The sequence below is a fragment of the Xyrauchen texanus genome, chromosome 31 (assembly GCF_025860055.1).
Source record: "Xyrauchen texanus isolate HMW12.3.18 chromosome 31, RBS_HiC_50CHRs, whole genome shotgun sequence".
NCBI lineage: Eukaryota > Metazoa > Chordata > Actinopteri > Cypriniformes > Catostomidae > Xyrauchen > Xyrauchen texanus.
The window spans coordinates 39,731,841-39,803,929 of NC_068306.1; the positions used below are offsets into that span (position 1 = coordinate 39,731,841).

Consider the following 72,089-nt stretch of genomic DNA (forward strand, 5'->3'; position numbering starts at 1 on the left):
TAGACCTGTATGAATTGTGGCTTGTAACAGTCCTCAGCACCCAAATCACCTCTGCTCGGAGTGTTGGCGTAGAGCCACAAATTGCGCGGAGGTCAGCTGGCATTGTTGGCTGTGGATTTCCCATCATAACATCCTGCGTTGTAGCGTTAACATCGTTGCTAGCGGTGGAAATGTTGGAACAGAAGCTAGCAATGGCGGGCTGCTGGCGTGTCTTTACATAGTCTCTGTGTTTTTTGCTCTGTACGTGCGATTCCACCGCTCTGAGCCCCATTGTCCCAAGTTTGAAAGTCTTCCGACACATAATGCAGTTCGCTTCATAAATATTTCCAGGCACCGACCTTAACCAAGAATACTCTTCTTTTTCAAGCCATTTGTAATTGAATTTACATTTCCCCATATTTCTAAGTGGCTATCAACCATTGCTATATTACCTGTGGCGAAATTACGAATCCCGCCACGCCAAGACCCGCCCACGAAGCAGCTCGATTGGTTAAGGTTAGGTTAGCCGATTGGTCAGGGGATAGGTCATGTGCAAATGAGATTACGTTACCTTGTAAAAAATATTCGACCCGGCTGGAAGAACGATTGCCTGCATCTTTGCGGTGACGTGACACAAACATATTTAAGACCTATCCAATCTGAATTTAAGACAATTTAATACTTTTTAAGGCCTTATTTTTAGGAAAAGTGATTTAAGACTTTTTAATACTTTTTAAGGACCCGCGGCCACCCTGAGGATACCAAATAAATTAGGTATAACATATTTACAAGTAATTTCTAACAATAGGATATGTGGTAATAATTTAGAGTAAAGCTCTGGAGTAGAATATACCATTATAACTGCAATGCTGAACTGTGGCACAAGGATTTACAAGCTATATTTAACAATAGAATAACAGTTAAGCACTGTGACGGAATGAAGTAGAATATTTGGTACCAGGTAATGTGCAATATCAAGTATCAGAGGTATGAAATAGTATTCCCAAGCTATTTTTAATAGAATAACAGTTAAGCACACTGATGGAATGAAAGTAGAATTTTTGGTACTAGTTAATGTGCAATATCAAATATCAGGCATGAAATAGGATTTACAAACTATAATAGAATCGTTAAGCACTGATGGAATTAAATAAGCCAATACTTAAGTCATGGTAAGTAGAATATTTGATACCAGATAATGTGCAGATATCAAGTATTAGATGTATAATCTAGAATTTACAAGCTATATTTAAAAATAGAATAGTTAAGCACTGTAACAATGAAATAAGCAGCAAATTGTATATGAAATAATTGAGATCTTTGGTATCAAAGAATGTGCAGGATAACAGGTATAATATACATTTTGACATTCAACTTACACATGACAACAAGTGGGAACAAATACAATTAACAGCAGAAAATCTGGCTGTAGAGAACACAGCCAATCAGAATGTCTGGAGTGGTTGGGGTCTGCGTGTCGTATTGGGCTAAGAATCACAGTTTTCCCCGACCTCCAGAATGAGGCAGTGCAAATTGCAAATCTTCAGTGATTCCTCGTGTGCCTGTATAAAAAGACAAACCATCCCATATTCATCCAAGGAGCTGCCCTCAAGGCAGGGTCACGAAAAGAAAAAAAAAAAAAAGAGCAATTTCCACAGTGAACAGTGTGGATTGGGTGAGTGTAGTCTGACACTTTTAGCAGGCTTTTTTAGGAGTCTTGATGTTACTGACTGCAGGATAAAGAAAGAGTTCCAGTTGTCAGTGATGAAAATAAAGATCTGTCATTCCATTTGAATGGCATAAGGTCATACACATCTACTTAAATATAAAACAAATATCCAACTTACTTTGAACAATGGTCTTCAGGAACATGTCTCTAAAACATGCTTTATCCCCTACACCAGTCCAGGTTGTATTGATGGAAAGGTGATTAGAGAAGATACTCTGAAGCATTCGCCACACAGTTGTCTTTAGGTCCCTCCCACATTTGATTGCCAAAAATCGAAGCTGAAAATACAAAAAAAACGTGTTACAAATTACATTTCTCTGAAGCTTCTCATAAATTTAAAATGTGACAGGCTGTGGATTCAGACTGTAGAATATGCAGTGTACAATCTTAATTTTACTTTTTAGATTACCCTATGGCGTTATAAACGAAATCGGCACACTTACAAATCGTTGCTGGAGCTCTTTATCCTGCCTCAAACTGTTGTCAAGCAACGCCAAATGTTCCTGGGTGTCTAGGGGGAGTAACAGATCCCCTGGCAGGGATAACTCTCCAACAGACACATTAAACCAACAACCACAGGTGTTGTTTGCAAGCTGTACCTGATTGCCCAATCATGATAGATCATGATAGCCTAATACTTATAACACAAGATTGCATCTTAAACGAATGACTGAGTTGAAAACTTGAATAAGAACGCATTTTACCCGGAGGGGACCAGCTAGGGAAACTTTCCTGCCTACAATAACTGTTTTCATTTGATTTGAGTTACATTAAACATGAATAACCTTAGCCGAGTCCCCAGGAACATCGGGAACACCGGGCTATTAAAGTAACAAGCTTATAACATGAACAAGAAGGCATACAGTAACCCAAATGGGGACCAGCAAGGTAAACTCACCTGCCAATTTTAGCCACTCATTTAAGAGTTATTATAAACATGAATTACCTTCGCTAAATCCCCAGGAACACCGGGCTATTAAAGTAACAAGCCTATAACTGCTGTCTTATCAATTCTAGCTTCACCATACACTCATACTGTGAGGTTTCTCTGCTTTCCTCATGGAGCTGTAACACAATGCCCTGACAGTGACTTCACCTGTGCCCTGATCTTTATTAGAAACTGAGAGGAGAGCAAGTTAATACAATTGATATTACAATTATCACAAAAATTAACAAACAGGCTGCTTTAAAACTAAGAAAAAACAAGCTTCTATACTAACGTTACATTAAAATTGAACACGTGGCGAACTAGCTTAGCCGCTATCTGCAGGTGTTCTGACGATTTGTGCTACCCATCGATATGTGCTACTTACTGGTTATGCGCATGTGCAGACTCACAGTTTTGTTCTGCGTTACCACGCCCATAAATCTATGCATCCTTGCTCTGGAGACTTGACAGTGAGCATTGCAATATCTTTAATCCTTTTTTTATTACATAATTTGACATGTGAACGTGTAAATGTTAGCATGCACACCTTATTTTCAGCATAATATAGCAATTAGCTATGAATGACCTACGTTCATCGTGTGTTCTACTTTCAGAGTTTTGAAAGTTTGGAAAATTCTTGATTTTTAACCTGTATGTTTTCAAGGATTGAAATGTGCTTACATTTTGAATATCATTATTTAAAATGCGTGATATTTGTTTCATAGAACGTCTCGATTAAAAAAAACGACAAATAACATTTAAAGATCAAATCGTGGATCATTTACACATCATTACAATTTCACGCGAGCACATGACGTAGTACAAATGGCGCCAAACAAATGCATTCGCGCCATAGATGGGCAATGCCGAGTTCTGTAAAAGAACATTGCATTCTTTGTAATTTTTTGTTGATTCAATAATAAACAGCCATTTCAATGTTGGATCTGTTTGTTTGTGTTTCATTTGCATATTAATAACATTATGTAAAACGTTAACAAACAACAGTTGACTAGTAGGCTAAGTTCTACTGTTAGTCATCAGTTCTCTGAATGAAACTGTCCAACTAAGTTTGCTAATCATAAAAACCTGACATAACTTACCATATGAACTTATGAACTTACCTGCTTTTGTTGGTTGTTGAGCCTTTCTATCCTAATTTTTTACTGCAAGGCTTTTATGTTTTAAAGTTTTACGACACGAGATCAGTTTTGCATTTTAAGGGCAGGTGTCCTTCCTAGCCAGAACTCATCTGCCACTTTAAAGACCCCCACCTGGCTGAAGAGATCAAATATCTGTACTGCAAAAGGCATAACTTTGGCAAAATTATCAAGCTCAGTTATAATGCCTCATGACAGCCAATGTCAAAACCAACCACATGACAGTTTAACTTAATTTAATGTTAAGTTGTCATGACAAAGACACTGACAGGTTATGATGTTATGGTTTATGTCAAGATGTCATAAAGACATCTTAAACAATGTCATATTTGCATTTAAAATGTCATTATTGAGCTAATGACACTTAATGACAGTTGTCATAAACATGCATAAACCCTACTTCATATTCATAACATGTGTCATGTCATGGTTATGAAGGTGTCATGTCAGTCTTATGCACACCCCTTCAAGTAAAGTGATACCATATATCACCTACAGTTTGATTATATACAATAATAAAGTTAGCCTTTTATCTACAGCTATGGAGAAAAGGTGGGCAGTTGTGTTTGATTTCGTCTCTCTGGGAAAATACCCATCTGGGTATAATAAGTCCCAAAAATTAAACCTAAGGAGGTACGCTTCCAAATTCACAATAAAGGGTGAGTATCTGAAATACAGTTTCTGAAATAGGCAAATGTGTCTTGGTAAGAAAGCCTTAATGATTGTAGTTCTTGAATCAATATTCACTGCAGAAGGAGATCTCTTCTTTGGATGTAGAAGAGTCATCAAGTCCAAAGAAGATGCAAGAAAGCTCTTCAAAGAGTTCCACTCCTCTCCAATTGGAGGGCATTCAGGCATCCTGAAAACACGCACTGCAATAAGCTCCAGATTTTACTGGCTTGGCATGTCCATCGATATTGACAACTGGGTATGTGTTTGAGTTATGTTTGTGTTTTAAACGGTTGTGTAGCTAAAATATTAACAGCTAGTTTCGTAAAGGTCTTGGAATGCAGTGAATGTCAGAGGGTTGGAAAACAGTTGGTTGCTCCACAGCCATTAGAGTGTATAAAGGTACATTTTTGCAGTGGTATCTTGATATTATACAAGCTATTAATAAACAAAATTGAAAACGTAAGAATAAATATATTGATTTTACCTTTTTAGGTGTCTGCTGTCTGGGAGCTTATTGGAATCGACTTGACAGGACCTCTCCCAAAGACTGTGGATGGCTTCCAATATATACTGACAGCCACAGACTACTTTTCAAAATGGGTTGAGGCTTTCCCATTAAAGAGCAAAACAGCAGCAGAAGTGGGACGCCATATATGCTCGATTATATATAGACATGGTTGTCCCAAAAGAATCCTCTCTGACCAGGGAAGAGAATTTGTGAACGAAGTATGTGCATATTTCAAATACTATTGTTGTATTGTTATTTGTCCTTTCTGCTTGTTTTTTTTATTTTTTTTATTTCTGTAACTGTTTTATGTTTCAGCTCAACAGCAGCCTCTGTAATTTGTTGTCGATTGAAAGAAGTGTCACAGCTGCCTATCACCCCCAAACCAATGGCCTGGACGAGAAAACAAATGACAACATAGAGGCAAGTTTTTTCCCCAAGCTGTTAGTACAGCTTTATGATACAGGCTTGTTTTGTTACATTACTTTTCACATACCACTTCGATTTCAGGTAAAAGAACTGCTTTTAAACATGTATAATTTATATTATTCACACATTAAATGTATTACTATTTTTTCACTGTATATAATATCCTATTTTATATAATTAATATCAGTGTTTTATGCTGTGCATGGTTGGAGAAAGACATTTTTAATTATTCCTAGGATAGGCTTAATTTTGTTTATTTTGCATTTCTTAATTACATCTTAGAGCTCTCACAAAATTGGTCAATGAGAAGCAGAACAACTGAGATGTCTTTTTGGATGCTACTTTATTTTCATTAAGGTCTACGTTCCACACCACCACAAAACACTCCCCTTTTCTTTTGATGTACGGGAGGGAGGCAGTTTTCCCATCTGAGGTTCCTGTTGATATGCTGGTAAGTTTGCTGCAAGATTCTTAAAAATAATTGTAAAAATAATTGTAATTGCATTTTCTTAAGCTGTCAGAGCTCTAGCACAGTATTTAGCAAAGTTAGTTTTCAAAATCAACTATAAAAATCGTATATGTATATATATATATATATATATATATATATATATGGGCTGTCAAGCGGTTACATTTTTTAAAGATCTAATTAAATATATGATGTGCCGATTTATCTAATTAATCGCACATCAAATTTGGCTGAAAAATTACCCCCAAAAAGATAATTTAAAGTTAAATGAGAAAAGCATCAAATAGACATTTCAAGAAGTAGTTTCAGAAAGAAATATTTTGATTCAACAGAATGTATTACACAAACCTTTAGGCTACAACTGCCAAGTGTTATTTTTCAGAAGCTGCATCTGAATTGGAAGATATACAGACCAAAACAGTTTGGTTATTAACATTCTTAAAAAGATATTTTATATTCCATAAAATAAATAAATTAAATAAATGAATCCGTTAAATTAATTAAATAGTTTAATTTGTGTTATTTTCTATAACAAAATAAATTAACACTTTAAATCGTCAACCCTAATAACTTAGAATTCCTGTGGGTTTACATTTTTAGAAGAAAAAAAAATGCTTTTCATTTCAGCTTTCCAACATAATTCTTCCTGAGGAGAAAACTTACGGTACATTTTTGGATGGGAAAAAAAAGTCAATGGAGACTGCAAAAACAACAACTGTGGAAAACATCTCAGTCTCAGGAAAAACAGAAGCAGGCCTATGAAAGAAAAAAAAAAAAAAAAAAAAAAAAAAGAGTACAAAAGTAGTACAAAAATACTGTGTATGGTGTTGGAGATGAGGTGCTTCTATTCAACATGAGGAAGCAGGGAAGGAAAGAAGGAACAATTGAGCCTGATTTTACTGGACCCTATACCATTGAGTCTATATGTGGCAAGCTTGTTACATTGTCTAATTCTGAAGGTGTAACTTTAAAGAGCAAGTACAATGTAAACCACATCAAGCCATACAGGAGGAGCAAAACTGATGATGGCCCAGTCCCCAGGCAGGAATCACACAAGATCCCGAAAGAGAACATGGCCTGTACGTTTTCCTGTAGCCCACCTTCTTTGACCACTGAACAGGATTTGGAAAGGATGACTAAAGACATTTCCATTCCACAGAGGCCTTCAGTTGTTCATTTTGCCACAAAGCAAAACATTCAGAGCCCTGATGACACACACGAGGTAAAAAGCAAAATCTCTACACTATAGGTGGGCTAACTACTTGATGTAGTTTACACTACTATGTTGTATAACTCTAACAAATAACAATCTTGAATCCTGAAGCATCCACAAGGCTCATCGCTGAATACAAAGGAACATGCAGAAGAAAGAGGTTGTAGTTACTGAGTTCTATATTAGCATGTTTGACCCGTTGGTCATTTGTTTGGCCTACACTCAAAAAAATGACATGCTGGCTTTAATTAACTTTTTTATGTCAACAGGGTTACAGGTCCCACATAACTGGGTTACGTTAAACAAACATAATTTGTTCATGTAACTTCAGCATCATGGAATTAAGTCATTTTAAGCGACCCAGTTAAACTCTGAGCAGTGTTAAATGAACACTGAAGCAGTGTTTAAAGTTAATGAGAGAAGTAAGTGAATAATTGAGTGATGATTGAGCATTATTGAAGACACCTGATTATAACAAGCAGAATCACTGAAGGAGAAAACCGGAATGTTTAAGTCACCGTTATGGAGATCAGTGTCTGCTTTAGTTGGGCTCTTGGCTCTTAACTTTAGATGGTGTTTGCCTGCTGTAAGTGAGTTATAACAGCCAGACGAACAAATAGAAAACGTGATCTGATGGTGTTGATTTGTTTTTTGACATAATCAATATTTCACAATCATTTGACCTGAATCACTGAACTCATTGAGAGCATAATTTCTGAGTTAAATTTACCTTACGGATTATAGCAGCACTGACATTGTAGAGCATACCATTTTTAGCTTTTTTGATGAAATGCACATTTCCAAATCAATAAAAAAAAAAAAAAAAAAGAAACTTCTAAAAAAATATTTTATGTATGCACACACAGACATTAACATTTAGCGTATGAATCTCAGCAAAAAAGTTAATTAAAGCCAACATATCATTTTTTTGAGTGTACCCAAGTTTATTGTTTGCTTGAAAGGGTTTGGCCTGTTCAAACTGTTCATGTTGGGCTGTTGGCTCTTCTGACCTGTTGGTCACTGGTTCTCAAATACACTATATTGACAAAAGTACGTGGATACCATTTGTAATTGATGGATTTGGCCATCAGGCATCATTGCATTATTAGGAAATCTTAATGCTACAGAGTGAATTTACATTCTAAAGAATCCAAATTTGTTGGTAATATCTATATATCAGTCAAATATGTAAGTGATTTAACATTCACGTTGTGTTTACAGTTAGAAGGATGTGGGCTGCAAAAGATTGTGGCCAGGTGGAAGCAGTTGTTGGACCATATAAACTGTATGATGTATCTCTCCGTACACTGCATGGGACTGAGTGGCTGGCTGATGACGTAAGAGACCAAACTGCAGTGTTGAAAATGTATCAAAAGAGAAAATCTAAATGTTTGTTTGATGTATTTTTTTCAATGCAGGTTATCATACGTGCACCTTCTCATTAAAAAACAACAGGCAAGTGGGACTTGTATTTATTAAGCTTTAGATATTTTTCATACTTTATTATATTTCATACTTTATAGATATTTTTCTCACTTTAGATATTTTTGCACTGTACTTTTGGTAACACTTTACAATAAGGTTAATTTAATAAACATTAGTTAATATATTATCTAACATGAACTAACCATGAGCAATACATTTGTTACTGTTTAACATTAACAAAGATTAACAAATGCTGTATAAGTGCAGTTCATTATTAGTTAATGTTAACTAATGTAGTTAACTATGAACCTTATTGTAAAGTGTTACCAATTTTGCATAATAAAATATTATTGTTTTTCACAGAAACCTGTTCACCAGCTCTGTGCTGTTGTTGCTAGTTCATTGTTTTCTGATAAATTCCAGGGAATCAGAAAGGTAATTTATTTGTCACAGTTATTATCTAGCAGTATAAATTATCAATAACAAATTTTATTTATAACAAATTTCAAAACCATTCCTCAGATGAAATTTCCATTGGAAGAAGAGTGGATGTGCCCCGTAAACATTGGGAGTCACTGGATTTTAGTGGTTTGGTTACCTTTCATTGCTCATTCTACACTGCAATATTATTTACATGCAGAGCTCATAGTCGCTTTGAAAACAACAATCTCTTAAATAAATATAAATGTCATATAATGTGATGAGAGAATAACTTTTTTCCCTAAATATTTTTATATGAATTAATTCCCTAAATATTTTTAGATCGTCAACATGTCTGACAAGGTCCTTCTGCTGATAGATCCATTGGCAAACGAAGGTGCCTATGAGCGAAAATTACTTCGGAACTGGAGGTAACCGTGCTTGTGAGAATGTTTTAGCTTTAAAAACATACAGCTTGATCAGATTTTAAGCTGACCGTTGCAATTTTACAAAGTTTGATGCCTTATATGTTATGAGAATTTGCCTGATGCTTTCTCTGTTATATTATTTTATTTTTCTCTTTTTTTTATATAATTAGGAATTTCTTGAAGAAGAGAGGCTGTGGTGAACAGGGAGAAAATTGGATGGTTCACACAATGCAGCACAACAAGCAGCAGGACTCCAGCAGCTGTGGCATTTTAGTGTTAAGGGTAAATGTGTTTGTACAAATGTTATTATGTAGCTAATACTACCAATTTTATAGCATTTACTTGTAAAAGTAACTAAAATGATCGTTATCTGCTAAAATGTAATTTTGCAGTTTGCCGAAGATTATCTTCAGAGTGGAGGCATCAGTACTGTCCAGACATCTGCACAAGATGTTAACATGGCACGATTATAAGTAGCTTGTGCATTGCTTCAGCATAAAGGTGATGCCATACCCCACAAACCATCCCAGCTTAATGCCCTTACAGCATAACAGAGCCATCAGATCCCCCCAACTGTAAGGGTTAAAGGGTTAGTTCACCCAAAAATCTAAATTCTGTCATTAATTACTCATCCTCATGTAGTTACAAACCCATAACTCTTTCGTTCATATAAACATTAATCAATTCACACGTCAGTTATGGTAAACGGAAGCTCAAGCATGCGTTTGAGAACCAATGACGTTCATTCTCGAGTTATGCAGCACATTTGAGCTTCAGTGAGAACCAATGAGGTTTGTTCTTGTGCGTCAAGCAGGTTCGCTTGAGCTTCTGTTCATGTTTGCTGATCAATGTTTATATGTGAATAAAAGCCTAAATTCAATCTGTTCATAATATAAAGCGATCGAGTCATATGAAAATAAACGTAATTTGTTAACATGCGCTTTTCATCCATTTGTATGTGTGTGAACACTTGGTGAAATGTATTTTCTTTCTTACTCACAAATGAAACATTTGTAGTTGCGTGCACCTGAGACCCGTAGTGACAGATTAATTGACAGCTGCTGTCAGACTCTAAAATGGAGAGTGACTGGAGTGACGCAAGTAGCTTTGCCACGGCGCAGTCTTTTGAAGTCGAGGACCTTTCTCCCCCACCTTAACCTGATATGTCTGACTAAATGCATTTATGTGCATTTATTTAAGTAATGTGGTGACCCACAATAGATAAGAACAATTTTTTAAATAAAATGGTGGCCTGGCTAACTTAGCTATGTTATTTTAACTGGCTATGAATGAGCGCGCTTTTTCCCCAAAGTTTTTAATGTGAAATGCGAAGGCATAACACAGTGTTAGACTGATTAAAGTATGTAAAAACAGTGAGATAACCTGATATGTCTGACTAAATGCATTTATGTGCATTTATTTAAGTAACTTAATGTGGTGACCCACAATAGATAAGAACAAATTTTTATATAAAATGGCGGCCTGGCAAAGGACAAGGGCCAGTTGAGAAATATGTAATAAAAAGTTTGGGACTGCTGTAGGTGTACAGCAACCACTGCTGTACACTGTTATACTGACAGTCGTGCCCTGAAGGTTATGCTGTGAGCAGCCACAAACATTCTTGTGCAGCATAGACAATTTACATGTATGGAATTTGTCATATGAATTGTATAGGGAGAGAGGGAGGATTGTTTTTTCTATATTTTGTGATGCTAAATAAAATGGCTGTTATCTTCACATTGGATTACATTCTGCTGCTAGTCTGCATTTGCATGGTGACATCTGAATAGTTAATACAATAGCAATTGTATATTTGCTTAACCTCTTTTTGTGTTTGTTTCAGATCAATGGACAGCTTTGTCACTGACACGTTGACAGAGTGGCAGCTGACAGACCTTGTTGAAAGATTTCAAGGTAAGAAATATTTGTTTTCCCATCCACAGCATATCAAGTCTGCATTGCTACTCAAGCCCTTTTAAGACATGAATTCTTATGAAATACAATTTCCTCTTTTTTTCAATAGCTTCCATGTAATGTGTCAAAGTGACTCAAATAGATGAATAGGGCACATGTCTTTTGTAGACTTTCAGTGCTTCATTCTATTTTGTAATAACAAATGATGGAATATGCATGTTTATTACTATATCTTCCATTTAATTACCTATACATTTTAGTTTTGTACTCCTCTGTTGTAAAAACAGATGTCTTTGTGTTTTCTATTTTTGTCTTTCAGAGGAGGGGATTGATGAGGAGAGTTTTCTTCTTTTAGATGAGGCTACCATCAACCAGTTGATCCCAAGAGCTGGCCCTAGGCTGAAGTTCAACCAGCAGGCCGCGAAGCACGGCACCGACACCACCACAAACGCCCGATGATGCAAGGGCTCTTATACCAGGTAATTATTAAACTGAAAAATTATTTGATGAAGCAAAACATCCATATTTCAGTGACTGACAACTTTCTTGTTCTTTTTTACAGAATGTACCATATCAGACAAACGTGCATCACAGCTTAAAGAATGGTTGAGAAACAATTCTCAGCCCCTCAGCCAGATAGAGTCCTACATGGAGAACACGGCAGTCTACAGGGCCAAGTGGATTAGGGACAACAATTGGACCATCGATCAGATCCTCGAAGAGTTCCCTCGCCTAATGACCAAAGGTATGGTAGGTATAGGGAAATATGATCTTACCTATGAGGATGCATTGTTTATAACCTTTTATTAGTGTGTCACATTGAATTGGTTTTAAAAATGTAAAAATTTCCATTTTATAGATTGCACAGGACTTTCTTGTCCTGCATGGGGATGCTGCTTCAAAATTGTTTGAAACGTGGCTACCCATTTATGCTGACAAGATCCTGTTCCTGGCAAGACAGGAGGGGAAGCTGACATTGCCCCTGGATGGATTAACACCAGGTAATATATTCTTGTCTGCAGATCTTGTAAATGCAGAGTTTTCCCAGGGGTTTTAGGGGGCTTATGTGGGTGGGCAACAGTAGCAGCGGGGGGGTTAAGCATTCCTCTGTCCAACATTTTTGAAGGTTTTTGACCAAAAACAGTGCAATTTCACATCATTTTGGCCGCTATAATTACTGTAGCTAACTAAAATAAAAAGTGTACATTTGCTTTAGTTATTAACACTTGTATTTTAACAATTCACAGCCTTCTCGAACATGTTACACAATGAAAAACAACATGAGCTCTGAGAATAGTGAGTGACATCATCATAGGAATAGAGTTAAATAAATTTGTCAGCCTCTTTATGTTAATTGGGTACTAAAAATTCCAAGTTTTCACAGCAGAGTCAACACAGCAGTACTAGTGTACCTAATAACATTAACCAGTCCAGAAAAATGCTGAGTTTTTTTTGTGATTTTTGCGGGCAAAAATCCTTGATTATGCGGCACTTTTTCTTAAAAAATGCGATGGAATATGCGGGATATTTATGCAATTTTATGCGATGAAATTGCGGGGATTATGAAATCATGCAAGCCCCGCTTATTTTGCATGGAAATCAGCTTTATTTTAGTTTGATATTGAATGACAAAATCACAGGTATGCAATTCCACATCGTATTGACACCTAGTCTTCCTACAGATGGCGTTGGGGATCTCGCCCTTAGGCAGATACCAGCCTTGCTTCCACCTACAACATACAAAGCTAGCCGTGGCCGCGGTGCGAAAGTGGTTCGCCACACCATCCAGGAATGCAGCTTGGCCTTCATCGACCATAAGCCTGTAAGTCCTCAAGCACATCTAAAGGGGAATCTTTATTCATTTTATCAACATATCTGAGCTCAAGAATGTGTGCACGCACACATGCATATCCAGGTTTGTTTTACTACACTTTTGGGGACAGGCATCAAATATAGCCTGACAGTATTCTGAAAATAGCCGTTTTACAAGCCTACAACGCGTTGGTCACTATCAAAGCACCCTGGGCGCGCAGTTCGGGCCCACCTATCTGACCACCTAACCCGGCTGCCTATCGACCAGATAGGATAGTCAGATAGGTGGGCCGCACGCATTTTCTGAGCATGTTTATTGTAATGATAGATCATCAATTGATTTATGGATTTTTAGGTCAATTGAGGTCTGAATTCTTTTTTAAATAGTTTTCTGTAATGTGAGCTGTATGCCATAACCATCAAGACTTAATCAAAAAAGGTTCGGAATATTTCATTATGTGCAATGAAATGTAGACCATTACAGATGCACTAAATCTTTCCAAATTGTAAAGCTAACTAGACTTTATCATAAAACAATAATTTATCTAGTGAGGACCAGGAAAATGGTCCTCACAATGTCTATATTTTAATTCAACTATAGTAGTCGGTTGACATTTGGTCCTTACTCACTCGCACTCTCTCACTTGCTCTCTTGTATTCTTTCTTTTTTAGCCTGAAATAAACATGGTGGAGTACCTCCATGAGGCCAAGGCATGCAAGCCATACCCCCACATCCTGACGCTGGGAAATGAGCAGAGTGCATTTCAGGCCTTTGCCATAATAGCTGGACAGGTCCTGGAACAAGAAACACTGCTTCAGGCCATTGATGTCTGCTTTAAGGCATTCTATGTCTTTGACGTAAAATACCCGAAGCAGTGTGAACATGTCTGGGAATTCATACAGACTGTTATATATGACATGCCAGGAGGGGAATCTAAAATGGTCAAGTTCATTCACAGTAGAATACTTGCTTGCAAGTAGAGCTAATGGCTCCCATTGACTGTTAAATGTTCAGCCAGTTCATTCATAATTGAATGTTTTCCTACTTAAGTGATATTAAATGCACCAGTTCCACTATATTGTTGATATTAAAGTAATAAAATATGTTGTTTCAAAGATTCCATTGTTGTTTTGTTTTTGTATGGTTTAAGTGTTTATTGCATAATATATGCATAAATCTAGCATGTATTCTGTTCTAGGTTTGTAGTTTAACAGTTTTATAGCTATGGGTAGTCTATTGCCATTTATTTTCTTCAATTGTACTGTAATGTGCTAGAATTAATCTGGCATATGGGTTATTTGACCCAGCATTTGGGTACACTATATAACAAATATGTAGTTGAATCAACCCAGAATTGTATTTAATTTGACCCAGCATTTGGGTACACTATATAACAAATATGTAGTTGAATCAACCCAGAATTGTAATTAATTTGACCCAGCATTTGGGTACACTATATAACAAATATGTAGTTGAATCAACCCAGAATTGTAATTAATTTGACCCAGCATTTGGGTACACTATATAACAAATATGTAGTTGAATCAACCCAGAATTGTATTTAATTTGACCCAGCATTTGGGTAGAATATTTTACTCATCTGTTGGGTTAAAAATAACCAACCCATCTTGCTGGGTCAAATTAACTACTGTTGGACTGGTGCAATAGTGACCCGGCGGTTGGGTTATAAAACAACCCAAGTTGGGTTATTTTTAACCCATCATTTTTTAGTGTGTACACTAACAAATATGCTAATTAACTACCTAGGCTACACGAAATAATCTAAATAACTATATAAATGCTATGCTAAATAGATGCTAAAATACTCTATCCTGATCGTTTTCAATACTCGCAATTCCAACTCCTGACTCGCTACAGTGGTTTTGACGAAACGAGATGGTTTTTATACTGCCATGGGCGTGGTAGCTCGTACCAAGAGCGTGGTGAGCTGGAACCTGCTTACGTCAGCTGTCACCGCTTACGTCACGAAGTAACGCAAACAGCCAATAGGAAAATTCAACTGCAGTAGCCACCGTTCAACCTGAAGAGGGCAGCACTCAGACGTTTTTACACCATATATTGTAGAATTAAAACACTTTATACACAAATGTCAAAAAAATTACTTGAATCAATGACCAGTACTAATAAAGCCCCATTCTTACTGATCATTAACTAAAAAAAGTTGGTTTAGGGTTTAGTTACCCTTTAAAGATGCTATTACAGAATATGCTGCTCCTGACATCTTGATGGCATAATTACAAAATATCTCAACATACTCTCCATATTCATAAGGTGCATATGGAGTGAGTAGTGATGTAAAATAAAGTGAATTTGCACTGGGAGCATTATTTGATAGGGCACGTTGGTCTATCAAAATATGCAACTCCTTAGGCCTACATCTTGAAGACATTATTATGTAGTATTGTTTTTTCTAATGACAGTGAACATAAGGTAAATATTCATGTGTCAAAAAATGCTAACTACCATACGAATATTTGTACGGTCAGCCAGCTGAACAAGAATAACTGAAAGTTTCAGTTAGGAAAGGTGTGCTTTGACAGGTCAAAGATGAATATTTTATGATAATTTTTACTTTTCAGACAGTTTTAAAAATAAAAACAGTACAGTATACAGTACTCATAACTTATAATTTTATTATAATTGTATTTCATATAATATACAATAATGTCATTTTTACTTGTTATATCAAATGTGATAATTGCTGGTTCATTTAAAATATAAAAATATGCTCCCCGTACACTTACCCTGTTTTAAATGAAATAACGACGTCTTAATATTGTGAGATTTACATCATTATGGAAACAGTAGCTAGAGAATGAATCGACATTCTCTGTGATCGATTCGCGCTTGGGTAGCATTTTTCGACAAGGCAGCACAAATCGTCAGAACACCGGCACACCACATTAGATTAAAATACTTACCCTTGTAGTTGTGCAGATAACTCGATATGTAGAGTTTAAAGCCCTTGTCCCTCTTGCTTGTCGGAGCACGGGACCAGGCATCAACAATGCGATGAACATCGCTGACGCTTATTTTCGGAAGATCCTGGAGACATCGAGTAAAAACAGACATTTTGGGCGACGCGCAAGTAAACCGGAAACAGATATGCAGACTTCTGGAGACAGCGGAAGTTCGTCACTACGCTTGTGCACGTAGGCTATTCAGTACTTCACAGTTCACACTCTTTGTAATGTGTTTTAGCAATACATTTTTAACATTTATAATGTGTTTAGATTTTTTTTTATTGCCTTTACAGGGACTTTAACACTTTCATAAACATTTGTACAGGTCATAATTGCAAATGAATCCCTTACCTGTAAAAGGTAAAATAACACAAAAATCGAGGTTGGAAAAAATTTAAAGACATAAACGAAATTTCTGCGCAACTGTGAAACCAGAGGATAATTTCGCTTTTTCATTGAGTTTATCCTTCACGTGAAAACGGGGATTTTCATGTTTATGATAGATATTACCATGGTTGCAAATTAATAAAAAAATAAATAATGTATACCCAAGATTTTGGCCATGTTGCAGTTCACTGTTCACTGTTCAGGCATTGGTGAAAAGTCTAACTTCATCAATTTATTCTGCTAAATTGTTCATACCATTAATTAAATATCTATTTTAAAACGTAATCAGAAGCAGAAAGATATTTTTGCCAAGTAAGTTTTACAAAAGGAATTCTTTTTGGTTTATTGGTGCATGTCTCAAATGTGCATAAATCAAAGAAATGTAGTGCATAAAATAATTCAATATATTTTACATATATTACTGTATAAAGTTTCAAAGTAATTTAAATGTAATTTCCTAAAACTTGCTTTATCATGGAATCAAGAGTCAAGAATCTGTTATAAACCCTAATGGCTTTGGAGCAAAAATAGACAGCATGGCTGGTCGATTTTGAGAGTAGAAATCCTTGTATTTCAAAGCGTCTTGCCGCCAGCCGGCCGCGGTCCATTATACGGAGGCAACCGGCAGAGAAAATGAAGCAGTCGGCCCGCCAGCTGTTTCGCAAGAAATGGGAGTGACGAAATCGGCGGCAAACGTTTCATCCCCGCCAGTGGGACGCACCTATAGCCGACAGCTTAGGGTCGGCGGCAAAAAGAAGCCGTGCGGATATTTTTGGCTATCTGGGTGTGAGCAATCCTTTTATGAAGTGTCAAACATTTTATATGAAACTATATATTTTTAACTTTTAGTGTGAAGCGACCACAGAAACGACTCACCCACAGCAGTTCTCTTTAGCTCTGCTGCATATCGTTCGAACACAGTGGCCTATAGCGCCACCTGCGCAGCCAATAAGAAGCGCAATCCCATTATTGCAGGATTTACCCTCAACCTATAATATTTATCTCGTTACATATGTATGCATAGAGTTTGTGTGTATGCATAAATGTTTTGTAAGTGTATGCATGCATAGAGTTTGAATGTATGTGTGAGCGTTTTATAGGTGTATATGCTTGTTTTAAGTTTGTGTGTATGCGTGAGTGTTTCATAATTGCCCAGATAGCAAAAAATGTCCGCACGGCTTCTTTTTGCCGCTGTCCCCAAGCTGTCGGCTATAGGTGCGTCCCACTGGCGGTGATCCAGCGTTTGCCGCCGAATTCGTCACGCCCATTTCTTGCGAGATGCCACCGGCGGTCAGACGGCGGGCCGCCCGCGTCATTTCTCTGGCGGTTGCCTCGCGGCAATTCGACCGCGTCGCCGGCGGCAATTCGACCACGGCCGGCGGCAATCGACCGACGGCCGGCGGCAAGCCGCTTTGAAATACAGTCACAGCTTGACTCTCAAAATCGACCAGCCATTTGGCTATTATTATTTTTTGCTCCAAAGCCATTAGGGTTTATAACAGATTCTTGACTCTTGATTCCATGATAAGGTAAGGTTTAGGAAATGACATTTAAATTACTTTGAAACTCTGAAGCGATTATACAGTAATATATGTAAAATATATTGAATTATTTATGCACTTAGGTGAAAATTGTTTATATTTCTTTGATTGATGCACATTGAGACATGCACCAATAAACCAAGAATAATTCCTTTTTGTAAAACTTACTTGGCAATAAATATCTTTCTGATTCTGATTAGGTTTAAAAATAGATATTTAATACAGGGTATGAAAAATTTAGCAGAATAAATTGATGAAGTTAGACTTTTCACCAATGCCTGACTATCAGTGAACAGTGAAAGACATCTGTCCCCGTTTTGACATGAAGGATAAACTCAATGAAAAAGCTTTCTCCCCTGGTTTCACAGTTGCGCAGAAATTTCGTTTGTCTGTAATTTTTTTCCAACCTCGATTTTTTTTTGTTGTTATTTTACCTTTTACAGGTAAGGGATTCATTTGCAATTACGACCTGTACTAATGTTTAAGAAAGTGTGAAAGTCCCTGTAAAGGCAATAAAAATTAAATAATCCAAACACACTATACATGGTAAAAATTTATTGCTAAAACACATTACACTGTGGACTGTGAAGTACTGAATTGTGTAGTTAAACCGTTAAACAGTTTTGCACCAGTGCTGTGTTCAGGATTCTTTTGGGCGGGGCTAAAACGGTGGCTCGATGACGCACTGGACCCACCGAGGCAGGCCCCTCCCGTAACAATATGACTAGAGCACATTCGGTTCAGTTTGCCATTCAATCACGAGTTACAGTCAGACTCAGTACTAGTTTCAACAGCCTACAGTTAGCAAAGTCATCGACTACCATCGTTTAAGTAAGTACATGTTTCCTTTTTGTGTAACGCAATATTATGTTTACATTGTTTTTAAAATATCTAAGTTAGTCACCATTGTTCTTGCAGTATGCTGCTAGTCCAGTAGCTAGAGTGGCTAGAAAGTGTTAGCTAACACGTGCTGTTTTGCCCTCCTTACAGTACACACTGAGGTTAAGCAATGTTGCTAGTAACATTACATGTAGAAATGTTATTAACTACATACAGTAGTTAGCCAAAGCTTTACATCTAGAAAGACTAAGTATAACTTGTGTGTTTTTTTTCTAACAAAACAATAATGTATATAGGTTGTGTAAATGATTATATTTGTCGAACAAGAATGCTGCTAGTTCAGTTCACAATGTAGCTATAGTGGTTAGAAAGTGTTAGCTAACACGTGCGGTGTTGCTTTCCTACAGTACACACTGAGGTTAAGCAATGTTGCTAGTAACATTACATGTAGCAAATAACATTTCAACATACAGTAGTTAGCCAAAGCTTTACATCTAGAAAGATTAAGTATCAGCTTGTGTTTTTTTTAACAAAACAATGAGGTATATAGGTTGTGTAAATTATAATGATGTTTGTCCGAAGAATTAGGCTGCTAGTTCAGTTCACAATGTAGCTAGAGTGGCTAGAAAGTGTTAGCTAACACGTGCTGTGTTGCTTTCCTTACAGTACACACTGAGGTTAAGCGATATTACTAGTAACATTACAATGTTATTTGCTACATACAGTAGTTAGCCAAAGATTAAGTATAGCTTGTGCTTTTTTCTAACAAAACAATGATGTATATAGGTTTTGTAAATGATTATGTTTGTCCGAACAATTAGGCTGCTAGTTCAGGTCACAATGTAGCTAAAGAGTGGCTAGAAAGTGTTAGCTAACACATGCTGTGTTGCTTTCCTTACAGTACACACTGAGGTTAAGCGATATTACTAGTAACATTACATGTAGAAATGTTATTTGCTACATACAGTAGTTAGCCAAAGCTTTACATCTAGAAAGATTAAGTATAGCTTGTGCTTTTTTCAAACAAAACAATGATGTATATAGGTTTTGTAAATTATTATGTTTGTCCGAACAAGTATGCTGCTAGTTCAGTTCATAACGTAGATACAGTGGCTAGAAAGTGTTAGCTAACACGTGCTGTGTTGCTTCTGTACTTCTAGGATTTAAGGGGATTATGATGAGTTCTATTTCTCTGAACTGTTGTACTTTTTATGTTTGAGGACAATGCTGTGTTCACTTGAAACACTACACTGAATGAATAAATTGTATGTTTAACATTTTCACTGTTCCATATATGGCTGTTCAGTTTTCTCCCCACTGCATAGCTATATTCCTAAAACGTTAACAATGTGGTTTTGTTAACATTTTCTTGCAGATACGTTGACCAGAGCATAACCTGTCATCTTCACCCAAGAGACCTACTGTTGGACAATTCTTTTTGCTTTAAAGGTAAATGCATCATTAGTCACAATGTCTAGTTACTGGGCCAAAAGGAGAAGAATATTGAAAGGAGTTGAGAGGGACAAACAGGAAATTGAAGCTGCAAACAATGCTCTACTTGCTGTTATTCCCGACTTTGACCAAGTAAATCCTCCTGTTAATGAACATCAACATGGAATGGCTACAATAAGCCATGGACAAACTGTAATCCCTGAAGCACAGGAAATAACTGATGATGAGGTATATGGACCTTCTGAAATGTTTTCCTCAAGCACGGAAGATAGTGAAGAGGAAGGGGATTGCCTAAGGACACAATTGGCAGGGTGGGCTATTGACAACATGATCCCCCATGTGGCACTTGGTAAGCTTTTAACCATTTTGTCCAAGGATCATCCAACCCTTCCTAAAGACCCAAGAACCCTTCTGAAAACAGTGACTTGTGTTAAAACAACCGAACTCTCAGGTGGTGTATACCATCACTCTGGAATTGAAAGTGGGATACTATCGCAGTTGTTAGTGTCTCCCGAATTGCAGAAGTTGACGTCAGTTTCAATGCAAGTTAATGTTGATGGACTTCCACTTTTCAAAAGCTCAAATGCCCAGTTCTGGCCAGTTCTTGGTTTAATTGAGCAATACGTGGGTAATGTCCAGCAAAACAAACTTCCGTTTGTCATTGGTCTCTATTATGGGAAGAAGAAGCCAAGCAGCCTTCACTTTTTGAATCCTTTTGTAGGAGAGGCACAGCGACTTGAAACGGAAGGAGTTCTGTTTGAAGGGAGATCACTTCCTTTCAAAATATCAACGTTCATCTGTGACGCCCCTGCTCGTGCACTTGTTAGAAATGTCAAAGGTCACAGTGGATATTATGGGTGTGACAAGTGTGTTCAAAAGGGGGTCCACTACGAGAACAGGATGACCTTTCCACAAACAGATGCTACTCTGAGATTAGACAATGCAGTCCGTGATGAACTTTCTGATGACAGTCATCAGTGTGGAGAAACGCCACTGGCATTGTTGTCTGTTGGTTTGGTCACCCAGTTCCCACTGGATTATATGCATCTGGTATGCCTTGGAGTGACAAGAAAGTTGTTGCATCTTTGGCTAAAGGGACGGCGGCTGACAAGATTTTCGCCCAGCATGGTAAAAGAGCTCTCCAGAGTACTCCTGACCTTCACACCTCATGTTCCGTGCGAGTTCAACAGGAAGCAACGATCCATGGAAGATGTTGATCGTTGGAAAGCTACAGAATTCAGGCAGTTCCTCTTGTACACTGGACCAGTCAGCTTAAAAGGCCTTGTACCAACTCAAGTGTACAACAACTTCATGCTGCTTTCAGTTGGCATCACCATCCTACTGAATGTATCCCTGTGTGCTGACCTCGCAGACTATGCACACGGAATATTGGTTCTCTTTGTTGATCACTGCAGCAAGCTTTATGGAAAGGAACATGTGACATACAACATGCATGGATTGGTGCACCTCTGGCAAGATGCAAAAAAGTATGGTGTTCTTGATAACATCTCATGCTTCCCATTTGAAAACTTCCTTGGACGCCTGAAGAAACTGTTACGCAAACCTACACAACCACTGGAGCAGGTTGTTCGCCGATTGTCGGAGAGAAGTCAGCACAGAAGAACAAACATCTCCAAAACAAGGCCCTTGAGGGAGCACAACCATGGACCACTCCTCAATGGTCTTTCTGTGAAAAAGCAGTATGAGGAGTATTACTTTCAAGACTTTGTTGTGAAACGTTCAGAGGGAAACAACTGTGTCCTGTTGGAAAATAAGGACATAGTTGTTATAGAGAATGTAGTCGTTGATGAAATGGACAACACTTTGGTCATCTACAAGAGGTTCGGAACATGGTCGATTTATTTACTTACCCTGTGGAATCTTCCAAGCTGGGCATTTTTCATTTATCTGGCCTATCAGATACACTCCGCTTTTCCCATATAGCAAATGTTCAGAAGAAATATTATCTTCTTCCTTGCCCGGATGGAAAGGCTGGTTTTCCGTTGATCCACTTGTAAAAATGACACTTGTTTTTTTTGTTTTTTTTTGAAGGGGTGAGCATTTTGAATGTTATTGTTTTTTTTTTCTTCTGAAAATTAATCAAAATGTATACTTTATGCTATCTTTCTTCTATTTTAGATGCTGTTTGCCATTGTTCAATTTATCAACGAGGATGATCTGCCATTTGCAGTGGTTCCGCAAGTGTGGCTCAGCAATGACATGTGCTATTGGCCCCCATTTGACCTCCGCAAAAAAGACAAGGGAAACAATTTAGCCATCCGCTGTACGTCTCCACACAGCACCTGGGAGAAACATCATTTTAAGTTTATGAAGGGAGCAGGTAAATGGGTCTGACTTGTGCATTTGATATTCCTGCATTTCATCTGTGTAATTTCTTTGTCTGTTTATGGTGGATAACTGACTTTCATTCATTATTCCCTGCTCTAGAATCTTGGCAAGAGGCAATGAGATATTTGGTGCGCTTCCAAACAGGTTCCAGCGTTGAAACGACGGATGATGACAAGAAGGGAAAGCGAAAGAGAAGCTTAACTTCCAAGTACAGACCCCAGGCCTCTTCTGATGAAGAGGAGTCTTGTCTTCCAGATGCACCAGCAGTGCTGTCGTTTCAGCAACCTCTTTTGAGCTTTGAAAACCTTGTTCCCAGTAACAAGGTTTCAGTGCTGCCCGATGCTCCAGAGGTTGCATCGATTCCAGAAAACCAGGAAAATGTTGAGCCATCTGTAGATTTCAGAGCTGGTATGTAAAATGTAGTGCTGTGAAGTTTGATTTGTGATCCTGCCAATAAACTATACACTTTGTTAGATTTTAAAATGTCAGTTTCCTCTTTCTCAGAACCAGGTTTCTCCCCAGTAATCCAGACTCCACTTCACAGAGCCAAGAGTTTGAGTACAAGTAAGTAATGTAATTTGTGATGTTTTTTTGTCTTGGAAACTATTGCTTCTATTTAAGAAGAGGAATCCTTTAATCATCATCTGTTTTTCATTAGGACACTTGACGGGTTACTCACCGCAGCAGTTTGTGGATGAAAGGTGTCGAGGTGTGTTGTACATTCCATTTGCTTTGCACAGTTCAATTATTGTTTCATTACAGAATATGCAATACTCTGTAGTGAAATTAAAGCTGTTATGTTTGCTCCCCCAGCTCGTCAAGTACTAAGCTTTACACCCCCAGCAGCACATTTACCCTGGCAGCATATGGGTGAAAACGCTGGAGGTATGTAATACGTTGCGCTAAACTAAGTGTTACATTTAAGTCCAATTCATTACATGTATCCAATAACTCCACACACATTTTTAAATGTCAATGATTTTCAATAGGACAAAGTCATCGCTCAGGTATTGGCCCTTGGACTCCCCTGGCACCTCGTGTACAGCATGAAGTTTTCTGCTATGAAGGTATTTTCCAGGCCTATGTCTTAGTGTCCAGTGTTTTAACAGTATTGAAAAAAGTGCCTTTAGTTGTTGTATTTTTTTAAATGTAGATTTCCAGAGACTCCAGAATGAGAACCAAGCCCTGAGGGATGAGAACCAAGCCCTGAGGGATGAGAACCAAGCCCTGAGGGAAAGCAATGCACCAGCAGGTGAGAACATGCACTCTTTCTTAAATTTAACTTTTTTGTGTGTGATGTAGGTCCAAAATTACCATACCATTGCCTTTCATTTTGTAGCTTCGGATGACAGCGGATCACTTCAGGAGCAGGTGAAGCAAGTTGGGACAATGTTAAAGACGTTTGCTCGCACTGGGCAATCAGGTACAACTTGCGAACCTGTACATCTAGTAGACCTAGATATAAATGTCATAGTTTAGTAGTTGAAGGACCAGGACTGACTACTTTATTCTTTTATTCTGGGGACCCCTGTAGGTGCAGATCAGACCCTAATTCTGCGGCGTCTTGGAGAGTTTGGCGATGTTGTGCGAAGCATGGACATCAAAATGGACACTATGCTGCAACATTTTAGTGCCGGTGTGTCCGTTGGAGGGTTATCCCTGCCAGGGGATCTGTTACTCCCACTAGACACCCAGGACGATTTAGCGTTGCTTGACAGCAGTCTGAGGCAGGATAAAGAGCTCCAGCAACGATTTGTAAGTGTGCTGATTTCGTTTATAACGCCATAGGGTTATCTAAAATTAAGATTGTACACTGCATATTCTACAGTCTGAATCCACAGCCGGTCACATTTTAAATTTATGAGAAGCTTCAGAGAAATGTAATTTGTAACCCTTTTTTTTTTTTTCTTTCAGCTTCGGTTTTTGGCAATCAAGTGTGGGAGGGACCTCAAGACAACTGTGTGGCGAATGCTTGAGAGTATCTTCTCTAATCGCCTTTCCATTAACACAACCTGGACTGGTGCAGGGGAAAAAGCATGTTTTAGAGACATGTTCCTGAAGACCATTGTTCAAAGTAAGTTGGCTATTTTTTTTATATTTAAGTAGATGTGTATGACCTTATGCCAATCAAATGGAATGACAGATCTTTATTTTCTACAGGAGCCATCCGGAAGAACTCGGCAACCCAGGATGCCACTGATGAGGCGATCCAGGTTAACGTTACGCGTTACCTGAAAGGAGCAGCTGACCGTGAAGGTGGAAAAAGGCGCCGCACAGCTGAGAGGGACCCACAGCCGACCCCTCAAACCTAGGCTGACTACCGACACCCCTGCTAAAAGTGTCAGACTAAACTCACTCAATCCACACTCTTCACTAGAAATTGCTGTTTTTTTTTTTATTTTTATTTTTATTTTTCCCCATCTCGTGACCCTGCCTTCAGGGCAGCTCCTTGGATGAATATGGGATGTTTTTTTTTTTTTTTTCCTCTCATGACCCTGCCTTCAGGGCAGCTCCTTGGATGAATATGGGATGGTTTGTCTTTTTATACAGGCGCACGAGGAATCACTGAAGATGTGCCAATTTGCACTGCCTCATTCTGGAGGTCGAGGAAAACCAGACCCCAACCACTCCAGACATTGTGATTGACTGTGTTCTCAACAGCCAGATTTTCTGCTGTTAATTGCATTTGTTCCCACTTATTGTCATGTTTAAGTTGAATGTAAAACTTTACATTATCCTGCACATTCTTTGATACCAAAGATCTCAATTATTTAATATACAATTTGCTGCTTATTTCATTGTTACAGTGCTTAACTATTCTATTTTTAAATATAGCTTATAAATCCTAGATTATACATCTAATACTTGATATTTGCACATTATCTGGTAGCAAATATTCTACTTACCGTGACTTTAGTATTGGCTTATTTCATTCCGTCAGTGCTTAACGATTCTATTATAGTTTGTAAATCCTATTTCATACCTCTGATATTTGATATTGCACTTTTAACTAGTACCAGTTAATTCTACTTTCATTCCATCAGTGTGCTTAACTGTTATTCTATTAAAAATAGCTTGGTTATACTATTTCATACCTTTTGATATTGCACTTTCACTAGTACCAAAAATTCTACTTTCATTCCATCAGTGTGCTTAACTGTTATTCTATTAAAAATAGCTTGGTTATACTATTTCATACCTTTTGATATTGCACTTTCACTAGTACCAAAAATTCTACTTTCATTCCATCAGTGTGCTTAACTGTTATTCTATTGTTAAATATAGCTTGTAAATCCTTGTGCCACAGGTCAGCATTGCAGTTATAATGGTATATTCTACTCCAGAGCTTTACTCTAAATTATTACCACTTATCCTATTGTTAGAAATGACTTGTAAATATGATGTTATACCTCAATTTATTTGATATCCTGCACTATATTTGGTACCAAATATCCTCATTGCTTATGTTTACTGGTAATTCTTTTCATCCCAGAGCTGACCTCTTTATATTATTTACAATTGTTGTAAGTGTTACAATAGTGTTTTTTACAAAAGTGTTTTTTTTTTTGCTTGTTTTTACCAAAATTTAATTGGAAACCTGCATTTTCTTTGGGTGTATATATGTTTGTGTTTTTCTGTTATTTATATTTCAGTGATCTGACATATTGTTTCAATGACAGTTACTGTAATTTGAAATGTGGAATAAAAACGGCAAATGGAAATATGTCTGCTTTGATCAATCATTATTCTTGATAAACTGCATGCTATAAATAAATATATATATATACAATAAGCGGCGGCAGATCGCTCGAAAAAAGCGGTTTGCCTCCGGCGGTCCGCCTTCGATATAACGGCGGCGGAGCGGCGGCTGGCCAGCGGGCCGTCCGCGGAACGAAGGCGGTAGGAAGGCGGCTGCCGCTTTTAAAAAGCGGCTGCCGCCGGCGGACCGCCGTCGAACGTGTTTGCGATCTCGCCATTCTGCCGCTTCTACTGCCGCCGGCGCGCCGCCGGCGGACCGCCGACTTATTGCTATCTGGATGTATGCACGCATTGAGTTTGAATATGCGTGAGCGTTTTAAGTGAATGTGCATTCATCTAGTTTGTATGTATATTTGAGTGTAATGTATAGGTGTATCGGTCTGCGGATTGGTGAGTGCAAGCATTTCATATGTATTTGTTAGAGCTTTCCATACATGTTCATGTGAGTTATTTACATAAGCGTATGCAAGTGTTTCATAGCCTATATCCCAGATAGCAATAAGTCGGCGGTCCGCCGGCGGCGCGCCGGCGGCAGTAGAAGCGGCAGAATGGCGAGATCGCAAACACGTTCGACGGCGGTCCGCCGGCGGCAGCCGCTTTTTAAAAGCGGCAGCCGCCTTCCTACCGCCTTCGTTCCGCGGACGGCCCGCTGGCCAGCCGCTCCGCCGCCGTTATATCGAAGGCGGACCGCCGGAGGCAAACCGCTTTTTCGAGCGATCTGCCGCCGCTTATTGTATATATATATATTTATTTATAGCATGCAGTTTATCAAGAATAATGATTGATCAAAGCAGACATATTTCCATTTGCCGTTTTTATTCCACATTTCAAATTACAGTAACTGTCATTGAAACAATATGTCAGATCACTGAAATATAAATAACAGAAAAATACAAACATATATACACCCAAAGAAAATGCAGGTTTCCAATTAAATTTTGGTAAAAACAAGCAAAAAAAAAACACTTTTGTAAAAAACACTATTGTAACACTTACAACAATTGTAAATAATATAAAGAGGTCAGCTCTGGGATGAAAAGAATTACCAGTAAACATAAGCAATGAGGATATTTGGTACCAAATAAAGTGCAGGATATCAAATAAATTGAGGTATAACATCATATTTACAAGTCATTTCTAACAATAGGATAAGTGGTAATAATTTAGAGTAAAGCTCTGGAGTAGAATATGCCATTATAACTGCAATGCTGACCTGTGGCACAAGGATTTACAAGCTATATTTAACAATAGAATAACAGTTAAGCACTGTGACGGAATGAAAGTAGAATTTTTGGTACTAGTGAAAGTGCAATATCAAAAGGTATGAAATAGTATAACCAAGCTATTTTTAATAGAATAACAGTTAAGCACACTGATGGAATGAAAGTAGAATTAACTGGTACTAGTTAAAAGTGCAATATCAAATATCAGAGGTATGAAATAGGATTTACAAACTATAATAGAATCGTTAAGCACTGACGGAATGAAATAAGCCAATACTAAAGTCACGGTAAGTAGAATATTTGATACCAGATAATGTGCAAATATCAAGTATTAGATGTATAATCTAGGATTTATAAGCTATATTTAAAAATAGAATAGTTAAGCACTGTAACAATGAAATAAGCAGCAAATTGTATATTAAATAATTGAGATCTTTGGTATCAAAGAATGTGCAGGATAATGTAAAGTTTTACATTCAACTTAAACATGATAAATAAGTGGGAACAAATGCAATTAACAGCAGAAAATCTGGCTGTTGAGAACACAGTCAATCACAATGTCTGGAGTGGTTGGGGTCTGGTTTTCCTCGACCTCCAGAATGAGGCAGTGCAAATTGGCACATCTTCAGTGATTCCTCGTGCGCCTGTATAAAAAGACAAACCATCCCATATTCATCCAAGGAGCTGCCCTGAAGGCAGGGTCATGAGAGGAAAAAAAAAAAAAAAAAACATCCCATATTCATCCAAGGAGCTGCCCTGAAGGCAGGGTCACGAGATGGGGAAAAATAAAAAAAAAACAGCAATTTCTAGTGAAGAGTGTGGATTGAGTGAGTTTAGTCTGACACTTTTAGCAGGGGTGTCGGTAGTCAGCCTAGGTTTGAGGGGTCGGCTGTGGGTCCCTCTCAGCTGTGCGGCGCCTTTTTCCACCTTCACGGTCAGCTGCTCCTTTCAGGTAACGCGTAACGTTAACCTGGATCGCCTCATCAGTGGCATCCTGGGTTGCCGAGTTCTTCCGGATGGCTCCTGTAGAAAATAAAGATCTGTCATTCCATTTGATTGGCATAAGGTCATACACATCTACTTAAATATAAAAAAAAATAGCCAACTTACTTTGAACAATGGTCTTCAGGAACATGTCTCTAAAACATGCTTTTTCCCCTGCACCAGTCCAGGTTGTGTTAATGGAAAGGCGATTAGAGAAGATACTCTCAAGCATTCGCCACACAGTTGTCTTGAGGTCCCTCCCACACTTGATTGCCAAAAACCGAAGCTGAAAGAAAAAAAAAAAAAGGGTTACAAATTACATTTCTCTGAAGCTTCTCATAAATTTAAAATGTGACCGGCTGTGGATTCAGACTGTAGAATATGCAGTGTACAATCTTAATTTTAGATAACCCTATGGCGTTATACATATATACATCAACAACCTATATACATCATTGTTTTGTTAGAAAAAAAACACACAAGTTATACTTAGTCTTTCTAGATGTAAAGCTTTGGCTAACTACTGTATGTAGTTAATAACATTTCTACATGTAATGTTACTAGCAACATTGCTTAACCTCAGTGTGTACTGTAAGGAGGGCAAAACAGCACGTGTTAGCTAACACTTTCTAGCCACTCTAGCTACTGGACTAGCAGCATACTGCAAGAACAATGGTGACTAACTTAGATATTTTAAAAACAATGTAAACATAATATTGCGTTACACAAAAAGGAAACATGTACTTACTTAAACGATGGTAGTCGATGACTTTGCTAACTGTAGGCTGTTGAAACTAGTACTGAGTCTGACTGTAACTCGTGACTGAATGGCAAACTTCTTCTTCTTTCTTCTTCTTTCTTTTTTTTTTTTTTGTTTTTATGGCGGTTGGCAAACCAACTTAACGGTGCATTACCGCCACCGACTGGGCTGGAGTGTGAATCAAGAGATATTGGAACTTAGCTTAAAAAAAAAAAAAAAAAAAAAATTAAATCCTTTTGTCTAAGTCTATGTCTCTCAGATACTTAATAACAAAGTGATAAATGTTACTAGATGTTTTCCCTAATAAACCTTGCATTGTGAAATTATTCTGATTGATCATGAATGGCAAACTGAACCGAATGTGCTCTAGTCATATTGTTACGGGAGGGGCCTGCCTCGGTGGGTCCAGTGCGTCATCGAGCCACCGTTTTAGCCCCGCCCAAAAGAATCCTGAACACAGCACTGGTGCAAAACTGTTTAACGGTTTAACTACACAATTCAGTACTTCACAGTCCACAGTGCAATGTGTTTTAGCAATACATTTTTACCATGTATAGTGTGTTTGGATTATTTAATTTTTATTGCCTTTACAGGGACTTTCACACTTTCTTAAACATTAGTACAGGTCGTAATTGCAAATGAATCCCTTACCTGTAAAAGGTAAAATAACAAAAAAAAAAAAAAAAAAAAAAAATCGAGGTTGGAAAAAAATTACAGACAAACGAAATTTCTGCGCAACTGTGAAACCAGGGGAGAAAGCTTTTTCATTGAGTTTATCCTTCACGTCAAAACGGGGACAGATGTCTTTCACTGTTCACTGATAGTCAGGCATTGGTGAAAAGTCTAACTTCATCAATTTATTCTGCTAAATTTTTCATACCCTGTATTAAATATCTATTTTTAAACCTAATCAGAATCAGAAAGATATTTATTGCCAAGTAAGTTTTACAAAAAGGAATTATTCTTGGTTTATTGGTGCATGTCTCAATGTGCATCAATCAAAGAAATATAAACAATTTTCACCTAAGTGCATAAATAATTCAATATATTTTACATATATTACTGTATAATCGCTTCAGAGTTTCAAAGTAATTTAAATGTCATTTCCTAAACCTTACCTTATCATGGAATCAAGAGTCAAGAATCTGTTATAAACCCTAATGGCTTTGGAGCAAAAATAATAATAGCCAAATGGCTGGTCGATTTTGAGAGTCAAGCTGTGACTGTATTTCAAAGCGGCTTGCCGCCGGCCGGCCGCGGTCGATTGCCGCCGGCCGCGGTCGAATTGCCGCCGGCCGCGGTCGAATTGCCGCGAGGCAACCGCCAGAGAAATGACGCGGGCGGCCCGCCGTCTGACCGCCGGTGGCATCTCGCAAGAAATGGGCGTGACGAATTCGGCGGCAAACGCTGGATCACCGCCAGTGGGACGCACCTATAGCCGACAGCTTGGGGACAGCGGCAAAAAGAAGCCGTGCGGACATTTTTTGCTATCTGGGATGTTTGCGTAAGTGAAGTTTTATTTACCTGCACTCTTTTCTTCTACTTCAAGCACTGATTTTAAGTATAACACCTATCCACTGACGGATAGATGCAATTTTGGTTTATTAAAATAAAAAGTTATATTTGGGTGACTTCCCAGATAGCAAGAAGTCGGCGGTCCGCCGGCGGCAGTAGAAGCGGCAGAATGGCGATATCGCAAACACGTTCGACGGCGGTCCGCCAGCGGCAGCCGCTTTTTAAAAGCGGCAGCCGCCTTCCTACCGCCTTCGATACGCGGACGGCCCGCTGGCCAGCCGCCGCTATATCGAAGGCGGACCGTCGGAGGCAAACGCTTTTTTCGAGCGATCTGCCGCCGCTTATTGTATATATATATATATATTTATAGCATGCAGTTTATCAAGAATAATGATTGCTCAAACCAGACAAATTTCCATTTGGCGTTTTAATTCCACATTTCAAAGTACAGTAACTGTCATTGAAACAAGATGTCAGATCACTGAAATATAAATAACAGAAAAATACAAACATTATATATACACACACAAAAAGAACATGCAGGTTTCCAATTTCTTTTTTTTTAAAAAACACTATTGTAACACTTACAATAATTGTTAATAATATAAAGAGGTCAGCTCTGGGATGAAAAGAATTACCAGTAAACATAAGCAATGAGGATATTTGGTACCAAAGAAAGTGCAGGATACCAAATAAATTGAGGTATAACATCATATTTACAAGTCATTTCTAACAATAGGTTAAGTGGTAATAATTTAGAGTAAAGCTCTGGAGTAGAATATACCATTATAACTGCAATGCTGACCTGTGGCACAAGGATTTACAAGCTATATGTAACAATAGAATAACAGTTAAACACTGTGATGGAATGAAAGTAGAATTTTTGGTACTAGTTAATGTGCAATATCAAGTATCAGAGGTATGAAATAGGATTTACAAACTATAATAGAATTGTTAAGCACTGACGGAATTAAATAAGCCAATACTAAAGTCACGGTAAGTAGAATATTTGATACCAGATAATGTGCAAATATCAAGTATTAGATGTATAATCTAGGATTTACAAGCTATATTTAAAAATAGAATAGTTAAGCACTGTAACAATGAAATAAGCAGCAAATTGTATATGAAATAATTGAGATCTTTGGTATCAAGGAATGTGCAGGATAACAGGTATAATATACATTTTGACATTCAACTTACACATGACAACAAGTGGGAATAAATATAATTAACAGCAGAAAATCTGGCTGTAGAGAACACAGCCAATCAGAATGTCTGGAGAGGTTGGGGACTTCTGGGCTAAGAATCACCGGTTTTCCCGACCCCCAGAATGAGGCAGTGCAAATTGGCATATCTTCAGTGATTCCTCGTGCGCCTGTATAAAAGGACAAACCATCCCATATTCATCCAAGGAGCTGCCCTCAAAGCAGGGTCACGAGAAAAAAAAAAAAAAAAAAGAGCAATTTCCACAGTGAACAGTGTGGATTGGGTGAGTGTAGTCTGACACTTTTAGCAGGCTTCTTTAGGGGTCTTGATGTTACTGACTGCAGGATAAAGAAAGGGTTCCAGTTGTCAGTGATGCTGGGGTGTCAGTAGTCAGCCTAGGTTTAAGGGGTCGGCTGTGGGTCCCTCTCAGCTGTGCGGCGCCTTTTTCCACCTTCATGTTCAGATGCTCCTTTCAGGTAACGCGTAACGTTAACCTGGATCGCCTCATCAGTGGCATCCTGTGTTGCCGGGTTCTTCCGGATGGCTCCTGTAGAAAATAAAGATCTGTCATTCCATTTGAATGGAATAAGGTCATACACATCTACTTAAATATAAAAAAAATATCCAACTTACTTTGAACAATGGTCTTCAGGAACATGTCTCTAAAACATGCTTTATCCCCTACACCAGTCCAGGTTGTATTGATGGAAAGGTGATTAGAGAAGATACTCTGAAGCATTCGCCACACGGTTGTCTTTAGGTCCCTCCCACATTTGATTGCCAAAAACCGAAGCTGAAAATACAAAAAAAACATGTTACAAATTAAATTTCTCTGAAGCTTCTCATAAATTTAAAATGTGACAGGCTGTGGATTCAGACTGTAGAATATGCAGTGTACGATCTTAATTGTACTTTTTAGATTACCCTATGGCATTATAAACGAAATCGGCACACTTACAAATCATTGCTGGAGCTCTTTATCCTGCCTCAAACTGTTGTCAAGCAATGCCAAATGTTCCTGGGTGTCTAGGGGGGAGTAACAGATCCCCTGTCAGGGATAACCCTCCAACAGACACATTGGCACTGAAATGTTGCAGCATAGTGTCCATTTTGATGTCCATGCTACGCACAACATCGCCAAACTCCCAAGACGTCGCAGCATTAGGGTTTGATCTGCACCTACAGGGGTTCCCAGAATAAAAGAATAAAGTAGTCAGTCCTGGACCTTCAAATACTAAACTATGACATTCATATCTAGGTCTACTACATGTACAGGTGGCCCCAGTGGGAATTAAACCAACAACCACAGGTGTTGTTTGCAAGTTGTACCTGATTGCCCAGTACAAGCAAATGTCTTCAACATTGTCCCAACTTGCTTCACCTGCTCTTGAAGCGAGCCGCTGTCATCTGGGAAGTAACAATATATTGATTAGCAATACACTAAATATAATAGTAATATAATATAACCACAATTATCATACCAGTAACTTTCCCTGTAATTTCTATCCACAGTATGTTATGCATGGCATACAAGTTCATAATGAAGAACCCTTATGATAACATCAATTTCATTTTTTTTCTTTGAAGCAGAATATTTGTTTGTAAAAGGGAGGAAAAAGAAAACGAAATATTGGTATACAGATTTTGGTTGATATATCATACTGTACAGTGAAATGTGCTATTGTTATATCCCTACTCACCTGAAGGACGGATAGATCAGGCAAATCTCCAGTCAGGCCTTTGTAGAGTGTGTGCTCCTGCATATCCACAGGTATTTTAATTCAAACATGCAACATATTGTAATAAATCTACAATATTCAGCCTTTACCTTACACCCTCGGTTGTTGCTCTACACTTATTATATTAAATACTTATTTATATAGCTTGCTCACTGTATAATCATGATAGCCTAATACTTATAACACAAGATTGCATCTTAAACGAATGACTGAGTTGAAAACTTGAATAAGAACGCATTTTACACAGAGGGGACCAGCTAGGGAAACTTACCTGCCTACAATAACTGTTTTCATTTGAGTTACATTAATCATGAATAACCTTAGCCGAGTCCCCAGGAACATCGGGCTATTAAAGTAACAAGCCTATAACTGCGGTCTTATTAATTCTAACTTCACCATACACTCAACTGTGAGGTTTATCTGATTTTCTCATGGACCTGTAACACAATGCCCTGACAGTGACTTCACCTGTGCCCTGATCTTTATTAGAAACTGAGAGGAGACCAAGTTAATATAATTGATATCACAATTATCACAAAAATTAACAAACAGTCTGCTTTAAAACTAAGAAAAAACAAGCTTCTATACTAACGTTACATTAAAAATGAACACGTGGCGAACTAGCTTAGCCGCTATCTGCCGGCACCCCACATTAGATTAAAATACTTACCCTTGTAGTTGTGCAGATAACTCGATATGTAGAGTTTAAAGCCCTTGTCCCTCTTGCTTGTCGGAGCAGGGGACCAGGCATCAACAATGCGATGAACATCGCTGACGCGTATTTTCGGAAGATTCTGCAGACGTCGAGTAAAAACAGGCATTTTGGGCGACGCGCAAGTAAACCGGAAACAGATTTGGCGACAGCGGAACTTCACTGTTCAGTCTTTGTCATGTGTTTTAGCAATACATTTTTAACATTTATAATGTGTTTAGATTTTTTGTATTACCTTTACAGGGACTTTAACACTTTCTTAAACATTTGTACAGGTCAAATTGCAAAACCTGTAAAAGGTAAAATAACAAAAAAAATCGAGGTTGGAAAAAATGTAGACATAAACGAAATTTCTGCGCAACTGTGAAACCAGAGGATAATTTCGCTTTTTCATTGAGTTTATCCTTCACGTCAAAACAGGGATTTTCATGTTTATGATAGATATCACCATGGTTGCAAATTAATAAAAGATAATTAAAGTATAGGCTACCCGATATTTTGGCCATGTTGCAGATGTCGTTCACTGTTCACTGATACAGGCATTGGTGAAAAGTCTAACTTCATCAATTTATTCTGCTAAATTGTTCATACCCTGTATTAAATATCTATTTTAAAACCTAATCAGAATCAGAAAGATATTTATTGCCAAGTAAGTTTTACAAAAAGGAATTATTTTTGGTTTATTGGTGCCTGTCTCAATGTGCATCAATCAAATAAATGTAAACAATTTTCACCTGTGTATAAATAATTCAATATATTTTACATATATTACTGTATAATCGCTTCAGAGTTTCAAAGTAATTTAAATGTCATTTCCTAAACCTTACCTTATCATGGAATCAAGAGTCAAGAATCTGTTATAAACCCTAATGGCTTTGGAGCAAAAAATAATAATAGCCAACATGGCTGGTCGATTTTGAGAGTCTAAGCTGTCCTCGTATTTCAAAGCGGCTTGCCGCCGGCCGGCCGCGGTCGATTGCCGCGAGGCAACCGCCAGAGAAAATGAAGCGGGCGGCCCGCCGTCTGAACGCACCTATAGCCGACAGCTTGGGGACGGCGGCAAAACGAAGCCGTGCGGACATTTTTTGCTATCTGGGTTAGAACCTGGAACCTTTAAAAATTTGAGGAAAAAATTTACCAAACTCATCAATCATGTTCTTAATTAAAGTGCTGATCAATGTATTTATCTACTACTGACTAATAAAATCCCAAGCAGACAGTAGCAGGTATAGAGATGAAATTACTATATTATGTGACATATTTAATTAAGGGCTTGAATCGGTAATTAAGAATTACTGAATATTAAACAGGTAATTTAAAAGAATCTTTTACTCTGCATAACATTATTAATATTCATGTGTTTTGAAGAACTGCCCCCAAAGTACAATTTTCAAAACAGTTTATTTTTATTTAGGACTAACTTTGTGTTAATGTTCACTTTCAAATGGCTCATTCCAGCGTCGATTTAAAGTTAAAAACATTTTAATTATCGATTTGTTTCTTACACAAAAAATCGCTTTGCTTCAGAAGACATTAATTGATCGACTGGAGTTGTGTAGATTACTTTTATGCTGCCTAAATATGCCTTTTGGACCGTCAAATATCCAGCAGCCTGATGGCACCAATTTACAGAATTTATATTATAAAGACCTAAAGAGCTTCAAAATGTTTCTAAAAATCTTAATTTGTGTTCTGCTGAAGAAAGACAATCATACACTTCTGAGATGGCATCAGCGTAAGTGAATAATGAGTAAATTTTTAACTCGATACATTTCTGTATTACCTACAGCAAAAATAAATGGATATATTTGTTTAATCTTTGAGTTTTGAGCATACTGCACTGCACTGCACTGAAACTTTGAAAAACAACAATCTGTCCTGCAAATAATTGATGAGGATAAAAATGGTCCAGCATACCATGAGAAAGACCACGTTTGTTTGTGTCTGTATTCTTTTGGTTTCGGTGTCTGTACATCCATCGATTCTTCTTATTTCATTTAAGCATTTGTATTAATTTTGGTAATATATTTTTTCAGGCACTAAATGGCCAGTGAAAGCATAGAGGATTTGTTTATACTGATATGGATTACAAAATAACCATGCCAAACCGTGCTCAAGTGGAAATGCTACTGTACCTGTATCGTGGTCAGGACCATTCGGCCCAATGTTTGAAAAGAGATTTACGATTCGATTCCATAAACCATCAGTAGCTGAAGAGACGTCACATTCAAAATGCTGAATTTAAATTAAATAGTGGTGAACAGTTTAGATGGCTCTTTTCATCTGTAAGTGATGAAAAGTTTATTTTTCTTCATGTTGACTGTTGTTTTCCCTTCCTCCAAGATATACAGTATATATATATATATATATATATATATATATATATATATATATATATACTCATATACTGAGAGAGAGAGATAGAGAGAGAGAGAATGAAAGAAACAAACAAAAAAAAAAAACCAATGAAAGAAACAAACAAACAAAGAAATTTGTTCCTTGTGCATAAATGGTGCTTGTTTAACAAAACTGCATTTGATTATTTTTACGGCTGTTTTTATTACGTCATACATTCGGGTCACGAGTCAATACTTACAGCCCCGGATGAAGTATTGTTTTGTTTTTGAATGTTGAGCAAGGCAAAGATTAGCAGATTACATGGCCAAATCAGTTTAAAAAGCTTAGGATGCATATCTGATCATAAAATCAATATAATCATGCAAGGAACACAGCAGCTAGCCAGTCAGATTGAACTCTTTTCAGTAGGTTTTTAGCAAGTTCTTGCAATTTTTGTTTGTAATATTCATCAGCACAAATGAGCATAAACTACTTTTGGAAAATGAAGTTAATGATGTTTGGGCTACTGTTTTTATTATTATTATGTATTTATTTATTTATTTATTAATATTGCAAGTTACAATTAAAAAACAAGATGCTCTTATGATAACATGAGAAAATCATATATCTGTTATTTTTAACTATGTTAATACAAAACGTTTGATCAATAGACATGAAGTCCATAGCTTATATTTTCAGCTTATAGTGATAGTTTACACTTGTATGGATAGATTTGTCAGTCTTTTTAAAGTTGTGGTATCCCTTAAAACTCTTCACATCACCATCAGAGGTTGTATTCACCACATGTTTGCCCATAAAAAGTACCATATTTCAGGCTAAACTCAAGGCCCAGCCCCATAGAATAAGTCTAATGTCTTCCTAACCATGTTTTCCTCTGTTTTGTATTGTTTTTTCATAAAGGAAGGCTCCACACTAGCACATAACTTCAGTGGTTTAGTTGCTTTGAACAACAGCAAACATGAAACGGCAAGAGGTGATCAGTCTCACACGTAGAATAGCATTCATAGACTCTAGAATAGCTGCTTACAGATTGGTAGAAAAAAGAACACCAAAATATACAATGATACTAAAATACTCCTCCAAAAAAAAATCTATGTTTGGATCCTATTGCATCTGACACATTGCATCTTAATTTATAGAGAAAAGAAGTTGTATTTATTTCCTGCTGTGAAGATTAATTTAATTTTTCTTCCTTCATATTGACTGTTGATTTCCCTTCCTCCAAGATATGGTCATCTCTCTTTAGAAAACTGTAAAAAAAAAAAACAAGCAGTTTTCAATGAACAGTTTTACTAAATATCCAGAACATGTTTATTATTATTATTGTTCAATTCAATATGTGGAGGAAGGCTTGAGCAATTGTAATGTTGAGGTAAATGGACAAGGAAGCAGACAACGAAGAGACTTGAAGAGAGTGCAGTTTATTATGAATCCAAAGTGAGAGAACAAAAAAAAAGGCAAAACTAAAACAAATAAAAAATAAAAAACAATAAAACATGATTTGATTATAACTTGACTACAACTTGACTTAGACAATTAAAATAAAATGAACCAACGTTACAGTCACAATACTTGATAAAGGACAATGGCAAACATGAGGGCTTAAATACATAGATATGGGCTTACAAGACAACAATACAAAAGACAACAGCAATAACAAGACAGAACTAATAAACATAGAATAAGTCTAATAAAACAAACATCAATAAGAACATAACACATGAAACATTAGGGTCACATTACAAACAGTAAAATCACATGACAAGACAGGAACTCAAAGAAACAGCAACAACAACTATGACAATACTAAACTTCAAAATGAAAGACATGAAATCAAAACTAGAACAAAAAAACCACAAAAATAAGTAACAAATCCCCTCTCATCGCCCTAAAACAAAAACCATAAATTTAACTAGAGCTCTCTAAGGAGCTTTGGGGGTCTTGGGGCAATGGTGGACTTGAACCATGAAGGTAGTGACAGATTTGGACCTGGACCTTAAGGCAGGTGCACCAAGGGGCCTGATGGTGCTGTGGACCAAGTGCTACAGATGAAGTGGGATGAAGGGGATCGGTACCAAAAGAACACAGGGAATCTAGCCGATGACCAGGAGATTACGGGAAATCCAGTGGATGACCAAAAGACCACAGGGAATCCGGTGGATGACCAGAAAACTATGGGGGTTCTGGCCGAGCAGAGCATGGGCTTGGCTGTGAGAAGGTGTGGCCTGGCAAACAAACCATGGTGGAGCATGGCCTGTTGAGGCAGGCCATGGAGCGATGCCTGGCAGACCTGGCAGCGTGGCCTAACAAGACAAGGCATGGGGATGCAAATGTGGCAACATGGTATGGCGAAGCAGACTGGCATGGCGACACAAGGCAAGACATTCTTTACAGTATGTCATGGTGAGACATGCCAAGGTAAATGGGGCAGTGTGGCACCTCTGACCTCTGGTGCTGACTCAATGATTGGCGAGACCTTGTTGGTGGCAGGAGTGGATGTAGGCTTGTGGTCCATGCCAGGCGTGGGTGCAGGTTTGTGGTCCATGGCAGGCATGGGTGCAGGATCATGGTCCGTGGCAGGCATGGGCGCAGGCTCTGATGTGGCGTCCACTGTAAGAGTTCAGAGTTCCTCATCAACCACTCCAACAGTAAATGACGAACCACTCAAGAGAAGAGCAAAGTCGATATACTCCACCATAGTCAAACCAACTGTGCTTCCAGGTAACAAGGAATATAGTGGCTCATCAAAGCCACAATGGAAAAAGTCCTTCAGGGACGAATTCCTTGAAATCTGCTAAATGAAGCAGTCCACAACATTCTCCTCAATGGGTTGATTCTCCTGGAAGAGATGCACTAGCTTACAGTAACTGCTGGGTTCATATTGGAGGTTGAGTATTCTGTAAAGTTAGGGCAAACAAGGAAGCAGATGATGACAAGACTTGAAGAGACGTAGTGAAAGTGAACCCGAGTGCAGTTTAATGTGAATCCAAAGTGAAATAAATAAGAAGGCAAGACTGAAAAAACAATAAAACATGACTTGACTACAACTTGACTTAGATAATGAACAGACAGTATCTGGGTTTCCATTTAAGTATTTTTATGTGCATTTTGGGATATCACATAGAAACTGCTGGATGGAAACACCAAGATGCAAATACAATTTCCAAAATGCGCATTAAAAACACTTATACACTCGCTTGAGTTGGATAAATTTTTTATTCCATAAGAAGAAACGTACATAATCTATGATGGAAATACATTTACAGAATAAAATCATATTTAATTTATTAGGAATACAAGATGTGCATCAAAAATGTAATGTGACTGAATTTCATAACTGAACAAAACAGCGGGCCTATCTTTGCATTTGAAATGTTGCACCAGTCATTCTAAAATAACAGTGTCTAGAAAATTCAAAGCCTGTATAGAGTTTGCAGAGCAAATAAGTTGAATACAAACTAGAATTGTGCTGAAGAGCAGTGTGGCAGCGGGGGCGTGGTCGAGCGCACGTGCGGAGAGAGAGAAAGCGGTAAGGACGCTTATCTATGACCGAGCTTGAATTGTTACACTGGTGCCGAAACCCGGGACATGGAAGTATGCCCCACGGTGTCCTCCCAGATGGCCGCGATCCTTCAGTCCCTCACCGGCCTATATCAGAGCCACAAACAATCCCTGCTTGAGCTGCACCAAGACCAGGATTGCTGGTCTTTAGAGGCCAGGCTCCTTCCGTTGTTGTCCGGGGAAGCCCAGCTTGCTGCCCAACAATTGCAAGCGGCTAACCTCCTGGCCTTTGACGACCTGAAGAAGGCCATCCTGCAGCAGGTTGGTCATAGTCTGGAACAGTACCGCCAGCTCTTTTGGTCCTTGAAGCTGGGGAAGTCCGACCACTCGTGCCTTCTCCCAACAGCTCAGAGACACGTGCCGGCAATAGCTGCTGGCGGGGAACTGCGACGCTGTGGGAGTGCTCGACCAGGTGAGACTGGAGCAAATATTCCTTCATCTGCCAAAAGGAATGGCGGAATGTTCCAGTGCCACCACCCGGCGTCACTGGAGGAAGCTGTCCAACTCGCGGAGGACCATAGGGTGGCTTACCCGAGGGCGGAAGAGCCCTACTCTCTGTCTGTCTCTCTCTCCCCTCCCCTGGTGTGTTCCCCCCTTCTCTTTCACTCTGCTCTCTCCCCAGAGCCCGTTTCCGCACCGTGGAGGTGAGGAGCTCCGCCTCCGAAGCCAGTTCCCTGTATGAGGTGGTGGACAGCGCCCCCTACCTCTATAGTGCCCCCGACCGGGCCAGAGCATACCGGATACTGGTAAGGATCAAGGGGGGTACTCACCAAGCATTGGTGGACACAGGTTTTAATCAAACCACGGTCCACCAATGCTTGGTTCAACACGATGCATTTGGCACAGCTAAAACGGTGAGGGTGAAGTGTGCATGGGGATATTCACAAATACCCTATGGTGACCCTGCTTATTAAATTTTGGGGAACAAAACATAGAGTAGAAGCTGCGGTTAGTTGTAGTACGATATGTGATTTGTGCCATGCTCTGGCAGGGGAGGCGGAGACAGGGCCGTCTTCGTCAGCTCAAAGTCAAGATGACATGAGGGGGGAGAGGCTGCGGCCCCTCCCATCCTCAGGGGATTTCCCTTTGGAGCATTCGAGAGATGAAACCCTTAAGCATGCCTTCGACCAAGTGAGAGTGATTGATTGTCAATAACTCCAGCCACATGTCACATGTCACATGTCAAATTTATTATCCTAATTTTACGATTATAAATGAGCAGTTGTATAGAGTGATCCAGGATGCTCAAACAAAAGAAGATATAACACAGCTGTGGAGCCGCCGGGAAATGGTGTTCCATTATAATCTGATGGCAAGTCACCAAGGGGAAAGGAAGACACTGAAACGCTTAATAGCACATGTCCGCAGGTGGTGGACGGCATGTTGTGAATATCATCTGGTGATTCCACCGGCTACCTCAAAAAATTATTTCCCGGGTGGGGATTCGAAAGAAATCCTCACCGATCAGGGCACAACTTTTATGACACAACACAAGCTTCAGCATTTACCACCCACAACGATTTAATAAAACCCTTTAGAGCTTGAATCATAAGTTCATGTACGAGGATGCTAGAAATTGGGATAAATGGCTCGACCCCCTGTTATTTGCAGTTACACTGGGTATTCCCCGTTTGAGCTGCTATATGGGCGGTGTCCACATAGGGTGTTTGACGTCATCCTCGAAGCTTGGGAGGAGGGACCTTCAGATAGGAAGAATGAAATTCAGTACGTTCTTGATCTTAGAGCAAAAATCCACACTTTGGGGCAACTAACACAGGAAAATTTGTTCCAAGCTCAAGAATGACAGAGCCGACTGTACAACAGGGGAGCTTGGCTGCGGGAATTTGTACCGGTAGATAAGGTACTCGTATTACTTCCCACACAAGCTCCAAATTACTCGCCAAGTGGCAAGGACCCTTTGAGGTCATACGATGAGTGGGGGATCTCGATTATGAGGTTAAGCGAACCGATAGAGGGGGCACGTGTCAAGTATATCACCTCAACCTCCTGAAATTATGGAGGGAGGTGGTCCCTGTGACGTTGGCTACGGTAGTTATGGAGAGGGCGGAGCTCGGGCCGGAAGTGAACACAAAACCTAATCATAACCCTCCAGTCACTTGCTGAGACCACATCTGACCGTATCAGCTTGCAGGGGTTGCCAAGTTGCAACAAGAATTTGCAGATGTGTTCTCCCCTCTACAGGGTGGTACAAACCTCATCCAGCACCACATCGAGACCGAACCGGGAGAGGTGGTACGTAGCCGTCCCTATCGCTTGCCCGAACACAAAAAGAAAATAATTTGGGAAGAATTGGATGTGATGCTTGATATGGGGGTAATAGAGGAATCCCACACCTTTGGTCCAGCCCGGTTGTGCTAAATTTGATGCGCACCCGATGCCCCACGTTGACGAGTTGCTCGATCTGTTAGATACAGCTAAATTTTATTCAACATTGGATTTGACAAAGGGTTATTGGCAGATCCCCTTGACACCAATTTCCAGCGAAAAAACAGTCTTCTCAATGCTGTTTGGATTGCACCAATTTGTGATACTTCCGTTCAGTTTGTTTGGGGCCCCAGCTACGTTTCATTGTCTCATGGACCGAATCCTCAGACTGCATACAGCTTTCGCTGCTGCCTATTTAGATTATATCATCATTTACAGTAATGATTGGCAGTGGCACATGCAGCATCTGAGGGTGGTCCTGAGATCACTGTAGCGGGCGTGGCTCACAGCAAACCCCAAGAAGTGTGCGATTGGGTAGGTGGAGGTATGGTATCTGGGGTTCCACTTGGGTCATGGACAGGTGCGTCCCCAAATTGACAAAACTGTGTTGATTGCGACCTGCCCGAGTCCCAAGACCAAAAAGTGGGTGAGACAGTTTCTCTAGCTGGCTGGCTATTACAGGAGATTTGTGCCTAATTATTCGGATGTCACCACCCCGCTGACTGATCTCACTAAAAAGGGGGCTCTAGACCCGGTCCAGTGGATGGAGCAGTGCCAACATGCATTCACGCAGATTAAAGCCGCATTTTGCAGAGGCCGATTTTGCATTCACCTAATTTCTTTCTCTCTTTCCTATTACAGATGAACGCTTACAGATGACTGGGGGCTGTACTCTTGCAGGTGGTAGAGGGAGAGGATCGCCCAGTGCTGTACATCAGCCGAAAGTTCTCCTTGAGGGAGACAAAGTACAGCACCGTGGAAAAGGAGTTTCTGGCCATCAAGTGGGTGGTCCTCACTCTCCAGTACTACCTGCTGTGGTGGGCCTTCACCCTCAGCTTGGTGGGGATATGTGGCAGCAGGGCGTGGTTGATCGCCCATCCAGAGAGAGAATGCGGTATGTACAGATGCACCTGAGCTAAATTATGTCTAAAACCTGTCTCTAATTCCAGTGAGCATGGGGAGAGCCACCGCCAGACGGGAGAGAGGGAACAACACGAGTGACCAGTGACTGGCGTGTCTTTTTGAGTGTTTTATTTTATTGTGAAGCTGAAGACTCAGAGAAGTTTATGTTGACAAAGTTTGTGTTACACTGATCTGATTGAACTGAGAAAAGCACAGAGAAGAGTGCACACAGAGTGTTGAAGGCAGAGAAATAAAGAGCCTTACTTGACAGCATCACTGATATCCATTTACTCCCTTCCATCTCCAAGCTTGAACTCATTACAAGCAGATTTATTGACACTTTTGAAAAATATAATAAAATATATAAGTTCCACATGGCAAACACAAAGGGAAGGAGGAACAAACACACACATAGTTCTCCCAGAACTGTATGATGCACTGTCGCTGCCTGATACACTATGGTCACATGATGACATTAGGGTCATATGACACAACGCATCAAGAGCAGAAATATTCCTCCAATGCTGAGGAAGGCAGAGAGCAGAGGTCTCCATGGACAGTTCCTCTTGAGAAAGGTGGCCACAATATAGGCAAGAACCTAAGTAACATCTGATAGAAAACAGCTGAGGAATGGAATGCCAGTAAGATTAGAGCTATTCAAGGACAAAACAAAATATACAATATTGATAGTCATCCTATCCAACAGATAAAGGGAATGTGGTGAATAAGACTCTACAATTTGCCCAAAAGGTATTTGGACACTTAACATCTTCAATCCTGAAGCATGCTCCGACATGACAAGACAGGATCTCAAGGAAACAGTGAACTATGACAATACATGACCTAAACTTCAGAATAAAAGACATCATAAAATAAAAAACATGAACTCAAATCTAGAACAAAAACCACACAAATACGTAACGGCGATTAAAAAAAACTGACCTTTTACAAGTTTGCATTTGTTCCAAAGTCTCTGGCAGTAATTTTCCAAATGTCTCAGGCAAAAACATGTTGGATATTGATGACAAAATTGTTAGACTTCCCATCAGGATGTAAGGTAGATATTTGTTGAAAGTACCTTGAATAGAGATGAGAATTCATTGTCATCACTAAAATCTATCAGCAAAACAGAACAACAACAGAAATAAAAAAGTAGTTTTGTCATGAAAAGGTTAACCTATCAAAATGGGTCAATAAGGGGCCTCGGTAGCTCAGCGAGTATTGACGCTGACTATCATCCGTGCTAAGTGACTCCAGCCATGTCTCCTAAACAACCAAATTGACCCGGTTGCTAGGGAGGATAGAGTCACATGGGATAACCTCCTCGTGGTCGCTATAATGTGTGGTTCTCGCTCTTGGTGGGGCGCGTGGTGAGTTGTGAGTAGATGCCGCGTAGAATAGCATGGGCCTCCACATGCACTACATCTCCACGGGAACACGCTCAGCAATCCACGTGATAACATGCACGGACTGACATTCTCAGGCGCAGAGGCAGCTGAGATTCATCCTCTGCCACCTGGATTGAGGTGAGTCACTACACCACCACGAGATCTTAGAGCGTATTGGGAATTGGGCATTCCAATTTGCGGAGAAAAAGGCCAATCAGCTGGTGTGAAGTGGAGGAATGTAAATAGTTTTACCTAAGAATATGACATAAGGTGCAGTGATGCTGCCTATGCGGGCAGCTGACGAGCACATGCCGATTCCCAGGTTTCTCAGGACAGTGGGATAAAGCTCTGCTGTGTAAATGTACACCACAGCGAAGGACATGGTAAAGCCAAACTTGCAAACCATCTCTAATGCCAGTGACAAAGAATGAAGACCTGTGAAAGAGCTATATCATTAGAGTTTTATAATTATTTCCTTATTTCATCATAATTTCTCTAGCATTTGTTGGAAACTTTTTCTTGTAAACATATTTCAACATAAATGTTTTTCAATATATCCCACCTAAGAAATAGCAAAATTACAACTGAGAAAATTACACTACTACTCTCATATTGAATGTAAGAAAAAGCTCAGTCATGAATGTGGACTGAAAACTTTCTCACAGTTCTCTGTATAAATGTCTTGGGCTTGTCTACTTATTTTTCTCTGAAAGGGTCAAAGTCCTTTTTACTTGAAAAGAATGTATGCTACACTTGACACACAATAATCCTTTATTAAACTGATATCAATAAACTGATTGCATGTACTTTTCTGCAAAGTATGCAACAGATGTGACTGCAATTGTCACACTTCCTAAATTGTTGCTGCATTCACAGTTTTAATTCTATACTCTACCAAATATTAAATATTATTCATTTCTTTCAGCATTATCACCCACAGCTATTGCAGTATGAAAAAAAAGATCAAGTGCTCTTTATAATTCTGTATTCTGTATAGAATTCTTACTTTCAGGAATCAGCTGGATCAAAAGCAGAAATCCTCCTCCGATGCTGAGGAAGGCAGAGAGTAGAGGTCTCCGTGGACAGTTCCTCAAGAGAAAGGTGGCCACAATATAGGCAGGAACCTCAGTAACAGCTGACAGAAAGCAGTTGAGGAATGGATCACCACTAAGATTAGAGGTATTCAAGGACAATCCAAAATATCCAATATTGATGGCCATCCTATATGACAAACAAAGGGAATGTGGTGAATAACACACTGCCACACTGCTCTTCAGCACAATTCTAGTTTGTATTCAACTTATTTGCTCTGCAAACTCTATACAGGCTTTGAATTTTCTAGACACTGTTATTTTAGAATGACTGGTGCAACATTTCAAAGGCAAAGATAGGCCCGCTGTTTTGATCAGTTATGAAATTCAGTCACATTACATTTTTGATGCACATCTTGTATTCCTAATAAATTAAATAGGATTTTATTCTGTAAATGCATTAAGCATCATAGATTATGTACATTTCTTCTTATGGAATAAAAAATTATATACAGTATAATATACAATTTTCCCAAATGGTATTTTTTGCACCAATTACTCATTAATAACATTGTATACATTTACAATCTGATGATGAATAAAATAAATAAATCAATCAATCAATTTTGTGTCGGTGTAGTGACATTAGAGGTAGCACTTGGGAGCCCCAAACACCTATGCTAGTTGAGAAAAAGACAATGAAAATTGGCGAGTGAAATTTGCATGCCACTCCCCCAGACATACGGGTATAAAACAAGCCGGCTTTCAACCACTCATTAAGATTGTTCTTCGGAGCCGAGCTGTGTCTATGTACTCCACTGCATTTCCATTTATCTCAAAAGAGCATTTTAAGCTGTTGGATATATGGTGCATTGCAGCGGGTTCTCCCACTATTGCACAGAGTGCAGAGAACACCCCTGGTCACTTCGACAGCCACAATAAGAGAGTATATCTAAAAGAGAAATATTCCTCTAAAAGAGTGAGTACTGACGGAAAGTGTCTTTTTGAAGATGCCTTTCCATCTATGTGTAGGTCCTGTATGCAGTCGATATCTCTCTGCTTCTGATGGCCACGATCGCTGCCTCACGTGTATGGACCGTAGCCATGCGGAAACAGCATTCATGGATGGTTCATGTTCTCACTGCAAGAACATGACCATTGCAACATTGCGGTCACGGCTTTCCTTCTTTAGAGGGAATACCACCCCAGCTGGTCACCGTCCCGTCGTGGCAGGCACCTGATACTGCACAGATCCAGCTTCAGAGCTTCTCTGCTTTCACTACCCTAGATGGTGGGATGGCCAGTGGGTACACAGAGATTCCTTGTCCCTTTCACCAGAGACTCCCGTCCAATGCCTGTAAGTCTACGTCGTCCTCTGCCTTGCATGCCATGGCCCTCCTGCAAGTCCACCAGGCTAAGGCATTGTGAGAGCTAGACGAGGGTAGTCCTGACCTGAGAGTGATGGAGGAACTGCACTCAGCAACCGACGAAGGTCACGGCGCAGGCTCTCGGGCAGGCGATGTCCACCATGGTGGTCCATGAGTGCCACCTGTTGCTTAACATGGTCGAGATGAAGGATGCCGGCAAGGTTTGTTTCCTTGATGCCTCCATCTCCCAGGCTGCCCTGTTTGGCGACACCATCGAGGACTTTGCTCAGCAGTTCTTGACGGTTAAGAAGTAGACGGATGCTATCCAGTATATTCTGCCCTGCAGATATTCTGCGTGGTTCAAGGTCCTACACCCATCTGCTCATCACCATGGGTATCCTCCTGCAGCAGCATCAATGGCTCCACTGCAGCCTGAGCAAACTGCTCGACGCTGGTGTAGAGCCCTCTGCAAGTAGTTGATGCCCCATCCCAAAATCCGGCAAGAACCCCAGAAAGGCATTGAAGCGCCCCTGAGATGGGTGACCCAGGGGTGAGGAGACCCGCTCTAAGTTTGGAGGTGTTGCACAGACCCCTCCATCCCCTTGTGGAGGGCCGGGAGGAGAATCTTTTGTTTCCTTTTGTTTTCATTTTGCCGCATGCCCGAGGGGCTGTGGTACCAATACTTTTAAACCACACTAGTTTCCTCACTCCCTGGGTCACACACTCAATGTTAACGGCCGTTGTACTCACGACTGTCGCTCATAGAACATTTGCGGGAGGTGGGCATCCACATCCTCATTTATCTCGACAACTAGCTGATTTTAGCTCACTCTCGAGATCTATTGTGTGCGCACAGGGACCTGGTACTCAGACACCTCAGCCGACTGGGGCTTCAGGTCAGCTGGGAAAAGCGCAGAGCATCTCTTTTCTCGGGATGGAGTTGGACTCGGTCGCTATGATAGCATGCCTCACAAACAGTCTGTGCTGAACTGCCTAAAGTCATTCAGGGGAAGAACGGCGGTCCCACTGAAGCAATTTCAGAGGCTTCTGTGGCATATGGTATCCCCAACGGTGGTTACGCTGATTAGGTTGATGCATATGAAACCACTTCAGTACTGGCTTCAGGATCGAGTCCTGAGATGGGCATGGTGACGCGGCACGTGTGGCTATCATGCCGATCTGTTGTCGTGTGTTCAGCCCTTGAACGGACCTTGCATTTCTGTGAGTCCCCTTACAGCAAGTGTCCAGGCACATCGTCGTCATGACAGATACCTCCAAGTTAGGCTGGGACGCCGTTTGCAATGGGCATGCATCCTCAGGTTCCTGGACAGGACCTCGTCTGCGTTGGCATATTATCTGCCTCGAGTCGCTGATAGTATTGCTGGCCCTGCGGAGGCTTCGGCAGTTGATCCAGGGCAAGCATGTGTTGGTCTGGACAGACAAGGCGGTTTACGTTTACGTCACATGTCGCAACTCGCCCGCCGTCTCCTCCTCACATCCCGGGCGATCTCAGCAGTGCAGCGGACATGCTGTCATGGCAAGTGACGCTCAGAGGAGAGTGGAGATTCCACCCCCAGGTGGTTCATCAGATTTGGACCTGCACAGTTAGACCTGTTTGCTTCCCGGGAATCCTCCCACTGCCCACTCTGGTACTCTCTGACCGAGGCCAGAATTTGTGCAAGGTCAGGGAGGACGAAGAACAGGTCATGTTGGTGGCACCATGCTGTCCCACCTAGACTTGTATCTCGGAGCTCATGCTCCTCGCGAAAGCCCCTACCTAGCGAATTCCTCTGAGGAAGGACCTCTTTTCTCAGGGACGGGGCACCATCTGGCACCCGTGCCCAGACCTCTGGAACCTCCATGTCTGGCCCCTGGACGAGATGTGGAAGACCTAAGTGGACTACCACTGGCGGTGGTAGATATTATCACTCAGGCCAGAGCTCCCTCTACGAGGAAGCTATATGCCTTGAAGTGGCATCTGTTCACCAGTTGGTGTTCTTCCCGAGGTGAAGACCCCCAGAGATGCGCAGTCGGTTTGGTGCTTTCCTTCCTGTAGGAGAGGTTGGAGGGTCAGCTGTCTCCCTCCACCTTGAAGGTGTACGTGGCCGCTGAAGCGTCACACCACGACGCGGTGGACGGTAAGTCCTTAGGGAAACACGACCTGATCATCAGGTTCCTTAGAGGCGCTAGAAGGTTGAATCCACATAGACCATGCCTCATGGGATCTCTCAGTGTTCCTGCTGGGCCTAAGGGGAGCCCCGTTTGAGCCCTTTGAATCAGCTGAACTAAAGGCCCTCTCTCTGAAGATGGCCCCCATGACTGGACTCACTTCTATCAAAAGGGTTGGGGACCTGCAAGTGTTCTCTCTCTGTAATACATTCCTGGGTTTCGGTCCTGCATACACTCACGTGGTCTTGAGACCCCTACCGAGCTATCTGCCCAAGGTTCCCACCAAGGAGGCAGACCCTGCCTTGACATTGCTGTGTCCAGTACGCGCTTTGTGTATCTACTTGGACCGTACGGAGAGCTTTAGACTCAGCCAGCAGCTCTTTGTCTGTTTGGGGGGTTAGTAGAAGGGAAATACTGTCTCCAAACAGAAGATGGCCCACTGGATTGTGGATGCCATCACCTTGGCATATCAGGCCCAGTGCGTGCTGTCCCCCCTGAGAGAACGAGCACACTCCACTAGGAGTGCAGCATCCTCCTGGGCCTTGGTGAACGGCGCCTCTCTAGCAGACATCTGTAGAGAAGCAGGCTGGGCGACACCCAATACCTTTGCAAGGTTTTATAATCTCCAGATTGATCCAGATTTATCCTATGTGTTGGCAGGTACAAACAGGTAAGAGGCGGGCAGCTGACCATGTGTACCTCTTGCACACAGTGCCTGTCCCCTCACCGAGGGGAAGCCTGAACATTTTTCCTCAAGTGAGTTCCCGAGACTGGTGAACCCTGGATGTCTTTCCTCCTCAGCCTGCGGCATGCAAGTTTGGCGAAGAAGATCGATGTCCCAGCACTTAAGCTGGTATGCCCTGTACTGTGGTAGGTGCTCCACGTGTGAGGTTGCCTATTGTAACCCCATGTGATGTATATTCCACGGTAAAGTTTCTCTGATGGCTAACCCATGTCTACACTTGGACAGAGCCTCCTCTGCCCCAGCCACCACGTTTGTAGAGCTCCTCCCCTCCAGGTTGAACCTACTGCGGGGGCTTCTTTCCACATGTTCACTACCGGTTGGTAAGTCCATGTGACATATTCTCCACATGGTAACCTCCCCTTTGTGTAGGAAGTGGTCTCTGCAGTGTCTTTTCCTCTTGGGAAAAAAAACAACAACTTCCCGACATGAATAGATTTCATCTAATACAAATCAGCTGAATGATTAAAAAAAAAAAAAAGAAAGTGGGAGAAAAATAAAAGGTCAAAGTGGCTGGTGTGGCCTGTTCCCATTGTAACACCTTTTCTGGGTACAAGGGACCTTGCAACGTTCGTGGGCTTTGGGTAGGTTACGTGGGGGCTGAGTGCACTTGCTACTAGGCACACAGTGGCCTGCCTGCACCTGTACAGCCAGTCCAGGTAACAAAGTTCAGCTGGATGTGGCATTTTGTATAGGGACCCCTAGTGTCACTACATCGACACAACGTAGATTGAGTGAAAGATAGGGAATGTCTTGGTTAATGTTGTAACCTCTGTTCCCTGATGGAGGAAACAAGACGTTGTTTCCCTCCTGCCACAACAATGAGTGGTAGCAAGCCGGCTCCTTTTATAACCATATGTCCGGGGGAATGGCATGCAAATACCACTCGCCAAATTTCATTGGCCTTTTCTCAAATATCAGAGGTGTTTGCGAACACTAGTGTCACTTCATCCACACAACATCTCGTTCCCTCCATCAGGGAACAGAGGTTACAACAGTAGCCAAGACGTTCTCTTCACCCTGTCTCCCTCCAAAAAGTCTTATTTTAATCCACTAGATGGCAGCAAGTACTAAAATATTTTTTCTTTTATCACCTTCCATCAAAATATGTAGGTGACACTATACTGCATTTTAGCCCTTGCAGATGTGCTCGTCCATAGACATTCAGTCTATATTTCAGTTCATGTACTACTCTAATTTTTTCATCAAATATCTTGGCCTCTGAGTGGAGTACATTTTCAATCTAGCTGTCAATAGAAATCTGAGATCCTGCCCTTTGTGGATGACATTTTAGCACAAATATATTCATAAAGCAAAGACATTTCATAAGAAGAAGTTTGTTTGTATTAAAATGATAAAACAATAGATATAGTGTTCAAAATTAAGACAAAAATAATCTGGACACTTTCTGGATGTTAAACATTAATGTCTGTAGTTAATGAGATAAACTACACTTGTGATTAATCTGCACACCTGTGTGAACTTGAAGGCAACTGACTTTGACCACAGGGGCGGTGTTTGCGTATGACAGAGTATGACAGTTGCCATACACTAGCATGCAGATGAAACCGGGAAAATATATGCCTCATTTAGGTGCAGTTTGCTCATCACTTCAGTCTGTATAGGCCACGTTTCCCCAAAGCATTACAAGCCCAATTATATAATAGAAATGTCCATAGGAATCATCTTAGAATTATGGGCTTTTTCCCAAAGGCATCATAATTTAAGTAATTAAAATTGGTCGTAAATCTAGTGTTCTGGAGTAAGGACATATCTGACTATGCCTACGCAGGACACTCGTGAAACTGCACCTCATACATTTTAATACAGTTAATGTCTTTATGCACTATGTGCAGGCGTTTACAATGTGACCATAATCATTTAAGATTTAATTGTATTTATATTTTAATAGAATATAGTCTAATTATAAAGGTCAACTTATATCCATTAACCGGCATAGGCCTATTTTTAATCTAATATATAATAATATATAGTTTAAAATTAAGGCATAAATAGATAAATGAAAGAATAAAGAAAAAAAGGAATGTTTGATCAAATAATTAAATAGCATAAATCAATAAATTACTGACACATATTTGTGAGCAGGACCAAAGTGGCCACATACTTAAATTAGAAATAAAATTCAGAGGAAATTGTAATTTTTTATTTTGTTTACTTGCAAAATCCAAAGGTAGGTTATCCAAGGAATTTTTGCCATACCCTAAGTTTTTGTGAAATGCCTCAGCTGTTTGACCATGTCCCAAATGGTGCACTCAGAGGTGTGTAGAGAAGCCAAAAATTGTTAAGGGCATCGGTGAATTCACACGAAAATTCAGAAGCAGAGCTTATTTACAACAGAAAAATGAACGTCATGCGAGACTTTGGTCATTTCAAACAGCATCAAAGCCCTGGATGAAAGCACCGATTTAAAGTTAAAAATGTTTTAATTATCTACTTTTTTCTACATAAAATTATCGATTTGCTTCAGAAGACTCATCAAGATTCATTGATCGCCTGGAATCATGTGGATTACTTTTATGCTGCCTAAATGTGACTTTAGGACCATCAAAGTGCTGGCACCTGTATACTTGCAATATAAGGACCTGAAAGAGCTCTGTCGTCATCTAAAAATCTTAATTTGTGTTCTGCTGAAGAAAGACAACCATACACATCTGGGATGGCATCAAGTCAAGTCAAATCAAGACAATTTTATTTGTATGGCACCTTTCACAAGACAACAACTTTACTTTTGTTTGGTTTGACAATTCCTCATTTAAATATTGAGAGAGAGAATGTCGTGATCTATCGTGTCAAATTCAGCGCTAAGATCTAAAAGTTTAAGCTAGGTTTCAGTCAAACAGAGCGCATCCAAACTATGATCTGTAATAATTTAATTTACAATTAGTGCTTTGGTAGAAAGAGGTCTAATGTTTAGTAGCCCTATCTTCATCAAATTTATCTTTAATTTGTTTGTTTTGTTCAAGTTTGACCTTAATCAAATTTTTTCTAAATGATTTAGTGAGGGCTTTGTGTTTGGTAGTTCAGGGAACAGACACAGTCTCTATGAGATATCTAGGTGATACAGTCCCTATGTTTTGTAATTTATGTGACCTGTGTTGTAGTTTGTGACCTGTGTGAAGTCTCAAGGCAGCTAACAGACGTTCGGATAAACCAGTTTGTGTGTTTCCTGACTTGGGCCCCAGTTAGTCAAATACTATCATTATTAAGACTATGAGCCAAATTACTAGAGAGGAGAGTGCACCTTCCCTGGAGGGATGGAGTCTGTCTCTCTTTAGCAGGTCAGGTCTACCCCAAAAACTCTTCCAATTGTCTATAAATCCTATTCTATTCTCCAGTCATCAATCAGACATCCAGCCATTCAGTGACACTAATGTACTATAAACCTCATCACCATGATGAGCAGAGAGGCATATTACAGTGTCTGACATAATTTTTCCAAATTCACACAACTCTTTAACATCATATTTAGTGATTTCCGACTGGCATCACCTGCTCTGTACTGTCCATATCCAAACAGTATCTACTGGATTCTCTTTCTCACTGACCTCCACTAGCGTTTGGATGTATGTCTCTAACTCATTAACCTTCTCCGTAAGCCCGATTAAGTCTTTACATTTATCACATGTGAATCCCTCACTGCTTACAGAAGAGGCTATTGTAAACACGTGATATGCAATGCAGGAAGAAATAACACGAGCGGATGCCATGACTTACCGCAGTTGTTTGTTGTTGTTGGTTGTACCTGAGCAGTTAGGGTTTGGGATTGATGTGAATCCCTCACACTATTTTTTGTTGTTGTTGGTTGTTCTTGATAAGCGGTGCATTGAGATTGATGCAATAAACCGTGTAGCACAGAGGACAAAATCGTGTGCATGCCAAAAAATGCACGCTGTATAATAGCGATAAAAATAAAAAGCAATGAATGCGGATGCATGCTGTAAAATGGCAGATGCTAAAGATTAAAGGCTGAAAACAGATATATAAGCGATACTAAAAAAAGCTTGCAGAAAACAAACACAGATTCGAGCTAGGCGCCAGCAGCAACTGGTAAAATACAAACAGATGAAACAGTAGAAAATGGGAAAAAACAAAAACACGCGGTAAAATGATATAAAGAATAAAAAGACGAACGTATGAGAATAAGAATAAGCAATGCTAAGCAGGATACAAACACTCATGCAGCATGCCGTCAGGAACAGGAAAAATCCACCATGCATCAGGGTAAGTGAATAATCAGAGAATTTACATTTTTGGGTGAACTATTCCTTTAAGTGTCCAAAAGTGTCTGAATACATTTTGAAGCCTTAATCATTTGAAGATAACACAGTTTACCTTAAACTAATTCAATGATTGATAATCAATATAATCTTTGTTTAAACAAAGCATATTGCCCCATATGGACATATTTATAATTGTATGAAATGAATTACTCACCACAATAGTAGACACATAAAAGTTGTTTTGCGGATATTGCTGGTCCTCACAATATCAAGTATGCTGTACTTGCCAATCTGTGATGTAGTCTCTTTAACCTAGTAATAATCATACAACATGGATTTTCTTTTTGTAACACTTCCCTTAACGCTCAAAGTCTCAGAACTCAGTTGGTGCAGAAGTCAAACCTCAGACTCTTTGAAGATGACATCTGGTGCTGTGACTTTATTTTTCTTTGCTGCTTGCCTCACAATGGCCTCAGATTCCATAATTCGCCCCTGAGCAAGAAGCCATCGAGGAGACTCTGGGATCAACCTGTGGGTTTAGTTACAGCAAACAGTGAAGTTTAAAGGTGTGCAAATGAAAACACAGTATAAACTATTGTAGGGAAGATGGAAGATTAAAAGCTATTCCCCTTCCTGTTAAGAAAATCTAAAAAGGAAATTCATTTCAAAGAGTCATATGAATGTGTTCCTTACCACCACAGTGGAATGTACACCACAGTTAGTACAGACAGAATCCGGAGTAGATATCTCCAGTCTCTGACTGCAAAAGCAATCCATGGCAGCACCATGTAACCAATGCAGTAATGTAGAAAGGCTCCCAGTGTAGTGAAGAGAACTCGAAAGGATTTACTTAATACTTCAGTGCCTGTTAAAATGCATGGTCGTAACTGAATATTATAGAGTTCATCATGAGTTGTGTTGTTTTTAGAATCTGTAATTGTGGCAGTTTATAATTTTTTGAAAATGTTTATGAATAAACACTGACGGCCAAAGGTTTGGAGTAATGTACAGAGGATACTGTGAAGATACTGTGAAGATACTGTTCCGAAGGAAATTGGTACTTTAATTCACCAAAGTGTCATTCAACTGATCATAAAGTATAGTCTGGACATTACTTATGTAAAAACAGCACCATCATTATTTGAAAAAAGTCATTTTTTACCAAATCTAGACAGGCCCCATTTCCAGCAGCCATCACTCCAACACATTATCCTTGAGTAATCATACTAAATTGGTACTAGAAAATGACTTTCCATTACATCAAACACTGTTGAAAGCCATTTGGTTCATTAAATGAAGCTTAACATTGTCTTTGTGTTTGTTTTTTAGTTGCCACATTATGCAATAGACTGGCATGTCTTAAGGTCAATATTAGGTCAAAAATGACAAAAAAGAAACAGCTTTCTTTAGAAACTCATCAGTCAATCATTGTTTTGAGGATTGAAGGTAATACAAGGCTTGAAATGGCCAAATAACTGAATATTTCATACAAAGGTACACTACAGTCTTCAAAGACAAAGGACAACTGTCTCTATCAAGGACAGAAAGAGATGTGGAAGGGCAGATGTACAACTAAACAAGAGGATAAGTACATTCGATTCTCTAGTTTGAGAAATAGGCACCTCACATGTCCTCCGCTGACAGCTTCATTGAATTCTACCTGCTCAACACCAGTTTCATGTACAACAGAGAAGACTCAGGGGTGGAGGCCTTATGGGAAGAATTGCAAAGAAAAAGCCACTTTTGAAACAGAAAAACAAAAATAAAATGTTAGAGTGGGCAAAGAAAGACATACATTAAACAACAGATAATTGGAAAAGAGTGTTATGGATTTTAACCCCATTAAGCATTTGTGGGATTAGCTAGACTGTAAGGTGCGTGAGAAGTGCCCGACAAGACAGCCACATCTATGGCAAGTGCTACAGGAAGCGTGGTGTGAAATGTCACCCGAGTATCTGGACAAACTGACAGATAGAATGCCAAGGATCTGCAAAGCTGTCATTGCTGGACATTGAGTATTTTTTATGAGAACTCTTTGAAGTAGTTTAAGAAGTTCTGAATTAAAAAAAAATTGTATTAGTAAATGTTCACATTATTAATGCCCTGACTATTCATTGTGGTCAGTTGAATGCCACTTTGGTGAATAAAAGTACCAATCTCTTTCCATAAGTGCAAAATCTGATATTATTCCAAACTATTGGCCACTAGTGTACAGTATATGACAAGATTTCTAGTATTACTTGTGATTCTGCTTACCAAGTACAAATGCTGTGATGTACAGGGATATTTGGAAAGCACCCACAAAAAAATACAGAATGCAAAACAACAGCCATGATGGTGAAAAAGACTGTGCGAGGATCACTAGAGCTTCTGCTGCCAGAGATGTGAAGAGAACCTTCTTCCTGCCAAACCTGATACACAAGACATCAATCTACATCAATTTCAATTTTCAGTTTTGATGAATCCATGTTTTATAGATACACCACAACAACAACAACAATAATAATGTCCCTGTATCTTTAGTTTTGGAGACTAAAATTAGAATGGTTTAGTACTATGGGGTAAATGCATATCAGCAATGACAAATATCAAACATTATTGACAAAATGTAGAAAACATACAAAACAATTTGCAAACAAAATATGTCTTAAAATTGAACTATCAAGATCTATTTCACTTTACACAGATTGGTTCCTCAGTATAGCAAACAGCTAATATCATATTACTTACTTATGCTCAGTTATTTGGCATAGTAATTTCTGCAAAATAATAACAATAAAATAATGCAGTAAACAGTCAAATTAATAACGGCAAGGACCAGAACTATGACAGAAATTCTTTTAGCATTAAGATATTTGGACATAACAATACCTGTCAGAAAGCTGACCTGAAACAAAAGACCCCAACAAGTAGCCCATGTATAATGTTGAGGAAGCAAAGGGAACTTTCCACTCACTGTCACACACCAAATTCCACTGTAAAGGAAATAGCATACTTTTATTTATTATGTTCTTTTATTTCAAAATAATTTTGTTCAATTGTATTTGGTCTAATGTGTCATCTTTATGATGTTGTGAATTGTGGAGAATGCAACAGACTATTGGTATTAGCAGTTTCTAATCAGGAGCTTGCAAATCTTCAGTTTACTTACCTCTGAGACAATGGTTGAGTGGTAGATATCTGCACTATAGATCCATCCATCCACACATTTCTCTTGCATAATGTCTGTGAGGTTAACATCCTGGGGTGAGTAACCTTGTGCAGACAAGTTTTTAACAGTGTCTAGGCTGTATCTCCAGCACCGACTTGGCTGTGTCTTTCCATCCTCCATTTCCTTGGGTATACTGGCTGTTATCCATTCTTTACTTAGATTTCTATCCATTACCTGACAGTGATGCAAAGGTGAAGCTCCAACAAAAACTATGTAGAGCCCATGAAAACCAGTGGAAATGTAGATGGCATTCAAGAGAAAGAAAAGGATGATAAAAAATGGTCCCTTTTGCCCCAGGAAGGCAGTGTCATCGTCATAATTTCCCATTCTCCTTGTGCTTGAGATTATAGAAGAATCAGCTAACTGTTAAATTCCTTGTCTGAATCATAACATGTTAGAAAGCCCCGCCTACTGGAAGTACTGTATCTATGGAATCTCCTCTTCAAATTCATAGGATAGCAATGGGATCACAATGTAACAGCTATATACCAAGAGCAGTAAAGAAATGGAGAATGGTGCTATTGATTTCTGGATAGATTAGAAAAAAAGGTTGTGAGTCTTACCATGAAAAAAGATTGAAAAAAGTTAAAACAAACAAACAAAAAACAGAGACAAACGCTGCTTGACTGACCTTAAAACATAATGCCAACTACTTCAAGCCAAAAAAAAATCCCCATGAGAAAGACCCAAAAGAATTACACATACTTGCACTCTGATTAGCTGCAATGGTATTTAAACTGAAGAGTAAGCTAAACATTCAGAGGGGGAGGATTATTTGCATGATTCTTTTTGTTTTTCATGCTTTAAGTTTTCAATCTATAAAGCAAACTGTGTGGTACATTTACAGTAAAATAACATATATAGAAACAATGTACTGTATGTTTTCAAGATAACATGGAATTTATTCATATCCTCAGCTGGGTCATAAACAAATAATGTGTTTTCTATATTCGTTCCTGGTTGAAACTGTGTAGAGTCAAAACTATTTATAAAATAAATACTGTAGTTGTTAAAATAGTTGTCAAATGTATTAAACAACATTGGAATTTGAAGCAAATTTGATAGAATTGGGAGAACAAAAAGCCAATGGATGGACATTTCCTCAGAGATGCTTTATCATTAAAAAATTCTTAAAGTTTGCCACATCTTGGTTTGATTGTAAAACATCCCTGATGGAGGGAACGAGACGTTGTGTCCAACAGTGACACTAGGGGTCGCTCTTGGGAGCCTGATCCACCTTCAGATCTTTGAGAAAAGGCCAATGAGAAGTTGGCAATAGGCTAGTTGAATTTGCATGCCACTCCCCCATGCAGATTCAGTCAGAATCTTAGACAAGATCCCAGACATTACAGCGGTAGAGTTTTGCCTGTGGCAAGAGAGACACAACGTCTAATTCCCTCCATCGGGGAATGGAGGTTACGACAGTAACCGAGACATTCCCCTTCTGTCACTCACTTCAACGTTGTGTCGAATAGTGACACTAGGGTTCCCTATAGGAAACGCATATAAGAACGCATCCCTATAAGAACAGATACATTGGGGCTGCATGGAGCCTCTCCAGATGCCCCAATACGTCAGTTGCTTCCCCATAATCCTGAGATGGGGGAAGAAGACGTGCCAACGTGTCCAAAAGTTGAAATAAAATAACCTGGTCGCTTCTTTTGTTTTATATCCAGATAGCTTGTTTATTGTACTACTGACAAAAGAAACAAGGTTAAAACCATATGGCATTCATTCATTTCACAAACCTTAGTATATAGACTATTTAGACATAGAATGAACGTTGTAATGCAGGCCGCACCAGCCGCGGCCTTTTCTCTCTAAGTTTTTCTCTCCACTCAAGAATTAAATTCGGCTGGGGCCACACCCTGCCCTTCTTGTGGGGGAGGGTATGAAAGTGGAAGATACATCATATGGGCCCTACAGGGGCCACACATAGGAAAGGTGTGGTGGTAGGTCCGACTCATCCTGGGTGAGTTGTTTCTACAAACACAGCAACCGGGAAGAGAAGACTCTGCCAAGGAAGTCTGGACGTGAGTCTACCGAAACAGAGAAGGGAGACCGTATCGTGGAAAATACATACAGGAGGCCACTAGGGTAGCCGAGATCTGTGGAGCACTTACCCCAGTACAGGGCCTGTCAGCACACATACTGTGCCTGACTATGGATTCCTCCGCTGAATTCATGAGTCAGAGGGCTAGGAGGAAGAGCATCCAGAGTTCACAAGTCGAAACGCGCATGGGAGAAAGAGCGCATGGCTTTACCTACCTTGGAGGGCCAGACATGGAGTTTCCAGAGGTCTGGACGTGGGTGCCAGAGGGTGCCCTGCCCCTGAGAAAGAAGGTCCTTCCTCAGGGGAACTTGCCAGGGATGAGCTGTCGTAAGGAGCATGATGTCCGTGAACCAGGTCTGAGTGGGCCAGTACAGAGCCACAAGGGTGAACTGCTCCTCGTCCTCCCTGACTTTGCACGGAACCCGTGCAAGAAGGCTCACTGGGGGAATGCATACTTGCGTAGCCCTTGGGGCCAGCTGTGTCCCAGCATGTCTGATAAACATAGCCTCAAATCATCCTCGATTTGTGCACGATTGCGGTATTTCGTTTTGAGTGCAGTCATTTTTGAGAATCCTGCCTCACACAAATATGTTGACGCGAAAGGAAGGAGAATCTTCAAGGCGACATCACAGAGTTCAGGGTATTCCTGCATCAATGCTGCCCAGAATAACGAAAGAGGGCAGGAGCTAAAGAGTTCCTTCAGTCTACTGTCACTCTTCAGCTCAATAAGCTGTTCCTGCATATCAATTGATAGCGATAATCCTCTTTAAAGTACTTCGCAAATTGTTTTCTCATTGCTGACAGGTGCTCAGACGCTGATTGAAATAGGGAGGAGAAATCGTGTGATGTGCCTGCATCAGTGATAAAGTCTGCAAGGCTGGGGAACATGTCGCAGTTCCCTCGACTGATGCGGCCATGCCAGAGGTCTAGTTTTTGTGTGAATGCGTGCACTTTGTCTGCAAGGAGCAAAATATGAGTTTCGCGGCCTTGCAAAGACAGTTTGAGGCCATTCAAGCGGTCAAATATATCGACCAAATAGGACAGAGACGCAAGTCACATAGTGTCATCCAGATGTTTCGCCAGATCTGATTTGATTTCTGTCAAAAACCACTTCACCTCCTCTCGCAGCTCATACAACCGCTGTAACACCCGCCCCCTGGAGAGCCAGCGAACTTCAGTGTGCAGAAGCAGCTGTTCGTGCCCTGACCCCATCTCCTGGCAGAGGACCCCAAACAAGCGAGAGTTTACCGGCATTTTTTAGCAGCTAGTGCTTCGCGATGGACCATACAATGTGTCCATTTCACAAGTGGAGCTACTTGCTGAACTCCAGCAGCTAGGCCACGCTCATGCCCCGTAATTGCCTGCGCACCATCCGTGCATAGGCCAACGCATCGGTCCCAAGCCAAACCATTTTCACGGATAAAAATATCAAGGACATTGAAAATGGCTTCTCCTGTAGTGTGCGACTGAAGAGGCCGGCAAAACAGGACATCCTCCTCAATCGCCTTGTCCTGCAGATACCTGACATACCTGATACAATTCTCCTAGCGATTGTGTCATTGGACAGTGGTACTGCACCGAGTTTGGTTGCTGCACTATCGCCTATCATTATTCTGCACATGTCTTGCGCTGCTGGCAAAATGAGAGTCTCAGCGATTGTATGCGGTTTACCCAGTTTACCGATCCTTTTGGCCACTACATACGATGCCTCCAAACACAGTTTAGACACAGTGCTGTGCACTGAAATGGTTGCCTGTTGCTGATGGAGGCCATCAAGCTTTCTTTTAAAATTTTCAGCTGGTTTATTTTTAATGCCAGCATGCTTTGTTTCGAGGTGCCTTTTTAATTTGCAGGGCTTCATACTGTCATTTGCCAGCACCTCGGCACACACGACACAGATCAGCCGTGACTGTAAACCCAAATTGCAGGTATGCTTCATCGTACCTTCGAAGCTTTTTTGCAGCTGGTGGTGCGTCGGTTGGCTTGTTGATCCTCACAAGAAATTTCTCCATTTTGATGTGTTTTCAATAAAGTTTAGGCAATATGTAACTGTGTGTGTGGTGTATGTTGAGAGACGTATCAGGGGCTAATCAGTCGGGACTTAGGCACAATCTTTAATTAAACGAACAAAATAATTATTTTGCAGACAATTCAGATTTTATTTTAATACTTAACGATTGTAGTCCTCGTCAGTGTGTGTGTGTGTGTGTGTGTGTGTGTGTGTGTCTTAGTCGTGTGGGTAGTTTTAGCTAAGTGTAGCTACTGCCTAGCAGTTAAAAAAATACTGGCTAGGGCTGAGATTTGATCTAATCTTAAAAAGAATGTTTGTGGGTTTAGTCTTTAAAAAGACTGTTGGGGTTTTGTAGTAAAGGCCTATGTAAATCGAGATTGATAAGACTAGCGAGAGCTGGCACAAGCGAACTTGGCAAGAGACTAGACTAGAGTGAATGGAAAGCTATGTCGTGAGTCAATTTAAATGCAGTGATTTATTTTTGTGTGAGAGTGAGTGAACATTTACATTTATACCCCGCTCTGTAAGCCAGGGCGGGAACGGCGGCGGGCATGCGCGATTCATTTGCAGCCTGGATGCGGAGGGGTGTGTGTCTCCTCTCTGCTCTGACTGCTGCGCGAGGCTACTGAGAGACTAACCGCCTGTGAGTGCTTTTGGACGGGAGAGGGGCTCACGGCAGCACCCGCTGTTCGTTGCGCACAGTAGGCCTAACTGCAGAGTGATTCGTGCTTTCGAGTCTCCAAACACCACAAAAGTCTCCAAAAACACCAGTAAAAGTCGCTGGATTTGTCGCTTTTGACAAAAAAATAAAGCCGCCAGAAGGATGATTTGTTTGTGTTATAATCAGTGCTTGAAGTGGGGGGGAAAAGGTGGCGGCACTCTCTTTGCATTGGCAAATCATGACCTTTTTACAGTGAAAAACAAAACTTGGAGATATTGCTGTTACAACAATGTATTGTTATTTATTTATTAAGGACATAAATGTATTTAAACATGTTTGTGTGTGCGTGGCTGCGTGCGTGCGAGCATTTCACAAAAACTAAAGGAAAGCTTTAACTGTAGCCTATATTCTGACTAGTTTATTCGTTTATATATATATACAACTAAATACGACCTCACGTTTTATACGTTTGCAGCCTCTGAAACTTCCGTCCGTCATAACAAATAATTCGGATGGTTCGATTTTCTGCATTTTTCGCATCCGTGGCAAATATTTTGAGGGGATTTGACAATTGAGAGCCACCAAATGACGAATATGAATAAACAAATACGACAGTTTCGGAGTCAGTCGGGGTGCAAGGACCTTAAAGGGTAACTAAACCCTAAACCAACTTTTTTTAGTTAATGATCTGTAAGAATGGGGCTTTATTAGTACTGGTCATTGATTCAAGTAATTTTTTTGACATTTGTGTATAAAGTGTTTTAATTCTACAATATATGGTGTAAAAACGTCTGAGTGCTGCCCTCTTCAGGTTGAACGGTGGCTAATGCAGTTGAATTTTCCTATTGGCTGTTGCGGTACTTTGTGACGTAAGCGGTGACAGCTGACGTAAGCAGGTTCCAACTCACCACGCCAGATTCATGTACATGTCGTTTTGCGACCGTGTGAGGAATAATAATAACATAGAGTCTGACAGCAGCTGTCAATTAATCTGTCACTACGAGTCTCAGGTGCCCCCCCGCTCAGCCCCGCACTCGGTTCGTTCCCTCTAGCCACGCCGGGGTCTGCCCACTTTTCCTGCATTTTCAAATATTTCTAGTGGGTGGAGTCAGACTCTGAGCAGATGTTTAGTTACCCTTTAAACTTTTGAGGCTTGCGCAGCTTCTCGAGGAGAAATCAAACAAATGTGCGCAGTTTTCTAAAGTCTATGAGCGCAGCACACACAAATAAACTAAATTGACATACTGCAGTTAAATTTCAAAATGTGGTGTTTTTATATTTATAACATTTGAATACAGTTCAGCAACATACATCACACGACCTGACGACCAAGAGAGCTGACAATTGACCATCACTTAATTTACCATCACCTCATGATTGAAAATGTGACACTGATTTCATATGACAGTTCAACAAACAAGTTAATAATATTAAGTCACTTACATTTTAGACGAAATAATGACTGTTTTGGTCTATTTTAGCAGCGAAAATAGATCCGATGAATCCAAACAAAGATCACAGCATAGCCATAGCGCATCTCACAGCAATACTCAATCATGTTTTGAATGATTCAGTGTTGTGAACGAATCGGTTGACTCATTATACTATAGGGAAAACATCGCAAATAACACGCATATTTGTGCAACCAAAACGATGTTTATAGCGGCACTTTTCACACACAGGATAAAGGCGTGAAATACAGCATTTTTTGTGTTTTTTGCCCTTTTTTTTTACGCCGTTTGCAATCACTATTTTACGCCGCCAAGGTAATTTAAAACGCCGTTAAAAACAGTGTTTTGGATGAAAACGCGATTAGTCTATAGAGTATTGTGAGCCTTTTGGCTTGCCATAGTGAGAGCTGGACAGTGATGCGACGGATCATGTGTTACAGCTGGCTTGACGCGACAGATCAAGTGTGAAAGCTGGATGTGACTTAACGGATAATGTGGTAGAGATGGATAGTGATGTGACGGATTATGTGTGAGAGCTGGACTATTATGCCACAGATCATGTGTTAGAGCTGGATTAGGAAGCAATGGATCATGTGTTAGTGAGAGCTGGCTGTGACATGACGGATCATATGTGAGAGCTGGCTGTGACATTTAATGATCGTGTGTGAGAGCTGGCGGTCAAGCGTGAAAGCTGGCTGTGACATGATGAACCATATATGAGAGCTGGCTGTGACATTTAATGATCGTGTGTGAGAGCTGGCTGTGATGCGACGGATCGTGTGTGAGAGCTGGACTATGACATTTGCTGATTGTGTATGAGAGCTGGCTGTGACATGACGGATCATATGTGAGAGCTGGCTGTGTCATTTACTGATCGTGTGTGAGAGCTGGCTATGACGTGATGGATCATGTGTGAGAGCTGGACTGTAACACGACGGATCATGTGGGAGAGCTGGCTGTGACTCCATGGATCATGTGTGAAAGCTGGACTGTGACGCGATGGATCATATGTAAGAGCTGGACTCTAACGCTACAGATAATGTGTTAGAGCTGGACAGTGACGCGACGGATCATATGTGAGTGTAAGAGCCATAATTTGAATAATTGAAATGTAACACTGAAGGCATAAATGTTTGAGTAGATATTTAAATTAGTTTAGGTTTATTTTATCTATGTACATTTATTGAGCACCCCCGTTTATTCTGTAATGGATTGCCAATTAAGATTGGCACATTTCATTTAAGAACGAAATAACTTTTTTGAAAGAAAGAGGTAAGAATTAGAGGCTGAAGAATTGAGAGTGAAGGCCAAAAGAGAACAGTTTGAACTGGATACAGAAATTGCTGCATTAAATGCTGAACTCATAGTGTTAAAAGAGTATGAAGAAGGTCAAGATGGCATGAATGATTACTATAGGTCACAGACTGGGTCACAAGCTGGTGATTCATTCAAAAGCAGAAAGGAACGTCAAATTAGGCCAGTATCTAATCCTTATAGAAAGTCTGAGCCTACATTAAGCACCCAAAACCAAAGCTCTACCCAGAGACCATCTCAACAAATTACAGATAGTGTTTTAACTCTCAACAGTGAATTGATTAAGGCAGATATCTGTTCAAAGTGATGCAACGCCAAAACTAAATAACTGAATTGTTGGTCAAGCAGCAGAGCTTATCTCAATTACCTCAAAGAGATGTGCCAAAGCTTTCTGGAGATCCTCTTGCCTACATTTCTTTCATAAGAGCCTTTGAGCATGCAATTGAGAACAAGACCAATAGCTCGACAGACAGGTTATATTATCTGGAACAGTTCACAAGTGGGGAACCACAAGCACTTGTTCGCAGTTGTGAACATATGAGTCCACTACGGGATACAAAGAAGCTAAACGTCTCCTCCAGCAGCATTGTGGCAATGAATTGAAGATAGCTACAGCTTGCCTTGAAAAAGCTCGGAAATGGCCACAGATCAAAGCAGAGGACAGTAAGGGAATGAAGACCTATGCCTTATTCCTTGTTGGATTTAGAAATTCCATGGCTGATGTTGAATTCATGGATGAGATGAATAACCCAACAAATATGAGAACAGTCATTTCAAAACTTCATTTCAGATTCAGAAAATGCTGGAGAAGCACAGCCTTTGATATCCAGCAACAAAATGAAGAAGAAGAGCCACATTTCCAGATTTAGTCATCTTTATTTACTTGAATGCTCAATCTCTTTGGAGATATCCAGGATGTTAAAATGGAGAGAAAAGGAAAGTCCAGTTTTCCAGAGGGGAAGAGCTTAAAGAAGGGTGGCTTCAAAGGTAGTATTTTCACCTCAAAAATCTTGCCAGTTGCAGTCCAAAGATCTTGTTTGTTCTGTGACAAGTAACACACACTGGATTCCTGTGTTAAGCTTAAAGAGCAAGAATACAAGGAAATAATTCAATTTCTCAGAAATACAGGTCTGTGCATTGGCTTTCTAACACAAGGACATATGAGTAAAGATTGCAAGAAGAGAATGCCATGTCCAGATTGCTCACAAAAACACCAAGGTGAAAGGTCTGAAGACCATGACTTCTCTCACTGGGTCAGGAAACTTGTGGATACACCAGGGCTGGTGATGGTGAGTGCATCCTCTCCGTTATTCCTGTAAAGATGAAATCAAAGAAGAGACATATGCTTTCCTAGACCCTGGAAGCACAACCACCTTTTGTACAGAGGACTTCATGCATCGACTAAACATGCAGGGCAAGAAGACTGATTTCCTGCTTTGTACTATGGGTCAACAAAAACAGGTGCAAGGATACTTGCTGTCTGACTTAGAGGTGTGTGGTTTAGAAGAGAATACTTACATCAATCTACCCAATGTCTTGACTCAACGCCACTTGCCTGTAAAAGAAGGAAACATTCCTAAACAAAAGGATATTGAGAAATGGCCTTACCTGCATGAAGTTTGTCTTCCACATATTGAAGCTGCAGTGGGGCTACTGATTGGAGTGAATGCTCATAAGGCCATGGAACCGTGGAAGGTGATAAAAAGCAGAAACGATGGGCCTTATGCAATGAAGACGGCTCTTGGCTGGATAGTGAATGGATCAAAGGAAGAGAGCATCGAGAAAAGAAAATCTGGTATACACAGCTATACAGTGAATCATATATCTGTGGAGAAGATTGAAGATTTGCTGGTGAACCAGTTCATTCATGATGTCTGTGACCAAGTCTACTCAACTTTTGAATGGTCATTACTGCATGAAATTGCCTCTGGCATCTGGATCTTGTCGTTCTTCAAACAACCGGGATGTAGCAGAACAACGTCTCAAGAACCTTAAAAAAAGACTATAAAAGAATCCTGAGTTCCAATGAGGATTACATGTGGACTCAAGATGGCGCCAAGTATGGCTGCTGCGTTGCGAGCTCCGTTACAACACTGCGGTTTATTGTTTGTTTTGTTTACAGTTCTTTGTTTTTTTGTCTTGGATGTTGTCTGCCTTATTGTTTACGACAGCCAAACGCTTTTGGACATTGGTTCTACAATTTCACATCGAAAACCGGACTTCAAATTCCTTAATGCCGACCCGCTGTTTACAAACACGCCGGCGGAGCCCTTTGTCTGGGCTGCCCGGCTGCGGAAACGCAGAAGGAAAAGAGGAAAACGAGCCGGCGTTCTCATCAGAGTAAGACGGCGAGCAAATCGACCCCCGCTACCCAGTATACTACTGGCAAATTTTCAGTCTCTGGACAACAAGCTCTGTGAGCTGAGAGCGCGGATCTCTTTCCAACGAGAGACGAGAGATTGCTGTGTTATCTGCCTTACAGAAACCTGGCTGGCTGCGGAGATTCCAGACTCGGCCATCGAAATCACGGGCTTTTCCGTGCACCGAGCGGACAGAGCGAAAGACCTCTCTGGTAAAAGCAGAGGTGGTGGTGTATGTTTTATGATCAACAAATCATGGTGTGATCAGAGGAACGTACATTTCATCAAGTCTTTCTGCTCTCCTGATCTGGAATATCTCATGCTTCTGTGTCAACCATTCTGGCTGCCGAGGGAATTCACAGCGGTCATCATCACTGCTGTGTACATCCCCCCACAAGCCGACACAGACTGGGCACTCAGGGAACTGTATGGGAGTATAAGTGAGCAGGAAACCGCACACCCTGAGGCTGCGTTCATTGTTACCGGGGACTTTAACAAAGCCAACTTCAAAACAATCGCTCCAAAATACCACCAACACATAAAGTTCAACACACGAGGGGACCGGGTTTTAGATCATTGTTACTCTCCTTTCTGGGATGGCTACAAATCCCTCCCCCGCCCCCATGTGGCAAATCGGACCACTCTTCCGTTCTGCTTTTGCCCGCTTACAAGCAGAAGCTGAAACGGGAAGCACCCACCCTCAGAACGATCCAGTGCTGGTTGGACCAATCAGACTCTGCGCTACAAGACTGTTTTGATCACGTGGACTGGGAGATGTTCCGGTCCGCCTCTGATGACGACATCGAGGTTTACGCTGACAGCGTAACGTGTTTCATCAGGAAGTGCGTAGAGGATGTTGTTCCGACCAAAACAATACGGATATACCCCAACCAGAAACCATGGGTTAACGGCGAGGTTCGCGCGGCACTCAATGCCGCGGTCCTCGCTTTTAATTCTTCTAACACGGAGGAGCGTAATCAAGCCAGTTATGCCCTCCGTAACACCATCAGTGAAGCCAAACGCCAGTACAGGCACAAACTTGAAGGTCAGTTCAACACCACTGACTCTAGAAGCATGTGGCAGGGAATTAATACCATCACGGACTACAAACGGAATAAAGACTCCGCTGTGAACACCGCTGCATCTCTCCCGGACGAACTTAATACATTTTATGCTCGTTTTGAGGACAGTAACACCGCCCTCGCGGAGAAAGCACTCGCTGCTGACGCTACAGAGGTTGATTCACTCTCCGTCTCTGTTGTGGATGTAACCCGATCCTTCCGACGGGTGAACATCCGTAAAGCCGCAGGCCCAGACGGCATTCCGGGCCGCGTCATCAGAGCGTGCGCGAATCAACTGGCTGGTGTTTTTACGGACATTTTCAATCTGTCCCTCTCCCTGTCTGTAGTCCCCACATGCTTCAAAACATCAACCATTGTGCCTGTACCGAAGCAAGCCACAATCACTTGCTTAAATGACTGGCGTCCTGTTGCTCTGACCCCCATCATCAGCAAATGCTTTGAAAGGTTAATCAGAGATTACATCTGCTCTGTTCTGCCCCCCTCTTTGGACCCATTGCAGTTTGCCTACCGCAACAACCGCTCCACTGATGATGCCATTGCATCTACACTACACACTGCTCTCTCCCATCTGGAAAAAAGGAACACATATGTGAGAATGCTGTTTGTAGCCTACAGCTCAGCATTCAACACCATAATGCCCTCCAAGCTTGATATGAAACTCCGGGCTCTGGGCTTAAACGGCTCGCTGTGCAGCTGGATCCTGGATTTCCTGTCAGGCAGACGTCAGGTGGTTAGAATGGGCAGCAACATCTCCTCATCACTGACCCTCAACACTGGAGCCCCGCAGGGCTGTGTTCTCAGCCCCCTACTGTATTCCCTATACACGCATGTCTGTGTGGCAACACATAGCTCCAATGCCATCATTAAGTTTGCTGACGATACAACGGTGGTAGGTCTGATCACTGACAATGATGAAAGAGCCTACAGAGAGGAGGTGCACACTCTGACACACTGGTGTCAGGAGCACAACCTCTCCCTCAACGTCAGTAAAACCAAGGAGCTTGTGGTGGATTTCAGGAAGAAAGACAGAGAACACAGCCCCATCACCATCAATGGAGCACCGGTAGAGAGAGTCAGCAGTTTCAAGTTCCTCGGTGTCCACATCACTGAAGAACTCACATGGTCCGTCCACACTGAGGCCGTTGTGAAGAAGGCTCACCAGCACCTCTTCTTCCTGAGACGGCTGAGGAAGTTTGGAATGAACCACCACATCCTCACACGGTTCTACACCAGTACTGTAGAGAGCATCCTGACTGGCTGCATCACTGCCTGGTACGGCAATAGCACCGCCCACAACCACAAAGCCCTGCAAAGGGTGGTGCGAACTGCCAGAAACATCATCGGAGGTGAGCTTCCCTCCCTCCAGGACATATACACTAGGCGGTGTGTGAAAAAAGCTCGGAGGATCATCAGAGACTCCAGCCACCCGAGTCATGGGCTGCTCTCACTTCTACCATCAGGCAGGCGGTATCGCAGCATCAGGACCCGCACCAGCCGACTACATGACAGCTTCTTTCCCCAAGCAGTCAGACTGTTGAACACTTGATCTATCACGATCAATAATTAGCACTGCACTTTATTCATCTTATATCTCACACTGGACTGTCATCATATTCTCCTCAATATACTACTTCATATATATATATATATTTAATAATACTCCTTATTGTATTGTATATTGTGTGTATTGTTTACTGTACATTGTATATAATTATTGTGTTGTGTAAGTATGTGTACATTTGATTTGTAAATTGTTTTGTGTAAGTATGTTGTTTATTGTAATTGGTATATGTCTCGTCACTGTCATGACTGCTATGTTGCTCGGAACTGCACACAAGAATTTCACCTACTGTTGCACTTGTGTACATGGTAGTGTGACAATAAAGTGATTTGATTTGATTTGATTACACTGGATTTATGAACAACATAATTGAGAAAGGATATGCTGAGAAGGTACCTGATGAAGAGTTGCACCGTGATGATGGGGGTGTGGCACATTTCCCACCACAGGGTTTATCATCAGAAGAAGAAGAAAATCCATGTTGTCCTCTACTGTAATGCATCTTATCATGGATTTTCTTTGAATGATCAGTTACTTCAGGGGCCCAACCTCACCAACATGCTTATCGGAGTCTTGGTCATATTCCATGATGGCTGACATTGAATCAGTGTTTTATAAGGTTTGAGTACCGAGTGAGGATGCAAACTTCCTGAGGTTCCTTTGGTGGCCACAGGGCAACCTAGAGCAAGACGAAGTGGAGTACAGGATGTGTGTACACCTGTTTGGTGCAACCTCTTCACCAAGTTGTTTTTGCTATGCTCTTCAAAGAACAGCAGAAGATGGAATCAACGACACTACTCCAGAAGCAACTCAGACACTCTTGAAGAACTTTTACGTAGATGATTGCCTTAAATCAGTGGCAACTGAAGAACAAGCAAATCACTCTTGCAAGGGATATCATAATGCTTTGTAAGCAAGGTGGGTTCCATTTCACAAAATTGTAATATCAGAGCTGTACTTTCGTCCATACCTGAAGAAGAATAAGCCACTGATGTGAAAGACCTCAATCTGGACAGTGAGTTACTTCCCATGGAAAGAGCATTGGGTATTCGCTGGTGTACAGAGGACACATTTCATTTTAAGATTGAAGTGCAAAACAAACCACTCACCAGAAGAGGTATATTATCAATTGTTGGCTCTGTTTATGATCCCCTTGGGTTCCTAGCACCGTTTGTGCTACCAGCAAAGCTCATTCTTAGGGACATGTGTAGAGAGAAAGTAGGCTAAGATGAGGAAATTGTAGAGAAAAATGCTGAAAGATGGCTGTCCTGGCTGGAAGATTTGCAGACGCTCTCAAACTTCAGTGTGAGTAGACGTGTCAAACCTGTGGGGTTTGGGCAGGTCAAGACTTTTCAATTGCACCACTTTGCAAATGCTAGTGAGAACGGATATGGGACTGTCACATACCTGTTGTTGACAAATGACCATGATCAAAAGAGCTGCAAATTTATGACGGGAAAGTCCAGAGTAGCTCCATTCAAGCAGGTGTAAGATTAAATATGCAGAAGAATTCCAGCAACATGATTTGGATCTAGGAAAAACCCAGCCTTTCAGTTTGATATGTTTTCATATCAAAAATCAAATGGCCCAGGCGTCCTCATTGGTCAGAAAGGCCCCTCCACCGCCTGACCTCCTGATCTTCCAC

At 40.4% G+C, this 72,089-nt stretch overlaps 2 protein-coding genes and 4 long non-coding RNA genes across 8 annotated transcripts; 2 read left to right on the forward strand and 4 right to left on the reverse strand.

Moving 5' to 3' along the window:
* Positions 1 to 8,865: 8,865 nt before the first annotated feature.
* On the forward strand, positions 8,866 to 9,598 carry LOC127625088 (uncharacterized). The gene is made up of 4 exons (XR_007968255.1): positions 8,866 to 8,941; positions 9,029 to 9,094; positions 9,269 to 9,357; positions 9,525 to 9,598. It is a non-coding gene; the product is annotated as an uncharacterized LOC127625088 (long non-coding RNA).
* A 9,000-nt stretch (positions 9,599 to 18,598) lies between these two features.
* On the forward strand, positions 18,599 to 25,117 carry LOC127625084 (uncharacterized). 3 transcript variants are annotated; one of them, XM_052100152.1, is made up of 13 exons: positions 18,599 to 18,824; positions 20,209 to 20,282; positions 22,425 to 22,626; positions 22,734 to 23,042; positions 23,124 to 23,198; positions 23,293 to 23,343; positions 23,448 to 23,519; positions 23,624 to 23,701; positions 23,788 to 23,886; positions 23,974 to 24,057; positions 24,169 to 24,389; positions 24,549 to 24,708; positions 24,795 to 25,117. In XM_052100152.1, exons 3-13 carry the CDS (start codon positions 22,425 to 22,427, stop codon positions 24,944 to 24,946), a joined length of 1,503 nt encoding a protein of 500 aa, XP_051956112.1. In that variant the 5' UTR covers positions 18,599 to 18,824; positions 20,209 to 20,282; the 3' UTR covers positions 24,947 to 25,117. The 3 variants fall into 3 exon arrangements, with proteins under 3 accessions (XP_051956112.1, XP_051956113.1, XP_051956114.1); XM_052100153.1 differs by having other exon boundaries at positions 23,139 to 23,198; XM_052100154.1 differs by lacking the exons at positions 23,124 to 23,198; positions 23,293 to 23,343; positions 23,448 to 23,519; positions 23,624 to 23,701 and having other exon boundaries at positions 18,609 to 18,824.
* A 2,086-nt stretch (positions 25,118 to 27,203) lies between these two features.
* On the reverse strand, positions 27,204 to 29,467 carry LOC127625085 (uncharacterized). The gene is made up of 3 exons (XR_007968252.1): positions 29,349 to 29,467; positions 28,727 to 28,886; positions 27,204 to 28,639 (listed from the first exon to the last, which is right to left on the reverse strand). It is a non-coding gene; the product is annotated as an uncharacterized LOC127625085 (long non-coding RNA).
* Positions 29,468 to 31,497: 2,030 nt separating this feature from the next.
* On the reverse strand, positions 31,498 to 33,152 carry LOC127625086 (uncharacterized). The gene is made up of 3 exons (XR_007968253.1): positions 33,043 to 33,152; positions 32,718 to 32,877; positions 31,498 to 32,631 (listed from the first exon to the last, which is right to left on the reverse strand). It is a non-coding gene; the product is annotated as an uncharacterized LOC127625086 (long non-coding RNA).
* A 38-nt stretch (positions 33,153 to 33,190) lies between these two features.
* LOC127625087 (uncharacterized) lies at positions 33,191 to 34,231 on the reverse strand. The gene is made up of 3 exons (XR_007968254.1): positions 33,785 to 34,231; positions 33,414 to 33,491; positions 33,191 to 33,263 (listed from the first exon to the last, which is right to left on the reverse strand). It is a non-coding gene; the product is annotated as an uncharacterized LOC127625087 (long non-coding RNA).
* Positions 34,232 to 37,917: 3,686 nt separating this feature from the next.
* slc22a5 (solute carrier family 22 member 5) lies at positions 37,918 to 58,278 on the reverse strand. Its single transcript, XM_052100635.1, is given in 10 exon segments — positions 37,918 to 38,143; positions 44,745 to 44,880; positions 45,443 to 45,625; positions 46,197 to 46,411; positions 54,955 to 55,022; positions 55,104 to 55,269; positions 55,434 to 55,605; positions 56,997 to 57,151; positions 57,612 to 57,715; positions 57,892 to 58,278. Coding segments are annotated over 10 exon segments (1,662 nt in total). The 3' UTR covers positions 37,918 to 38,067.
* Positions 58,279 to 72,089: the final 13,811 nt, after the last annotated feature.

Bases quoted from the DNA above. Each gene is read 5' to 3' on its own strand.
- LOC127625084 (XM_052100152.1), top strand. From the start codon at position 22,425: ATGCTGTTTGCCATTGTTCAATTTATCAACGAGGATGATCTGCCATTT. The intron at 22,627-22,733 runs GTAAATGGGTCT...TCCCTGCTCTAG, and splicing joins TAAGTTTATGAAGGGAGCAG to AATCTTGGCAAGAGGCAATG. The intron at 24,709-24,794 runs GTAAGTTGGCTA...TATTTTCTACAG, and splicing joins CCTGAAGACCATTGTTCAAA to GAGCCATCCGGAAGAACTCG.